At 34.3% G+C, this 72,089-nt stretch overlaps 1 protein-coding gene across 8 annotated transcripts; it reads right to left on the reverse strand.

Annotated features, from left to right (window-relative positions):
- Positions 1-20,233: 20,233 nt before the first annotated feature.
- On the reverse strand, positions 20,234-55,958 carry POSTN (periostin). Of its 8 annotated transcripts, XM_042955802.1 has the most exons (23): positions 55,792-55,958; positions 54,388-54,486; positions 49,267-49,331; positions 47,341-47,498; positions 44,788-44,952; positions 43,735-43,881; positions 43,093-43,234; positions 41,754-41,966; positions 41,039-41,173; positions 39,713-39,861; positions 38,475-38,611; positions 37,155-37,285; positions 36,485-36,615; positions 36,276-36,378; positions 36,102-36,169; positions 35,332-35,377; positions 31,794-31,874; positions 28,570-28,659; positions 27,812-27,901; positions 27,004-27,081; positions 26,529-26,612; positions 22,187-22,228; positions 20,234-21,010 (listed from the first exon to the last, which is right to left on the reverse strand). In XM_042955802.1, the coding sequence occupies exons 1-23, from the start codon at positions 55,908-55,910 to the stop codon at positions 20,973-20,975; spliced, it is 2,511 nt and encodes an 836-aa protein (XP_042811736.1). In that variant the 5' UTR covers positions 55,911-55,958; the 3' UTR covers positions 20,234-20,972. The 8 variants fall into 8 exon arrangements, with proteins under 8 accessions (XP_042811736.1, XP_042811799.1, XP_042811863.1 ...); XM_042955865.1 differs by lacking the exon at positions 31,794-31,874 and having other exon boundaries at positions 20,235-21,010; XM_042955929.1 differs by lacking the exon at positions 26,529-26,612 and having other exon boundaries at positions 20,235-21,010.
- Between the last annotated feature and the right edge of the window lie 16,131 nt (positions 55,959-72,089).

Raw genomic sequence — 72,089 nt, forward strand, 5'->3', positions numbered from 1 at the left:
CCACTCTTTCAACTTCATGATTTTCTCTTCTTCTTGCCATGTTCCAAGAGGTGATAGTCAATTAGTTTCAACTCAAGTGAATATTCTGAAGAATTGACTTTTATTTTATATTTTGTATACACTCTTCAAATTTATGCCAAATTGTTCATCTTTCCTGCTCTCTCACTCACTCTTGTGAACTTATTTTTCTACCTTCATTAAGACTCTTTTTAAAAAATCTAGTTTCTCATGCAGTTCTTAGTTTTATATTAATTCCATAGAGTATTAACTGTGCTTCTCTAGCTCTGTCAGCTCTCATAGCCACAAATTTCCTCTTGTTCCTGCTATCCTGATTCCTAAAATTACATAGTAAACCTTCTTTGTATCTCCTTCTGGTGGTTTTGAGCTGATTAAGAAAATCACAGTATCTTTAGGATCATTGCCAGTATAAATATGTGGTCTAAATTGGAAAGTGATTGCCAACCAACAGATGAGGGTATATGGGGCATCCTTACAGGTATCTTGAAAGCTAGTGTGGCATATTTAACAACATGTATTCAATATTCAGGGCACTAAAAAAAATCACAAATTTTATTACCTTGTCTTGGTAATACAAATCATAGAGTCAACTTCAACAGAATTTTTAAGCTAATTTCTTAACTCTGGGTGAGAAGCATTTAATTGTGACAAGTGTTTCCATAAAAACAAGAAAAAAATGGATAAATTACATAGATCATATTCCACAGAGAACTTTAGAAAGAATGAGTACTAGATGAGATAGTGTTCCAGAGAGTAGAGAACCTTTTTGTTCCTCCAACCCTAGGGACATTTGTTGATTCTTTGGGAAAGCTAATGATTGGGCCTGATCTTGACAGAAAATTTTTGTTGGGGAGAGGAAGCCAAAGTAGCACTTTTAGTCGTCATGCTAAGCTACAGTGACAATTTGGAAAGTTGAGACATATTCAGGGGGCATTTGATGACTGAGGCTCAATAGAAGGCTAGGGAGCTAGAATCGGCCTTCCAAAAGACAGAATGAAATCTCTCTGGCATAGTTTAAGAAGCCAAGCCTTCAAGTGGGAAGAGGCCAACTTAATCTCACTGTCAATCTCCACCTCAAGACATCTGCCAGAGTTTGAAGCCATATTGGCAAGAAGTTGGAAAGCTTGGCTAGAAATCTTTAATATTCAGTTAATGTTAAATTCAAATATTAATATCTGTTTTTAATATTTAATATTTTTAATAATCTACAGAATTTCAAGACTGATGAGATAGATACCTTCTAGGTGATTTCAATCTAAATCAAGGACACATATGCTAGAAAAACAGAGTTGACCCAGAAGTAGATAGATTCAAACTAAATCTCTAAAGATATGCAGAACAAGCTTATTTTTATTCTTAATTGATATAGTCAGCAACTTAGATAATTTGCCTGACAGAGGAAAAGGGCAACACTCTGGTGGAAGATATCATCTGTAATCTCAGGTTCTTTTGTACATGGTACTTATTCTGTGAGCAAATATTTATGACAATCATAAAATTACAAAAAATATGACTACAAATGAAAATTTTAAAAATAACTGACAACAAAGTCACAGTTAATCCAGATGTTGTAGTTAGCAGTCAATGACTTGAAATAACTTGATTACTGTTTTCAAGAAAATAGACAAAAAGTTGGACAAAGTAGATGAAAGTATACAAATAACATCAGAAAATTATAGAATGAATCACATTGATATTCTACACTTGAAAAAATGTGATATCTAAAATTAACAAGTCAATCGATGAGTTTACCAGCAGATTAGATGTATTAGAAAACAAGATTTGTAAAGTGAAAAAAGCACAATAGAACATAGCTTAACTGAAACACAGAATAAAAAGCATGGAAACCACTGAACAGAGCAGAAGTGTTTGACATCCTAGAATAATGTAACATACATTAATTGAAGTCTCAGAAAAAGAGATAATAAGAAAGAAATGATATTGAAGAGTTATCAGCCAAGAAATTTTTAAAAGAAATTTTAAATGAAAGACACAATACAGCTGTGTTCAAAAGCCCAGATAACCCAGAGCTAACAAAAAGATACCACATAATCAAATTGCTGAAAACCAAAGACAGAGAAGATCTTAAGGGCAGTCAGGAAACAAAACAAAACAAAACAAAACAAAAAGAAGACACATTACTATCAAGGAGCAAAAACTACTAACTTCTCACCAGAAGTGTTGAAAACCAGAAGATAATATGACATAGTTGCTGAAAGAACATAATTACCATTATTATTCCATACTCTGTCAAGATATCTTTCAGAAAAGTGACATAAAGCATTTTCAGGAAGGGAAAACATGCCATATCCAGTCTGAACCAAAGTCGAAAACTAAAGGTGGTTTTTTTTTTTTTCAGGCAGAAAATTAAAAAGTTAAAAACTCAAACAAGCAGGAGGGAGTAAAGAACAAGAGAATAAGCATGTTGTAAACATAAATGAATATTGACTTTACTATGCCAAAATTATGTGTGCAGTTAAAATGCCTGACAATGCTAATGCAAAAGTTCAAAGTATAGGAGAATAGAGCTGAAAGGTTCTAAAATTTGAGCAGTATTAAGGAATTGGAAACTTCTTGTCATTATCCCTGTGATTATTCTAAATTTCTGTTATTCTCTTATAACACTCTGACCAATGCCTTTCCCTTTAAACCCATGATAACAGATGAATTTACTTTCTATCATAGAGAATATTCTGACATTTTCATTTTGGTAGTTACAAATAATAGACTATTAAAAATACTTGTTTTTCTCTAGAAATGGAATATGGAAGTGATACATTCTTTATACTGAAGTAACTTCTGTTTCTCTGCGTTGTAAACTCTTACTGGGTTCTGTTTCTTTATTGTGTGTTAAAGCCAGACGTTCCCAAAACTTTTTGCTGACTTTTTTGACATAGTTCCTAGACTTCACATTTTTTTTTCCTTCATTTGTTTATTATCAAAGCACTGATGACTGATTAGATATAGTCTTTCATATGTTCTCTGGGTTTGGCTTACATAGGCTACTTCATAGCCTCTGAAAATTGGAAGCAATTAATATATAAGCTTGTACAGATGGTAATCAAGTGATGTTTCGGTTGTCTTGAATCCCAAAGGGAAGATCTCAGAATGTAATGGCATTTTTAAATAATGGCTCATGAAACTATGTGGATGTTCAAAAGCTATGTGGTTATTTTTTCGAGAATGAAAAGAGATCCAGACTTGAGTCTAGATATTCTGCATATAGAAAAAATATAGTTTGGAAATGTTTTACAGCGCTTATTACTGGTAATGGAAATAAACGTTCTCTTCTTTAGTGCCTTTTCCTCTTTTTTTTTCCCACTCTCCACTTGCACTTTTAGTGCCAATGACACAAAAAGCTGGATTTAGGCTTGATTTTTTTTTTTTTCAACGTTTTTTATTTTATTTTTTTATTTTTGGGACAGAGAGAGACAGAGCATGAACGGGGGAGGGGCAGAGAGAGAGGGAGACACAGAATCGGAAACAGGCTCCAGGCTCCGAGCCATCAGCCCAGAGCCTGACGCGGGGCTCGAACTCACAGACCGCGAGATCGTGACCTGGCTGAAGTCGGACGCTTAACCGACTGCGCCACCCAGGCGCCCCTAGGCTTGATTTTTAATATATAATTCCAATTATCAATTTTACTTCATTATTTTAAGTGTCATAGGCAAAGATTTAGAGGAATTTTGATCAGAAAAAAGTATTTTTTGAAAATCAGGGTGTTGGATAATGTAGTTTCGCAAATTTTGCATTTGCCTGACTTGTCCAAATGAAGATCTTGCCTGTCCCAAATGAGCCTGACCATAAATAAAATAATGTCAAAAGCTAAATATCCATAAAAAAGAGAAACAAAAGAACACCACATATCTAAAACAAGTCTTTAAAAATGCATACCTGAGTAGAGAAAATTGTTTCAGGAAAATTATTTTCTAAATTTAATTTTAATAACTTTCATTTTCTTTAATTCCCTTCCAGTATTAAAAAAAAACCCTGATTTCTATAACTATATTTCTTGGTGTGCAAAGTACATTCTCAGAGGGAAGCTTTATTTGTCTATAAAATAATGTCATCTCATTGTGGTGGCAAATTTTGAATTCTCTGTCTTGACTGTAACCAAGATGGCACAGCTGTTTTGAGGACGATCAGGAGTGAGATTCCTCAGTTCATTTCTCATTTCGCCATGAACCTGGCTTAGGGATAGGATGAGAACTGAGTAGGTGCTGCCAGAATAAGGTGAGGAGCAGGCGTAGGTATTATGGATGTGGAAGGAGACATGGGCAAATAAACAAGATGACCTCAAGGATGTGGAGGGGATCAGAGATGGATTCATCAGATATGTCAGAAGTGAGAAGGCAGGAGACCTAAAAATCAATGGACTTCACTTTAATAAATGCAGCTCTAGCGGTGCCTGGGTGGCTCAGTCAGTTAAGTGTTTGACTTTGGCTCAGATCATGATCTCACGGTTCGTGGGTTTGAGCCACTCGTGGGTTCTGTGCTGAGAGCTCAGAGCCTGGAGCCTGCTTCAGATTATGTGTCTCCCCTTCTCTCTCTGCCCCTCCCTAGCTTGTGCCATTTGTCTGTCTCTCTCTCTCAACAAATAAATAAACTTAAAAAAAAATTGCAGCTCTAGAATTACATTGTCTAAGACGCACTGAAACTTGTGTTTTACTGTGGTTTATTCTAAGTTTTCCTATAGCAAACTGGCATGTCCTTTTAGAAGCCAACTACTCAGCCCATATATCTTTATGATTAAATAATTCTGAACATGATAATCAAGCTCTGAATATTTAGGATCTGTAACTAATCAGAAGTTCACAAAATAAGGAGTAGAATACATACCCGTTCTTTTCCCCTTTCATGGCAATCTGAGTGTAAAAAACAAATTCTGAGTATATTTGCGGCCGGCAGACTGTTCTGTTACCTGTAGTACACTTCAGAGAACAGAAGGTATGAATAGAGAACTTGAGTAGGGAGACAGAAGTGAACAGAATATATATTTTTGAAGGTGTAATCAATTTTGAAAAAGTATACATAAGACATACATGTGCCAGGATATTTTTGTTGTTCTTTTGCCATAGTATTTAAGGCTTGAAGAGCCTTTAAACATTTTGTTTTGTTTTAACACTAACACCAAAGAATATGCCACATCAAAACTTGCAAGGGATCGTTTTGCTTGGATTAGCCAAACAATAAAAAATAAAAGTTTTCTTCAAAAAATATGCAGCCCATTTTGAAGAAAATATGGTTATTATTACTGATACTTTTTTATTTTCCTCCAATCTTCTATCTGGTTCAAGTAGTGAATTTAAAATTTCTGTTTGGTAAGCTAATTGCAACTGTGCCAGAATTTGACATCTGCAACTCTTAGTATATGCTATGTTAAGAAAAACAAAGTGTTCTTTTAATTAGGTATGATTTCAGACCCATAAACAAAACAGTGAAGTAATTTTTTCCTTTTGCTTCCTAAGAATGGATGTTCATCCAGATCAGTAGTTCTCAAATAGTTCTTATATTGGAATTAAGATTCATTTGGAGAATGTCTATAAATTGTAAATCCTTCTTTTCTCCACCTGATACCCTTTCGAGCTTCCTTCCAGCTATATTGCTATACCCTATGTTACAAACAATTACCAGGCATTATGCTTTGTCCAGGTGCCACGAGATTCATGAACCTTTGCTCTTGCCTCCAGGGATCTTCTGGTTTCGTCCAATTCTGACAAGAAAACAAATCATAAGATACAATGAGATGAATGCTATGATTTACAAAACGTGCTTTATGGAATCAGAATCTAAAATAAACAGATTAAGGAAAGCTTGCCAGAAGAGGTGCATTTGAGTTAAGAGTTGAAAGACAAGTAAATGTAAAAGGAGTTCTTATGTGAAAGGCTGTGTGTATTTACAGGTATGATTTGAGTATTGGGATTATTGCAGAGGACACTCTGAGCAAATGTGTATTCTAAGCTTATGCAAAAGTATGAAGGAGGAAGAATATATCGAATAAATAAATCATTGTAGTTTGGGTAAATGGTGCATGATGAGTGAAGTGAGAGATGTTCAGTAGGTAGGGGCTGATTTAATGGTTTAAAGTAAGGAGTTCAGCCTTTATTCCGAAAGCTTTAGATTTTACCTTAAGAGATGATGAGACATTTTTAAGATTTTGAAAGGTTTCTGATAATAAAGAAGCAAGGCTAGAGACAGTGAGAGGTTACTGTAGTAATCCAGATGAAAAATTACAGTAGAAAAATTAATGTCGTAAAAGAGATAATGAAGAAAAGGTGACAGAAAGAAAATATTGAATCCGTATTTACCTCAACTGGATGTATATTAGATTTTAAAAGGTCTTTTAGATACATTTTTAAGTGGTCTATCTTCCAGAACATTTTCATTAACGGGTTGTAACTCAAAACATCTTGTTTCATATAATACTTAAAATTTACATTAATTTCTTCTTACTGAATGATTTTAGTAACAAAATTTGTAATGAAAGCTTTTCCTTAACAAATCTCTTCCCTTGATTTCTCAGCCTTCTTCAAGTACCGCCTCATTTTCTTTTGCCTCCAAAGACAAATTTGTCAAAATGTATCTATTTCTGCTGCTTTCATTCTCTTACTTTTCATCTTCTTGTCATTGACATTTGGCTTTTGTTCCCACCCCTTGCCAGGACCCACAGTGACATTTCTGTTGGAATATTCAAAGGGTGCACTTCTGTCATCCTTCTTCTTTTTGCCCCACTATTGACCAACACACCCATCGACTCTGTTCTTGAGACCCTTGCTTCCCTTGAGAGTTATGATCTTGGTTTCCCCCTTACGTTTGTTGTCGCTGTGTCTTAGTCTCCTTTCCTAGCTCCTCCTATTCTGTCTGATCTCCAGCTACTGAAGTTCTTCGGGATATATATCCTGCCTTTCTTTTCTTCCTCTTGTCCCCTAATCAAATTCATTTTATAAATTCAAAAAACATCAATGTGTCAATGCATACACAATTTATATCAACTCTAGTTAGAGGATCTTCTCTGAATTTTTCTGTCAAAAAACCTATTAGATATATCCATTTGTATGTTTATAGAGATCCCAAGAGTAATCAAGTCCAAAATTTATCTCTTGATTTTTCTGTTCATCTCCTTTCTCCCAAACTTTCCTATTTTATTAAATGACTTACCCATCAAGCCAATTACTTGAGCCAGGAACCTGGGAATTAGCCTTGATTTTTTTCTCTTCCTCTACCTTCCACTATCCACATGTCATTTCTACCTTCAAAATATGTATCAAAATCATCATCTTCTTTTCATCCTCATTGCCACTACCTTTGTTCAGGCCACCAGGATTTCTCACCCAGGTTATCTCAGTAGCTTTCTATCTGGTTCTCATTTTTCTTTTCTAGTGAACAGTACACCAGATGTTCTACCACTATCCAATCAAGGAAAGCTTTACAGAGTCTTTCACCTCCTTTCTGCTTTTATAAGCAAATGGTAATCCCTATCTTTATAAACAGAAAATAATACCTATCCTAACCTCTCCTTTTACTTATACCTGTAAATTGGAAGAAATGTTCTTTATCTGTCTTTATTTCTGCCTTCATAAACATCACCATATATTCTTTCACAGTTGGATGGAGTGCATGTAAATATATTAGCACAAAATTGAATATCTAAAGATTAATTTTTATAACTCTTTTATTATAACAGTGATGCATATTATTTTTTAAAAATTATGAAGCATAAAAAGTGTTTACCAGTAAAGAGAATCACTTTTAAGATATTGCCAAAAGTTGTATTTTTTCCTACGCATACATATTTTACTCAAATGGATCCATTCTGTATGTTCTTTGTAGTAACCTGTTGTATAACATTATTCTATTGTTCTTTGATCATTCTGTCAGATTCTTTAATGAGAGCGTATTAAAACCTTTTCTGCCTGAATATCATTCTCATAACCATAATTTAACATTTCTTTTAACTGAACTGAACTGAAAATTTTAATAAGTATGTAGTGTGCTTTTCTATTTCTTTTAAATAAATTACTGTAAGTTGAATTACTGGGCCAAAAGATTGGCATGTTTGTAATTTTAAATGACACTTAGAAGAACTGGTTCTATTCCTGCTTTTACCAGCATAATGTAAAGGCACCCAGATGAACTGTCAGGTAAGGTGAGGGGAAATAACTAAAACCACATCGTATAGAGAACAATACTAAAGTTATGATTATAAAACATTTTGTAACTTCTGTGATATGGATAACTTTTCTGTTAGTAGCCAATCATCAGAGAGTTGTTAACTGTTATGGTACATATGTAGTGGCCATAAGCCCAAAAGTTTCAGCGATAAGTATTAGGGGAAATGTCTAAAATTCACGAGAAATAATAGTATTCTGATAAGCAGACACTAGCTTGAGTAACTTGCAGCTTGTGACTTAATAAAGACTCTGAAAATTTGCCTTTGGTTAATAAGTTAAATCTGTGTTTTGGTGATGCATGTTAAAATAAATTCCAACAAGTATTTTCCCAAATAGGACAGATCATTTTCCCTTTATATTATGATATACTCCATTAAAATAGTTTATAGCTAGAAGTATCAGAGTAGTTTATAGCAGATTTTTAGATCACCCGGGTATAAATAACACCTAGATATGGAAAGGACTAATAAGGCCTTGATGATTTCTTATAAGTGATGTGTATCTTCATATGTTTCTTACATTTTGAACAGTGACTAATGTTTTATTTAAACTATCAAATTTTGTTTTAAAAGTTATAAGAATCAGAAATTAGAAGGAAGGTTTTCACAGCTCTCATTTCCTTACCCAGACAAGGACACCTGTTCAGAAAAAGCAGTGAAGTCAGGTAAAGGGGACATCAGGTAAAGAGGCTGTTACGCATAGGATGGGTGCAACATATATAGTCACAAATGAGGTGATAACAACAGAAACATCCAGCACCTTTCATCTCCCACTTTGAGAGAATGTCCGAACTATGATTAGTTCTTTCAGTGCCCAGAAACTCAATTTTACCTAACCATACATATTAAAATGGTATCACACTATTAAGATCCCATGTTGTTCATCCAAACCTCAACTCTCTCTACAAAGCATACACTCCCCTGGTTACTATGTTATCTTGCACTTTCCATGCTGACTTTGTCACACAAGTCCACAACATGTTACACATTGTTGTACATTGTGGTAGTTTTTCTTGGGAGAGATCTGGGTCTTCACAAAGTTATATGCATCCTTATTACTACATTCTCCTTCTCGCAGTGACTGGTCCGAGGAGTAGACACATAACTCAGGAAAATCAGTTGGTCTCCTTTGTAGGCACTGAAATATACAACCATTCTTTCTTCTGGGCTTTCTGGACTGGGATAATCAGTAACCATGTTTCATACTGTGGGAACACCCAGAGACAAAAAACAAAAACAAAACATCCAGGAAGAGTTAGACTTTATTTGCACTGAGTTTCCAGTTCCAGTTTCTAAGGTTCTGGTCTACAGCTTTATTTTTGAAACTTAGGAGCTATTTTATTATATTTACTAGTATATAAACTAAAATGCTTATTGTTTTGGTTCAGTTTATTATGTGTTGACTTTCTATTGTTTATAAGCTAATGACTCCTGAAAAATAAACACATGAATAAAAAAACTAAGAAGTTTGGGTTTAAAAAAGTAATGTGTAATATTCGATTAGATAATGTGAGAGCATGACATTTTACTTAAAAATTTTAGCTCTCATTTGTGGGGATTCATAATATTGAGAGAAATGGCATACTGCATTAAATTTAGTATCATTCTGAATTCTGTGTCCATGCATTTGTATATGCTCTGTGCACAGGCCTGACAAGTATTTATTATTATGCTTATGAATATATAATGATTTCAGTATTTTTAGAATAAAATTCTATAAGTTTATGAATTTGTCCTTGGGTCTGTGTTAGTGAGATCAGCATCATAATGGGGCTATTAGTTTTGCCAAATGCAATTGTTCATTAACAACACACCATTAAAAACCAAATAATTTCTCAAAACCCCAAAATGGTAAAAATATGTAGTGATTTCAAAGTAATATCTCTGTGTGAAATGTTCTTCTTGCTGAAGGAAAGAAAAAGGACATGTGGAGTTCCCAGAACTATGTTCAACCTGTCATTGATTATGGGCTTGTGAGCTTTACCAATATGAAAATGAGCAGGAAGCTGAGTTTTTGTACATGAGAAGGACTAGTATACCCAGACTCTAATGATGGTTGGCTAATATAAAAAGACTTTGAAGGAGAACTTAAATAAAACTTGTAACTCTTAGACATTTTCCTGTGACCAATAATGACCAACAGATGTATACAGATGAGCAACAGCTTGAGAAGATCTTGAGACCGCTTTTTCCCTACAGATGCCTTGTGAACAGCCTTACTGTTGAGGAATGACTGTTAAAAATGGAGAGAAATTGGACTGATTCACAGCTGGAAACACTACAACTTTGATTTAGGAGAAGTTGCTGAAAGGTATTCAATACAATTTTGAACAAATAAAAAGTATTTATTTCTCTTTTTTTCCAAAAGTATTTATTTCAATCATCATTAAGTATAATCTATGTAAAACTCACCTGATTAGGAGCCATAGGGATTTTCAGAAGATTAAAAAAGTGGTACTTTCTCTAAAATCTAACACTTTGTAGGAAAAATGACCATGAATATATAGCTTTATGTTTGCTGAATGAATTACCATAGGAGAAATTAAGATTGGCTATAATGTGTGACAAAAGAGAGTTTCCACTAAAGCAGTATGTGAGATCAGAAGAGGAAAGGAGGGTTGACTAGACAAATCAAGATGGGTGCCATGGACAAGGTGTTATGGATTGAGCTGAGGCTTCACAGCATGAAGAGGAAAGAAATGTGGTAAACATCATAATAGGCACGTCTAGGAGGTCAGGAATGAATTACCATAGGAGAAATTAAGATTGGCTATAATGTGTGACAAAAGAGAGGTTCCACTAAAGCAGTATGTGAGATCAGAAGAGGAAAGGAGGGTTGACTAGACAAATCAAGATGGGTGCTATGGACAAGGTGTTATGGATTGAGCTGAGGCTTCACAGCATGAAGAGGAAAGAAATGTGGTAAACACCATAATAGGCACGTCTAGGAGGTCAGGAGTAATACATTAGTTGGTGTATTCAGGATTTGTCAAGTGAGTTAGGTTAATGTTGATAGGCATCCTGTATGCCTCAAAAGAAATTTAGACTTTCTTCTCTAGTTAAGTGAAAGTGTTCAAAGTTGCTGAGCAATGGAGTGATGCTATCAGAGTTGGATTTTAGGAATAAAAATGAGTTGAGCTTTTACACAGGAAATAGGACCAAGAAAGAGACCCTAGAAGAATGATGCCCAGTTGGGAAAATATTGCTATAGTCCAGAAAATAAATCATAAGGATCCAAAGGATAGTAATGAGACTCAAGGCCAGATTCAGGGAAAACTGAGAAAAGAGATTCAGCAAACTTGAGCACAGGGTTCAAAATTAGTCTCCACATTAAAATAGCCTAGAAGTCTGGGAAAAGAGAAGCAAACAAAAACTATGGCTCAAGTGCTTGAAATTCAAGGATTGAATTTAGGAGAAATTAAATTGTGTTCTCTTAGAGCAAGATAAATTAGTTAATTTCAATATTTTAAAAAATGAAATGATGTCTTGCTTTGCCATATTAAGAAAAATATAGATTTTTATGATAAAGTTTTAGCCTAATAAACAGTTTCTGAAGTTTAATCAAATTAAGTTCGAGCTCCTTTTCAGAAATAATTCATTCAGCACTTGTTAAAATTCCTTTAATTGAGCTGGATACTTAATTTATACATTGTTTATTGATCCTACTTCTGTTCAGTTTTTTTTTTAATTCACGTGGAATATTTCTTTTTGAAAAAATCATTCATTGAGTTTATTCTTGGATTGCTTGATAGGATATAAATGAATTATCTAAATTATTGATGTCACTATTCCCCCCATGTTTTTTCTTTCATACAATTAGGAAGAACAAATGTGCTGATTCAAGTACATTTGAATCCATTTCAAGCCTGGATATTATTTTAATGATGACTTTGTATGTAGGTATCATTTGTAATTAGGCATAATGCCTTTCTAGGTTTTTTGAATAAGCTAATTCTAAAAATGGAATATTTCTTTAGAAGTAAAATCCATTCATTGCCTGGAATAGCAGGTGTGTATGTTCTTGAAACATATACAATAGAGTTCTAATGTTATCAGTAAGCTTCCTTTATTGAAGCAGCCAGCTCCTCCTCGCACAAGGCATTAGCGCCTCACTAGTTTTCTGCTGATTCCTCCAGATGACCTGTCTTCAGTGTCTCAATTTCACTTTGCTTTTACTTCTTCTTTTTTTTCTTTTTAATTTATTTATTTAAATTCAAGTGAGTTATCATACAGTGTGTGATGCAGAGTATCATACAGTGTAGCATTGGTAGAACCCAGTGATTCATCACTTACGTATAATACCAGTGCTCCTCCCAACAAGTGCCCTCCTTAATGCCCATCATCCATTTAGCCCATCCCCTCACCTCCCTCCCTTCCAGCAGCCATCAGTTTGTTCTCTGTATTTAAGTCTCTTATGGTTTGCCTCCCTCTCTGTTTTATATTGTTTTTCCTTCCCTTCCCCTATTTTCATCGTTGTTTCTTAAATTTCACACATGAGTGAAATTATATGATATTTGTCTCTCTGACTGACTTATTTTGCTTAGCATAATACACTCTAGTTCCATCCACATTGTTGCAAATACAAGATTTCATACATGGAATATTTCTTTTCTTTCCAAATTAAGTGTTCTTGTCAATTACTTGAAGCTTGTAATTATGGAATTGTTCTATTTATCTTTCATTGAATTCCGTAATTACTCTTTATTTTTCATATTATTCTGTGTTTCCATAGCTTTTTGTGAGACTTCATAAAAGTTTAGGAGATGTATTAGTTTATTGCATTATTTCTGAAACAGCTTTATTCAAACAGCCTTATTCACATATGGTCTAGTTTTCCAAGTGTTGTTTTTGGAAGTTAGGTTAGTTAGAAAATTACCAGTCTTTTCTCACCATACTGTAGAAATTTCATTAATGAATATTTATCAGATGTTATATAAAACCTTTCAAAGACCCCACAGAAGACAATGAGCCTATATTTAAGAAAAATGGATATACTTAAAATTTTAAGAGCTATTATTTTCAGTGTTTTTTTTGATGAAAAGAAATATCTGTTCGGATAAGTACAAAAGAAATCTCAAAAAATAAAATTCAACTACTATTTCCTTTTGACAATTTCTTATTGGTTTATGTTTGAGACGTGTGCACATTATATCACAATGACACTAGCTCTAAGATATTTTATCTTGAATTCCTTTTCTGTTACTTATGATAGATCTGGTGCATCTCTTCAACATTTTCCCATCTGGCTGTTCTTATGATGAGCAATTTCCAGAAAATATATAGATCATAACAAATCTTAAAAGCAAGACCCCAATGGATCAAACTGTTTCAAGTTAACAACATTCTAGAACAAAATTCAAGAACATTCATAGGAATACAAAATATGCAGTACCCAACAAGACAAAATTTACAGTCTGGCAACCAACCAAAGATTACCAGGTGTGAAAAGAAACATGAATATATGCTGAATAATGAGAAGAATAATCAGTTCATTGAACTGACCCAGAACTGACACAATTGTTAGAGGATGTTGAAGCAGTTACTATAATTATATTTCATATGTTCAAAAAGTTATGGAGAGACATGCAAGATGCAAAAATATCAAAATAGGATTTCTAGAGGTGAACACTACATCTGAAATGAAAAATGCAGTATGGATTCAGGAGCAAATTATATTACAGAAGAAACGGTTAATGAATATGAAGACACAAAAATAGAAACTTTCTAAAAAGAAAGGCACACAAATAAAATAATAATTAAAAAAATAAAAGAACAACAGTGAGCTGTGTGACACTTTAAAAGCAGTTTAATATATATGTAATCCCAGAAGGGAGGGAACAGAACAATCCCTGGTGACTGAGAAAAGTCAAATTTGATAAAAATTCTAAACCCACAGATGCAAGAAACTCAACACTTCAAGGAACAAGAAACATGAGAAAAACCACACCAATGCACATCATAATTACATTTTTCAAAACCAGTGATAAAAAGAAAATCTTAGAGCAGTGATAAAGAAGGAAAAAAGGTCATATATAAAGCAAATAAAAAACAAGACGAGAAGAAAAATTGCAGTGAAATAATATCTTTACAATAGTGTAAATAAAAACTGTCAACCTAGAATTGCATATCCAGCAATATTTTTCAAAAACAAAGATGACATAATGATCTTTCGCAGGCAGAAAAATTTAAACTATTGCCAGCATATTTGCACAAAAGAAATGTTAAGAAAAGAAAAATGATACCAGATGGAAATATGAATCTACCAAAGGAACAAAGAGCACAAGAAATAGTCACTACATGTGTAAATAGATAATACTTTTCTTATTCCAATTTATTAAAAAGATAAATCACTTTAAAAAATGTTTATGGGGGCGCCTGGGTGGTTCAGTTGGTTAAGCGTCTGACTTCGGCTCAGGTCATGATCTCACGGTCCGTGAGTTCGAGCCCCGTGTCAGGCTCTGTGCTGATAGCTCAGAGCCTGGAGCCTGTTTCAGATTCTGTGTCCCCCTCTCTCTCTGACCCTCATTCATGCTCTCCCTCTGTCTCAAAAATAAATAAACGTTAAAAAAAATTTAAAAAAATGTTTATGTATTTTGAGAAAGAGAGAGAGAGAGAAGGGGAGGGGTAGAGAGAAAATCCCATGAGGCTGCACACTCATCACAGAGCCAGACACGGGGGTCTATCTCACAAACCATGAGATTATGACCTGAGCTGAATTCAAGAGTCGGTTGCTTAACTGACTGAGCCACCCAGACGCCTCAAAAGATAACTGATTTTTAAAGCATATTTAGAAAGAAAATTATAAAGTACTTTGAAGTGAATGAAAATTAAAATATATAAAAAATCTTTGAGATAATACTGAACAATTCTTGGTGGAGGAATTTATACCACTACACTCTGGTAGTAGAGAAAAGAAAGTTCTTAAATCAATGACTTCAGCTTCTACTTGAGAAACTAGAAAATAAAAATAAAATTAAAATTAAACAAAGCAAAAGAAAGACAATAATAAGAAGTGAAAATCAATGAAATAGAAAACAGAAACAGTATAGAAAATCAATGAAAACCAATAAAATTGATTGATGGCTAGCTGGATTGGTTAGGAAGAAGAGAAGACAAAAATTACGAAAATCAGGCATGAGAGAGGTGACATCACTAAAGATATTTAAGTGATAATAATGGAATATTTTAAACAACACTATACCAATAAATTTGAAAATTGTTTGAGATGGACAAGTTCCTTGAAAGATACAAAGTACTAATCCCATTCAAGAGGAAATAGGTAATCCAAATAGCCCTATTGAATTGTACCTAAAAATCATTCTTCAAAAACAATTCTAAGCATAGATGTCCTCACTGGTGAATTCTACCAAACATTTAAGGAGAAAAAAAAAAAATTACCAGTTCTATAGACACTTTCTAAAAACTGAAGAGAAGAGAATTCTTTCCAACTCATCTTGTGAAGTTTGCATTACCATGATACCAAACTCAGTCAAAAAAAATTACAATAAAAGATAACAATAGATGAGTGTCCTTCATGGACATACATGTAAAAATTATTTTTTTTATTATTTTTTATTTGAGAGAGAGAGAGAGCACAAGGGGGAAGGCGGGTGAAGGGACAGAGGGAGAGACAATATCACACGGGCTTTGTGCTCAGTGCAGAGCCTGACATGGGGCTCGATCCCATGACCCTGGGATCATGACCTGAGCCGAAATCAAGAATTGGAGGCTCAACCAACCGAGCCAACCAGGTGCCCCACGTGTAAAAATTCTTAACAAAACTTTCACAAACTGAACATATTATGCTAAGTAGAATTCATCCCAGAATGAATGAGATAAATGGGATGAGGATTTAACATTCAAAAATAAATCCATGTAATTCACTATATTAACAAAATAAAAAAAAAATGATCATATTAGTAGATGCAGAAAGAGCATTTGGTAAAAATCCAACATTCATTTCTTATAAAAATTCTCAGCAAAGTTGGAATAGTAGGTGCTTTCTTCAACCTGGTAATGGTTATCTATGAAAAAGCAGTGTTGCTAACATGAAATTAAACACTATGCTTAAGGGTAGATGACTAGATGAATGTTTTCCCTTTAAGATCATGAAGAAAAAGAATGGCCTCTCTTGACACTTCTCTGCAACATTATGCTACTGTTCAACATCAACCAATGAAATTAGGCAAGATTAAATAACAAAAACACCCAAACTGCAAAAGAAGTAAAATTGTCTTCATCTGTAGAAAACATGATTGTCAGTGTAGAAAATTTGATGTAAGCTATAAAAAGTTACTGGAACTAGTAAGTGAGTTTAACAAGTTTTCTGAATACTAGGCAATACACAGAAAATAAACAGCAATTGAAATAAAAACAATGTCATTGGTAATACCATAAAAAATATTAAGTACATAACAAAAATTTACAAAAGAGGTGCAAGACCTGGACCCTCAAAATAATAAAACATTAGTAAGGTAATTTAATAAAGAGCTATATGAACTGAGAGATGTATTTTGTTCATGGTTTGAAAACCCAGTATTGTAAAGATTTTAATTATACTCAAGTTGATCCATATATTCAACACAATCTCAATTCAAAGTCCAGCAGATACCTTAATTTTTTTGTAGGAATTGCCAAGCTGATTTAAAAATTCATGTGGAAATGCAAATAATTTGAAATACCCTCTCAACTTTGAAAAAGGTGAGCAGATTTGGAAGACTAACCCTACCTGATTTAATGACTTATTTAAAAACTACACTAATCTAGTCAGTCTGGTGTTGCAATTAAAATAGACAAACAGATGAAGGGAACAGAACACAAAGAAGAAAAACAGAAATAGACTCATAATATATGGAGTTTTGACAAAGATGTAAAGACATATCAATACACAAAGGAAAGTCTTTTCAGAAAATGGTGCTGGCTTAATTGGCTATCTATAGGGGGAAAAAACCAACTTTGATTCATACCTGCACCTTAAACAAAAATGAATTAAAAGTGAACTATATACCTCAATGTAAAACCTAAATCTAATAAAACTTCTAAAAGAATATAGATCAGAAATTTTTGTGAACTTTGGTCAATGAAAGATTTCTTAGATATGACAACCAAAGCATAATCTATAAAAGAAAAAACATAAATACAACTTTGTCATCTTCAAAAACACTGCCGATAGAATGAAAAGATAGGTAACATATTAGGAGAAAATGTTTACACCTTATGTAGCTAATAAAGCTATCTAATCTATCTATCTATCTATGCATATACATAAGATATAAGAAATTCTCAAAACTCAATAATTTTTAAAAACACCAACCCAATTAAAAATTGGCAAAAGATTTGAACAGACACTTCAAAGAATGTATACAAATGTGAAATAAGCACATGAAAAACATACATCAGGGAAAAGCAAATTAATACCACAATAAGACTACACTACACACCTATTAGAATAGCTAAAATTAAGAAGATTGTATCAAGTGTTGACAAGAGAAATTGGAACTCCCATATACTTCCGGTGGGAATTTAAAATAGTAGAACTGCTTTGGAGTATTGTTTGGCAGTTTCCTAAAACATTAATCACATACCTTCTGTGTGGTCCTGTAATTCCACTCCTACATAAAATCCCAGAGAAAGAAAAGCAGACAAAGAACCCATGCACAATGTGTGATTCGATTTATATAAAAGTCTAGAAAATGCCATTATCTAGAGTGACACAGAGTAGATCAGTAGTTGCTTGGAGACTGTGGTCTCAGCAGAAATCTCTATAAAGCAGTATTTCTCAAAGTTAGGGCTTTGGACTTATGCATTAGGATCAATTAGGAAGCCTTATTTGGAACTGCAGTCTTAAATTCAGTGTGCTCAAACTTATATGCTACTTATGCAGAGAACAGTTAGAAAAAGCTGAAATCAGGTAATATAGAGTCAGCACAATTAGGAAAATAAATGTGTTTGCTATACGCAAGTTTGTACTTGTTGAATAATGGAATTGTGGTAAGTTGATTGATGGCCTGATTTAAGAGTACAAGGTAAAAACAGTTACATAAATTAGTTGAGCCTCATTTTTTTCATATAAAACTGGAGATGATAAAACTTCAGAATTTTTATTTATTAAAAACATTTTTTTACATTTATTTTTGAGAGACAGGGAGACAGAGTGTGAGTGGGGGAGGGGCAGTGAGGGGGGTACACAGAATCTGAACCTGGCTCCAGGCTCTGAGCTGTCACGCCGGGCTCGAACTCAGGACCTATGAGATCATGACCTTAGCTGAAGTTCGATGCTTTACCGACTGAGCCACCTGGGTGCCCCGAACTTCAGAATTTTTTTTTTTTTTAATTTTTTTTTAACGTTTATTCATTTTTGAGACAGAGAGAGACAGAGCATGAACAGGGGAGGAGCAGAGAGAGAGGGAGACACAGAATCTGAAACAGGCTCCAGGCTCTGAGCTGTCAGCACAGAGCCTGACACGGGGCTCGAACTCACGGACCGTGAGATCATGACCTGAGCCCAAGTCGGACGCTTAACCGACCAAGCCACCCAGGCGCCCCCCGAACTTCAGAATTTTTAAAGGATTAAATATTGTGTGTAAAAGTACATACTACTCTGCCTTTTGAGTTTACAGAAAGTGTTTGGATAGGATTAATATTTATATTATTTATTTATTATTAAATCCTTATTTTGGAGTTTAAAATTATTTATTTTCATATATTTTAAATCTTATTTTTATTTGTATTATTGTTATAGTTTATTAATAATTATTACATTTTATCTTTAAATATATTTGCATGTGTCATTTGAAAGACTCTGTCCTTTACCAAAGAGATATGCTAGATTTTTGTATGTGTACTAACCAAAACTGATTTCTTTTCTCTTCTTTGGTTCAATAATAATAATGGAAAAAAGGGCAGGGCTTTAAAGTTAGCAGTCTTTAAAAAGACCTTAACGTCATTCCTATTGTTGTGGATTACCATGTTCAAAGTACAACTTGGGAACACTTGTCTCATCATCAAATGAAAACCCTGAAGGCGGCTAAATGAATGAGCCAAACTTCTATTTACTCTATGCAATAACTTGTGATCTTCTAGAGGATCATGAACAACATGCTGTCTGTTTGGAATAGTCATCTTTGTTGATGATGGTTCAGTATATTCTACCAGTACTACCTTATATAACCATCCCTCTGAATCATTTTGGGACCACCATGGCCACACTCTGTCCAGTTGAGATTGTAGTCCCAAAATTCTCTGCATGAATACAGAGTTAGTAGGGCATTTTGCTTCCTGGCAGAGGTTCTAAATGCTATACATAAATCTCACCACTATCCTGGACTAGAAAGCATTCTGGAAAACCAAGGCTCTTGAGCACTTCCTCCACGTCACTGCCATATCTTTATATTTTACTTCCTCATCCCAATTGCTTCCCCAAAAAACCAATGCTTTCACCTACCCCCCCCGCCCCCCCGCCAAAATTTAGATCCTTTAATTGTATGTTAGTAGTGAGGCTCTCATCCAAGCTGGACATCTGTGATCAAGACTGGTATCTTGAGTTTGACCTTCCTCAGTTTTTTGTGTATAATACAATTTTATTACATAGTCACCAGTTTCTCATGAGTATGGATTCTGTTCCCTGATTGCTCTCATTCACAAGATGACACTTGTTGAGATCTAAGTAGATCAACTGATATCTTTATCATTCTCTGCAAACAAATATTTTTCTTTTACTATGCAATGGATTCCAGTGTTACTTCAGTCTTAGTTAAGGGAATCTCTGTGACTTTTCCTATGTCTAGCAAAATCCTAAGAAAAGTTAATGTATTTGTGTCCTTGTAGAACTGTTTATTCTTCTACTATAGCTCATAGTGAGTTATGAATTATTGGTGATTTGTTTCTTTACTCTTTGAAGACAGTAACTGTCTGGTTCACAACCTGGCATGGTTCTGGGGTTCTATTAGGTATTCAGTTGATGCTTAATGATTGCTTCATTGAGTAATGATTCTTTATATAACATAATAGTTTAAAAAATTCAAGAAACACTAAATTCATTCAATTTCCTTTATTGAGTATTTGTAATAAAAAAAGAGGTATAAAGTCTTGTTCCCAAGTCCAAACCACTTATTAATTTAAACCTTGAGTTTTCTGATTACCCAATTTGAAGTAATTCTTTTTATAAGTGAAAAAATTGTTTTATTGAAAATTTGAGATAAAAATATGTATTGAAAAAAGCATATGGCAAACATTTCAAGAGTACAAAATTAGTTGTAGAAATAACATAATTTACTGGTAATCCCACATTGTATTAGAAATGTGTGAAGTTTTTTGACATAAAAGTTTTGTTTGCTTGTTTTTTTAGTACTGAGCACCCAGTTTTATAGCTTAGCTTCCCATAGAGAGGTACCTGCTTGCATACATTTTATCTATCTCTTAGATTCAAGGCTTAATCTTCTCAATGGAATGTGAGACTTGAATTTTGATAACTCAGGTGACAAGAATCTTCTTTGATGGATTCCAAAGTTAGCTAGAATTTTTAATGTCAATATGTAAAAGCCTGTATGTAAGGTGTTCTATTTCCTTCAGTTCCTATCCCACAGCAGACTAACCCCCACAATTTCCTTCATGTTTCTCATTCAGAGAAAAAAAAAGATGAAATTTGTATTCAGAATTTTTCTGTGTTTGCTTTTTTTGTGCTGGTGTTTCTTTTCCTGAAGTCAGTGTGGCTCTCATAATTTTCGCTTAGCATCAGGTTATTGATTTAGGGTGGTATAAACTTTGCTGTCTGGTTGCTGGATTTTCACTGAGAACGACCTTCTCTGGATCGTCTTCTAGATCCTGATAGGAAGAAAGAAGAACACATAGATTGTAAATGTGATGAAACTTTAGAATTTAACAATATGATATCCTATGCATGACTATATCTATAAAGACCATAATTTCTTACTGTATTAAACATTAGATTCTGTTTTCTTAATATCCTGTTTATGGTGATGAAATCAAGGTTATCTTTTGATTAAAAGTGTATGAAAATAATAATTTGAAGTTTGATTTTAGTTCTTTAGAAAACTTGGATGAATAGGATGTTTAGAAGAAATCCCTGATAAAACCTTCAATTAAAAAGTATTTGTATAATTGATTCTTTAATTTCAATTGTCTATGTTGGGTTGGTTTAAAATCAGATATACCTATAATGCATTTACAATCCTTGCAATTTCTTTTGACTATTAATATGTAATTATTTTAGAAAGTCCAATCTTGGAATTTGTTTGAAGTTCCACATGGAAAATCTGTCATTGTTTAATCTATTAGAATGCAAGAGAACCTGAGTGAAAGATTAGAAAATGCATATAAGTATAGTTATGAAGAAAACTGTAGTGCATGGGTAATATATGCATGTGTATAATCTACACATTATATCAAAATTTTGTAGAAAGTTATATTAATAACTTTCTATATGTGTATAGTTTTATTTTTTTATTATTTTTTTAATGTTTATTTTTGAGAGAGAGAGACAGAGCATGAGTGGGGGAGGGGCAGAGAGAGAGGGAGACAAAGAATCTGAAGCAGGCTTCAGGCTCAGAGCTGTCAGCACAGAGCCTGATGTGGGGCTGGAACCCACTAATGTTTACTAACCTTTAATTTTACTAATGTTTCAAACTGTAGCCTGATCTCTAACATTTTTAGAGAGTTCAGGTTCACCAGCAACCAACTTTTGCTTGGCTCATATTCAAGGATTTCTTTTCAACTTAACTCTACTTGAATCTACTTTAGTGGTTTCAAAAATCTAGCACTTTACTTGAGTATGATTGCCTTTCCTTTAACATTTGTTATCCTTACATCTTACTGATAGTGTAGAACATGAATAAGTTATTTTCTGATTTTTATCAGCAAAATACTTTGCCTCAAAATTTGCTAACTTGTCTCCCTGAAAGACAACAAGATCCAATAAAATATATTAAAACATTACCCTTTGGACGTATCTCCTATGCACAGTACTATCAATACATTTACCTTGAACTCTTTTGTTGGCGTGTATCTTCCTCACAGGTGTGTCTAAAATTAAATAGTTGTAGTTAGAAATACTTTCAAGTTATGGCTAACATAGACAGGAGACCGTAATTAAAGAAAAGTATAAAGTTTAAAATAAGCATCACTTAAACATGTAGTTTTTTTTGGAATCATGAGACTTTTTCATTGGCTACAGACAGGCATTTGTTGTCCACTGATGAGAACGAATGTTCACTATTTGCAAAACATTGTTTCATTATGGCATTTGGAGCCCCATACAATGTGTCATTTTTCCATAGAGTAAGTGACTTACATGACTTTTTCACCTTTTTTATAAAAAGCATTGCTTTATGATGAAGGAATATTTAATATTATATACAGTGTAACAGAAGTGTCTTCCCAGAGATACTGAGTCATTTTTCCAGTCATTCCTATTTGTGATGTATCAGACTTCTGCCTCTGAAATTCTCATTGTAAATTAATTCACAATTACCTTATAGAACGCCAGGACAACAAGATAGCATTGGCCTAATAACTCTAGAAATATAATATTAACCAACTTAGGAAATGTGTGCCAACATACTCCCAAGTTTAATTCCAATCCTGTAAGACCACTTATAAAATTAAGTAGTTAAAAATAATAAAAGCTTTCATATTTAAGATTTTAAAGTGTTTCATAACTATACAGTTTTTTTGTTGTTATAGTTGCATAATACTTCCCAATTCCTTGTTTTTCTTTAACTCCTCAAAAAGACCCCCTGGTAGGCCCAAATTCACATTTTCACTCTGCTATTGGATGCTTAAGATCAAGGTTAAATGTGGTTTCTACAGTGACTTCATTTTTCTGCTTACCTTGTAAAATTTTTCTCTATACATTTCTTGCTTTTATATATTATTTATACCCAATAATCAGGTCAAAATCTTTCTATTATATATATATATTTTTTTTTCAATTCTCTGAAATTTCATTAAAAAGTAAAGCAAGAAACTGTCACCAACAGTTATGTTGGCTGTATGACACCAAGTAAGAAAGAAACATTTTAAAAATGTTTGAATAATTTTGTTTCTACATGGCACATTTCCAACATGGTTTATTTCCCACGGAATGTAAGATGTGTAATCACTTATGATATGTTGTTAATAGAGTAAAATAGAATACAGAACTGTAGAAAACCTCATTAGGTTCGATATTGAGTCTAAGTTTTTTTGAGATAGAAAAGTCTGAATTATGGACTATGGTCCAATTGATATATTTCCATTAACTTCAGGTTTATTTGGTAACAAAATAAGGGCTTATAAAATATAGTCAAGAAGAGATGGATCCAGTCTTTAATTAGTGAATAAGACCATTGTTTATAATGGACTTATTAAACTCCAAATAACAGTTACTGTATAATTTAAAGCAAGCTCACCGAAGTATTCGCAGCATTACGTTTCAAAACAAGCACTTACACTCAGATTTTCTTTCATATACTTGGCAGCATCCAATTAAGTAATTAATTTGTTACTAGTTTGCTATGATAATATTAAAATAAGAAGTATTAATTGTTTGCAAAAAAATCTTTAGGAGAAAGTCTAATAAAGTGTAGAAAACCAGATTTGTTCCCAGTGGCTTTCTGCTATCTCAATATGAATGAAAGTGGGATCAAGTCATATGCTTAGAGAAGCAAAATGTGGGAGAATAAACCAATCATATGAATGATCCCACATGAAGGCCCCTCCCTACCATGTTTTATGAAACACGCAAAGTGCTTCAGCCCAATTATTTATAGGATTTTTGCATATTTACCATGGGTATGGCTCTCAGAAATTTAAATTAGGTGTAAAATATTACTTCATTACATTTATACTATATAAGTGTATTGTGTTAATATAGTTGGCCATGATATTTACAGTAGCTAGCATTACTGGGAGCTTGTGTTTACTGAGCGTTATTCCAAGTGCTTTTCATACATTAACTCATTTATATGTAAGTGACATTACTATCCTCATTTTCAGATGAAGAATCAACTTAAGTTAGTTTGAGTTGGAGCCCAGATCAAAAGCCAGACCTGCAAGCTGATCCCTATTCTCTACACAGGCTTTACATGTTGTATTGGCAGATTTGTCAAAACCATCCAAAATGACTTGTTTTTTGTTCCTTCCTCTATAGCTTGATATTCTCCCTTAATTACTTTGGTAGTTTTAGTAAATGTCATTTTATCTAAGATAAGTGTGAAACTTCTATGCATTTCATGAGAACATTTTTTAGTTGGGGGCTTGGATGTACTTCAATGATAAATCACAATATTGAAACCAAAAGGGCCACTGAGCCATGTTACTAGTCATGACTAGAATAATTGAGGAATATACTCAATTCATCAAAATGTACTATATGTATCACTATAAGCAGTCTAGATAGAAAACTCCAAGCTTTAATATGAAGACTACAGTTTGGATAGAGATCAATTATCTATACTATGAAAGAACAAAAGCAAGCCTTGCGTGGTGTACTCTTTATTCACAGCAGCTTCTTTGGAAATAGGTATCTTAGGATCTGGACACTTATAACTCAGTGATGACGCATTGGTTTTACAGGGCTAGGAAAAAAAAATACTAGCATGTCTAGTTAGTTTCCAGATACTAGTAACTATGCTTCTTATGTTGTCTTTCTTATGAGAAGAAAAGCCTTAGAAATGTTTTTTAAAATTTGTGATGTGGCGTTGTGGAAATTAATGCTTTATAGATATGTAGAGAAACCAAATATTGAGAACTAAAGGAATCAACCTCTGGGATAAAAATAACAGGAGTTAAAGAAAGATTTCCTTAACTAAAATTAGAATATCATATTCTTGTAGCAGGTATATTTTCTTTTGCCTGAAGTTATTGTTATGTACTTAGTTCGCTGTCTAAAATCGACTTGTTAACTGGGGCTTATTAAAGGTGAAGAAAACATACTTACCTGAAGTTTAAGACTAAATAAAGCAAAGCAATGTATATATAGGTGCAGCTACTAATTGATTCATTCTCTAAAAAGCACTGCCATTCTACAAAGCTGCTTACTATGGCAAGGACTTAACAAAAAAAAAAAAAGAATTCAATTTAACCTTCATAATATCTTCACCACTTCCCTCAAATCCTTGTTTTCCTAGCTGACAGTTAAACATTTGTGGGTAGATGAGTAAATTCTGTATTAGATCATACAGAAAACTTTGATTCTATTACGGTTTTGGCTGTGTCACACTCTCCCTACAGTCTGAACGGAAATCTTGTATTTTTCAGACACATATTTTTCTATTGAGGGGAAATTTAATCATTGGTTAAATAAAAATTATTTATTTTTACTATTGCTGAAGGGTCTCAACACTATATATAAGAGATTTTACCTATATAAAATAAAGAATAAAGAAACAATTGCTTAAAATATGTGTGGTCCCAAAAGAATTTACATCTTGGACATAGTGATAACAAATTAAGCAGAAAAACCATCTTGGACAATACTTTGGAGAAATACCAAGTTTCAGTTGTGTTTCTCAAATATTTCAAGAAGTATTTTTGATTTTTGTAAATAATTTATATGCTTCTTTAAAACAATTTGTCATCTAAATACTTTCATTTTTAATAAAATGAACTAGAAATTCATTTATTCAAATGCCAATTACCCAAATAATATTTCATTAGTATTTACTATTTCTTTGAATAATTACCATTTAGAGTTTGCATAAGATTTTGAATTCTTTTTTTTCTCCTTTGGTTTTAAAAGCAGGTCCTTTTAATGCCATAGACAGAGAACATTCATACTTTAAAGATTAATTTCGTATGCAAAATAATTTACATCTCCAGGTATAGATTATCACTCAAACTGTTAGAAGAAACAGATATTCATTCTCAAGAATGTAGTTTGGAAAAGAAAATTGCTAAATGCACTGTTTTGTTTTTATTTCTAGATCTATGCACTTAAAAAATCTATAAACATGCTTTTTATTATTGTTGTGGGGGCAGTGAATACATTTTTTTAAATATAAAAAGTATGTCAATTTAGACTTCTTTAAACAACTACCAATTTAAAAAGTATTCTTCTTTCAGATACTTAAAATATCCTTACAATTATCTGTATCAAAGAAAAAAAAATATTCATTGCTCCCCAAGTTTATACCATACAACTTTTTAAAGACCGTTTCAACTAGTAATCATTTCTTCATTATTATTACTTAAACTTCTATTGAACTGATCAGTCTCTTAAGACAATGTATGATGTTGTCTTTTTCAACCTTATGAAAAGAAGAACCTGAATGTTCAGTCTTTAAAAAGTTGAATTCAGTCACCAGAACCTGTTAGGCGGGTTAGTGGTTTTCCTTTTACTAACCTCCCTGAAGCAGTCTTTTAATGTCTTCATCTTCAAATAAATGACCATCACCTCCTTCAATGAATTTGGTGACCTTGGTGACCTCTGAGAGGATACATGTTTATAGCAGAAATTGGTTTATGTAATAGAAACACAGGAGACTTGATGTGATACATAATGGCATCTGGCAAACAATGAATTCCAGACCAACACTTGGTTCTTTTTCTATCTTTAGTGTTGGTTTTTGATAAGTCAGTTTTCTTATAAGGCTATTGAACAATATATCACAAAACAATCAATACAACCCAATGTCATTTGGATTTCATTCTCTATCTTTGGGCTTTTTTTCACATGTTGGCATGGAACTTGAATGAAAGAATGAGATAGAGTAGAAAACCTGTAAAAGGGCTCAAAGATTATCTTAGACTGAAACAGGTAGCTTAGGTCAAGTCACATTTTAATTTTTCTACACCTTCTTGCAATATTTATTGCTGACCTTCCTGCAATAATTTCTTCAGTGTTTCTTCTGTTTCTCCACCACCAGTGGAAATCCTAGTGTATTTTATTTCAGGACCTGAAAGAAAGGAAAAAAAATTTTTTTTAAAAAAGGTCTAAAACAGCTATGGGCAAACTTCCTACCGAAAGGGCCAGATAGGAAGTATTTTAGACTTTGTAGGCCATACGGCTCGTGGTGCAGCTATTCACATTGCCATATTAGTGTGAAAATAGTTACACACGTTATACGAAGGACTGATCACACTGGGTTCCAGACAGAACTTTACGTAAGTAGGTGGCGCAAGCCATGGTTGCTGACCGCTCATTTAAACAAATACTTAAAACATAGCTGAATTCAGAATTTTAGGCTAATTCATTGGTGGGAGACTGACACAGAGGTTTGCTAACTGATCAGTTGCCTTATACAAACTTGTGTATATTTCACTATGTAGATGTGTAATAAACCTTAAGCTAAATGGAAAATCAAAGGAGGGAATCGTTTTTCTTCTGGGATTTACTAACTCATTACAAATAGCAAGGGGAAAATGTTATGTCACATGTATGAATATGTATAATAAAGACACATGCTTATAGATTACTCCACAAATTCCAATTCAGAGAAAAACACAGATTAAATAGTTAGGATAATATTATTGCTGTCAAAAAATGATGTATCTTCAATAACCACCATGAAAATGACTTAGTCAATTTCTCTAGTGATTCTTATAGAGACAGAGCTTTTTTTAAGATTTACTATGGTTTTATCTTTATAATTCAAGCATAGTTCCATGTATGGAATCAAAGATTACCTGTAATGATTCGTTCTTCTCTTGTCTCTTTTTCGGTTATTTCCACAGGCACTCCATCAATGATTTTAGTGTATTTTTTAATAATTGGCTCTAAAAGTAGGGGAAGAAAAATGCATATGGTATATCCCCTTATGATGCCTAAACTGCCAAATGTAGACATTTTCATTATTAAATATATTTCTCAAAGCCATACCATTTAGAATTCAAACATAATCATTTGGGGGACATATCTTAAATAGGTTTAGATCAACAAATGTCTAAAAAGCGTAGTAGTTATGTCCTGAATCTTGGGTGAGGGAGAGAGCTAACTCTCCATGCCATACTTATTTTCTGACAATGGAGTGAGTGTTTAGTAAGAATCCAGGGAATTATACATCATTAGAGTGGGAACCCTGCTGGAGAGTCCCAGCAGTGACTGATTAGTCAACCTTATACAATGGTCATTTTTTCTTCTAAATCCAATAGATCACTTTGTATTGACATTATTATCATTATATTTCATAATCATCACTTGCATATGCACGATATGCATATGTTGGACCTGGTGACTTAATGGTTAAATTAACTCCAATTTGTTACATTGGCTTAATTTCATTAAAGGTAAATTGTATTTTATTTGTAAGTGAGAAAAATATTCCCACAATTTATATAAAAAGAAAGCCAAGAAAAAACATCAGATGTTCAATATATTTAACCAACACTATTTCAAAATGATCACAGTGATCCTAACTAGGCTTTAGGAAATACACATAACGCACCTCCATGGATCACTTCAGTTACTGTTTCACCTTCTTTAATCAGTCTGAGCTCAGGTTCACCTTCAATTTTGACCTTTGTTATTGTGGGTCCTGAGGTATTGTTTTAGGAGACAAATTATCATGTTAAGGCAGTTCTTTAACTTTGACAGAACAGGAAATTTGTTTTAACACTTGGTGTTATTCAAACATCAAAGTGGTTTCAGGTTCTATGAAATCAATTTTAAACATTTCCCATTGTCTTCAAATTAAGCAGTATTTATGAGACCAAATGACTCAGTCTATTGGTGTGCTACTACAATTACTTTCATGATTCATGTTTTAGCATTTAGCATAAGTTCATCCATTCATTTGCAGTTGTGAAGTAGAATCACAGAAGGTATTATATGTCGCTGTACTTTGTGAATTATACAGTATGTACAAATTTAAGTTGCTCTAATGATAAGTAATTTAGATCTTACTTTACTATGCTGATATCATCTATAACTTTTATTAAATTTTTAAATTTAATTTTTAATTACTCAATACTGTACACTTTTTATCAAATGTGCATAAGACTGAACATTTAAAAAAACCTCAACCTTTGGTACATATATTTAAGACACCGAATTTCAGATTTTCTGGGAAAATGAATTTGAGTACTTACCTTATATGTGAAAATTATTTATTGATTAATAATTACTAATTATTTTAATAATTAATATACTAATTAATAATAAAACAGTCCTTCAAATGCAGAAGTTAAACAAATGTTGCATTTGACTTACAAAATGATTTTGCTCCCAGAGAAAATCATTTTGAATGTTAGAAAGCTGATTACTACATTAGTTGACCAAGACTATTTTATAGAGAAGAAAAGTAAAGTTCAGTACATTTAACTCATACTGTAACACCCTTCAGCAGTTGAATGTCACTATATTTGCTTATCCTTGAGAGGCTTTATTTGTCCAGAAATTTTCAATGTTACACCATTACCCAGAGTTAGTCTAAAACAATCTAAAATAATGAAGATAATTGTTCATTCAAATAATAAATGAATGATATCATAATATTTGATCTGTGGGACCAAGGGATATTGAGTATCAAGTGTAAGTCCAGGTTTTTAAGGTGTAGAAATTTCAAAAGGAAAATACACCTAAGGAATTTAAGAACAGAAATGAGTTAATAAAACATCCAAATCAACATTTCTTTTGGAAAAGCCTAAACTGAAATTTCAGAAACACCCTCTATCATGATGCTCTATGAAGGTAGGGATTTTTATCAAATCTTTTTTTTTTCACATTTACTGCCAGCACTTAGGAGAATGCCTAGCACTATAATAAGATGCTCAGTAAGTGTTTGTTGAAATGAATTTCAGTTGATTTATTCTTAATTCTATAATTGGTTAAGTACCCTTTATAAGAAATACTTTAAATTGTATTTTGGAGTCTAGTATATACTTAGTAAGAATTCAGGAGTCATTAATGAACCTGCAAAAGTTCAGTGATAGGGAAATGCCAGTAGCAATGTTAGAGCTGGACAATTGTGAATGGCTGTCAAGATAATTATGTGTTTCCTTCAGTATGTTACACAGACATAAAACTTCTGAATCTTTGAACTTAAAAATTTTTAATACGTCGGTGACATGACCCCATTTGTCATCCTTGTTCCCTTTCTAGGAAGAACCCAGGTAGAGTTGATGCTCCACTGGGTGCCTAATTCAAGAAAGATTAATACAATAGAATCCCACTGGCAAAAATTGGGAAGATAAATGGGTTGAATGAAGAAGCTTGAAAGAAAAGATAGGAATCTTTGGAAATAAGAAAAACACATGTGAATGATTTTGATTATAGAAGCTGTGTACAAGTGATTATATAAATTTTTAGGAAATCTAATTTTAAAAAGAGTATAAGAATGTTAAAATCAAATGTATTACCAAGGATTATTTGATAATTTTCATTAAAATGATCAAGAAAAATTTCTCAACAAAAATTTAAGTGATTTAATTTCTTAAGACACCAAATTCTCATCAAAATATAAAAGAAATCAAATGACCATAGGTGTAGTATTTTTTTAGTAAGCACAGATTTCAAAGCCTACATCAATTATCAAATTTAGGTCTCAAGAATAAAAATATAGATAATTAGCTAGGAAATAAACTTTTATGTGTATGTTTCCAATACTTAAATGTAAATCATGGCCTGCCTTTAAAGGAACAGACAAAAATATTCAAGAAATTGCCATCTCAATTTACAGAATGAGAAGAAATATCAAAAATAATCAAAGTTATATCAAATAATCAAAAATAATTAAAGTAATAGTTTTTTTGACATTCAATTGAGAACATGATTTATTCTTTTTTTTGAAGATTGTTTCTATCCTTCTTAAGAATAAAGGAGAAATCCTGGTCTTTTCACTGTGGTAAGTCACCACATTAAGATGCTTAGACATAAAAATAAAATGTTCTTACGGTCTGACCCTTGGTAATAATTAAAATACATGAAATAAAGGTGGCATCAAAAATGTTGGAGTTGACTAACAGACAGTGACGGTAGAAAGAAAACTATTTAATATTCTAGTCTGAAATACCAGAAGGAAAATAAATATACCAATTGATGTATATTATATATATGTATATAAGAATATGTGTATTCTCAATATGTAAGTTCAGGACTGCAATTAAGAATACTTATTTCTTTTTGACTTAATGCACCAGCTGCTTATTCCTTCATCTGTTTCTGGTGGCCTGATTTAAAAATATATCATATGTGGTTACTATTTTAAAAGATTTCATCAATGTGCAGCTTCAGTGCTCTCTTAGATGGTTGAATGAAAAATGCCTGTATTTTTGGAAGAGCTTCTTATAACAAGATATCCATGTGGGGAGATTGGAGATAAAGCTACAAAATAGTACACTGAAGGAGTCTAATTGCAGTATAAAATAAAGCTCGGATTTATTTGTTTATTTGTTTACTTATGTATTTATCTGGGTTCTAGTGCTAATGCAATGGCCAATTAGGTTGAAATGAAATCAAGTACAAGCAAATGTACTGAAAGTATTAGGAATGCACCATCTACTCTGCTAAATAATTTGCATTCCGCATTCTGCAATCACGTGAGCATGCCATTGATATAGAAATATTTAGCATGTTAGTTTCAAAAAGAATGTAGATACATTCATAGAAATCAGTCTATTACTTGGATTTTTTTTTCACAAAGAAGGAACCATGTATAACAGTTGATTTTACCTTCAGTTTTGATAATAGGCTGAAGACTGCCTTCAATCACTTTAATTTTTGGTTCCACAACTTTGGTTATAATTTTAGTTGCTGAAAGTATAGAAAGTGGAACATAAATGATGTTTACATAAAAACAACCTGAATAAAATTGTCCTCTCTCTCTTTGGTTTAATCTTTGCTGGGTACTGAGGTATAAGGGGTGGTAATGTGTTCAGGCAGTCAGGTCCAGTAAATATTCATGGTACATTATCTATCGTCTTCTCATGTCCAGATGGTGTACTCTGAAGTCCAGACACATGGATTTGTTCCAGTGAAATATATACACACTAAGTGAGGAATTCTATCTAGAGACCTGTAATTTTGAACTGCAACACTAAAGCTCTTTACCTTCTTTAGTACTTCTTGAAAATATTGGCTGCATAGCAACAGAAGACAAATAAACATGATTAATTTCATGCGATTCATATCTTCAATTGCATTGTTGGTTTTTTTTTCTCATAAGAAAAAATGAAAGACAAAGACAAAATATTTTTCATGCATTTGGTAACAGTGATATAGAAAGGAAAATATGAAAAAATAGTTCGAAATAATTAAAAGTAAAAATAAATTTCAACCAGCCAAATATGAGCTCTATGCAACAAATATGATATGATCAGTATTTAAATTATAGGCTAAAATGTTTAATTTTCAGCCTTAATATCATCATCATTTTTTTAAAACTTAGAAGTATGTATTTGAAATGTGCCATCCACCCAACTCAGAAAATAATATGCAAACTTTATTTAAAATAGCAGCAAACTATTTGGTTGACTTTTTTTTTTTTTTTTTTTGTACAGATTAACTGGAAATGTGCCTCTGGAGCCATACAACCAGAGCTACTGGCTTTTGTCATTTCTACTTAGAAACCTTAAAAGATGGCTCCATTAGGGGTGCTTGGGTGACTCAGTCAGTTAAGCTTCTGACTTCAGCTCAGGTCATGATCTCACAGCTTGTGGGTTCAAGTCCTGTGTCGGGCTCTGTGCTGACAGGTCAGAGCCTGGAGCCCACTTCAGATTCTGTGTCTCCCTCTCTCTCTATCCCCCTCCACCCCAACTCACCCTCTGTCTGCCTGTCTCTCTCTTTCTCTCAAAAATAAATAAACATTAGGGGCGCCTGGGTGGCTCAGTCGGTTGAGCAGCTGACTTCGGCTCAGGTCATGATCTCACAGCTCGTGAGTTTGAGCCCCGTGTCCGGCTCTGTGCTGACAGCTCAGAGCCTGGAGCCTGCTTCCGATTCTGTGTCTCCCTCTCTCTCTGGTCCTCCCCTGCTCATTCTCTGTCTCTCAAAAATACATAAACATTAAAAATAAATTTTAAAAATAAATAAACATTAAAAATGTTTTTTTTTTTTTAAATGATGGCTCCATTAGATAGTGGGCCACACTAAAGCTAACTGCAATTATAACAGATTGTGTTGACACATTAGAGATGAGATGTTAGCACAATTTGGGTTTCTGTCACATTCTCACCTTTGGTTTCTGAAATGTTTAGCTGTGTCAACTTTTAAAAATTCCTATGAGTTCCAGACCTTAATTGTGACTATGTTTCAGTCATATCAAATTTTATATCTTGAAATCTTAAATTATGAAGCTCTAAAATATATCAAATCTATGCATCTAATTACTGATCCCACAAGTGGTCTTGCCACAGGAAACCTTTCCATGAAAACTAAATCCACAGAGGTCTCTGCTGCTACTATCAAAATGGGTTAATTACTTTTAGCATAAATTTTCAAGTGGGACTCAAAGTACGGGATGTTGCTATAGGTTGGTAGCTTTGTTTCAATCTTGCTTGACTGAAGACTTAAATAGTTTTGACAAGTCCTGGGCTGAGGATCAAATACTGATTTTATTCTGCTGTACCTCAAATGTTATGTATTTGGCAACATATACTAAAGAGAATTTTTTCCCCATACAATTGAAAACTATGATATTTTGGGGATAAGAATAATATATAGCAAGGAAATTAAAGAAATTTTAGAGACAAGTCAATAAAGGAACATAAAAATGGAACCTTAGTTTTAATTACTCTCCACCTCTATTTGAGGAACACTTCTAAATAGCAGCATTCCCATGTGGGGAGGAGTTAAAGAAACATCTGGCATCAGAATGCAAATCTCTGAGCAGTTTCAAGAGCTTTGAGTAGGTAGACAAGGTGTATTAGACTTACATATTTTCGTAAATCGTAACGTATTTTCTGTGAGTGAGGATCCAATTTTAAGAGAGGAAAATAAAGGAATTATAAGATTGTGGCTCACTCTAGGCAAAATATTGCATTGGCACATGTAGAAAGTAGTGGACCTTTAATGGATAAAGTAGGAAAGGTAAAGAAATGTAGTATAGTTATACATCTTTAGTGAGAAAGATGACATAACATTTCTGATGAATAGAGCCCATAATGATTCTTTAATTTGTTATAAAATATATACAAGATTGTATACTTCCATACTGGAATTTATACCAGGTTGAATCATAGCTATTCCAGCTCCATCTTTCAAACAGTGCTGAGCTGGCCTGATACTGGATTTGCATGTGTTATTATTACATCATTGAAATCAGCAGACATTTTGTTTTGCTCCTTACATTTTCTTTATTCTTTTTCCATTATCTAGTGTAAATCTTAAGGAATTTTTTTTATTAAATACCAGAATGATCACAGTATAAAATGGAGTTATTTTCTAGGCAGGGTAAATGTGGGAATTGAAGTAATCCTTTAACTACTGGTGCATTTTGAGTGTTTAATTGTAGAGTCAAAACAAAATGAAAAGAATTTCTGCTTTGAAAGCTACAACAAAGGAAAGAAAAAAGACAAATGACGAAAAAAGCACATTGGAAAAAGAATACTACACGTCACAGTTATGAGAATGAAATGCCCTTTACCATTGTTAAGTAGTAGAGGTTTAATTTTGATAATCTGGTAAAGTCAGGGATAAAAGAACCTTAGAATCTAGGAACTTAGGTTTATTGCCTGGCAAAGTCCAATTTTTGGATTTGGATTTCTCCCCATCCACTTTTGGATGGGGAGAGTTTTTGAACTGCCAATTCATAAACATTAGGATTCTTTGGCACACCCCTCCCACCGTGCCCTTAGAAAGCTGATGGCTTGAGGGTGGAATGAACTACAGATCCTTCAGCAGTGTTACTTCTGTGTCCATACATCTGAATTTTCAGATAGCTCTGGAATGCCTTTTAGCTGTCTCTCCTCTTCGTATGTTTGTATGTCTTTTTTTTTTTTCCATGCTAGCAATTATGTTTTACTGCTATTCCCATATCCTATCATTCTTGTTTTTCAGATGAATGGGAAAGTGGTCCATAGAGGCTGAATGGTAATGGCCCTGGCTGAGAGGTCTCATCCAGACCTTAAGCCTGTGTCAAGTGGGATGAAATTTGCCATTGTTTGGAATTCTAAATACCAGATTATCAGTAATTTCCAAGTACAAAGTAAATATTGTGTTTTCTTTTTTTTACATCTTGTCACTTGTATATGACAAATATTCATTATGTACTTACTGTAGACAGTCATGGGGATTTCTTTGAAGGTGCTACCACGAACAAACTGAAAATAAATACACTTGTATTTAGTAACATGAAATTAGTAGTTTTATTAACAAAATTATGACACCACTTTAATTCTTACTAAAGTGAAAATAGTGAAGGTATCATTACATTTAATAGAAATGGAGTCTTCATCTAAACCATTTTACAATCTCCTGCTATTGGGCCAGATGGCATAAAAATTATTGAAGGTGTTACTCAAGAGTCTTAAAAATTATGGAATAGTTAATCCAAAGTTAAATGTTTATTAAATAATATTTCATATGTTTTCTGATACTTTGACTTTATAAGGATAAAGGGGGAAAATACTTTTTTGCCTTTAACTACTGTGATTAGTGATAATTTTTTTACAAGTACATACTTTCTCTTTCCCTTATATTCTGTAGCAAAGGCATTTGGTGATAGAAAGATTATAGTATTTTTTATCTGCATTTCTTTTCTTTCCAACTGGACTGTATTTTTTAAATAAAGGGACATCTCTGATTCAGCTTAACATTTCCCATTATAGTTAATACAGTGCTTGAGCCCAAGTAGGTTTCAGAGATATTTGTAGAATAAAACCATAAAGAAATTACCTCATTTACTCACGGGTGAGCCAGTGGCACATAATCAACAAAGAGCGGTCCAAGTCCAGGGTACATCTAAGCTACTCATGTATACATTTCTAGTCTTTTATGTAAAACCTGCAATATCTGTTTAGGAACAAATCCAATAATGTTCTGTACCTTAATCTGGATGTATTTGATCAGTTTATTAAGGATTTCCAGTAGCTGATCATTTCCAACAGGTGTGTCTATGAAGAGGAATATTAAATTAATATTGGTAAGAGCATTCGAAATACAAATATACGCTTCTATTGAAAAAGATGTAGCCCACTAGTGAGTTCAGTAATTACCAACCTGCAGGGTAGAGGAGTTTATCTACAACATGAATGACACCATTTGTTGTCATGATGTCAGATTCTTTTGATTTCACTTCATTCACCAGAAGTGTATCATTTACCTATCAAAACAGGGGATAACATCAGTGAGAAATTTAATGAAAAATTAACACGAAGATAATTGAACAATAAGTGAATGCTATCATAAATTCATTCTAGAGAACTCACTCCTTTCAGATAGATTTTGCTTCCTTGTGTGGTCTTCAGAATGTTAGTAACACCGGGTTCGAATCCCTTTCCAATGAAAACTCCTGGTGTCAGGTGATAAAGGATGATGTTTTGAAGGGCATTTTTGTCTCCTGGAGGGAAAAATATATATTTATTTATAACGTGTCATATTTTTTGATAATTTGATACTAGAAAAACTAAGGATAAAAATATTTCTTTGTCTTTAGTTTTTCCACACTGTGATTTCTCATCATTTCATTGTTCTTTCAAGTTGCTATCAACGAATGCCATGTCAAAACAGTCACTTCAGTCTGTTCAATCAAAATATTAGCCAACTTACTGGGAGGAAAAAAATGAAATTATTTTTGGAATTATAATTGTTTCTTTCCTTGTCACCTAGTTGTGTGGACTCGAATAGAAATAGCATAAGTGAACATTTAGGTCAACAACATGACGGCAAGCAACTGCTAATGTAATGCAATTACTAATGTAATTAAGAACATTAATGAGTGACTTTCCGTATATTCCATGTGGAATTAAAGGAAACTAATGCTAGGCACGAATATTAAAGTGGGGACATTTTTGAGGCTGACTTCTCTGCAGGAATGCTTGAGGAAGAAATGAGATCCTGAACACAAAGGACAAATATCTGGTATCCACTTTTACTCACGAATCAGAATTTCTTTTTCTTCATTTGTCATTCCCTTAAAGGCATCATTGGTTGGGACAAATAAGGTCCAATCCCCAGGTTGTGTCAGGAGCTCTTTCAGGTCTGCGGCTTCAAGTAGACTGAGGAAAATGCTAAGCAGGAAAGATATGTATATTTATTCTGTTAGATTTAGATTTAGGTATGCTCACCCACAATGCATGGAATAAAATAGCATCCATATATTCTGGAAAGCATGAGAAAGTGTTCATACATTTTCATAGTTCAGATGCAGTTTACCTGTTAAGAAAGTTTAATCAGGGGGAAATTATTTAAATATACATATGGTTTTTAAAATTTCCTAAACTCGGGGAGTGCCTGAGTGGCTCAGTCAGTTAAGCATCCAACTTTGGTTCAGGTCATGATCTCACAGTTCGTGGGTTTGAGCCCCATGTCAGGCTCTGTGCTGACAGTGCAGAGCCTGGAATCTGCTTCGAGTTCTGTGTCTCCCTCTCTCTCTCCCCCCTCCCCTATTCATGTTCTCTTTCTCTCTCCCTCTCTCTCTCTCAAAAATGAATAAACATTAAAAAAAATTTTGTTTAATTTCCTAAACGTGGTTTTTATCCTATAAAACTTAATAAGGTCACACTTTATAACAAAAAAGCGTGTAGTTTTCATTTAAAATTCTACAAACTAGTCTTGGCTAGTATATAATATCATTTTTAAAAATTAAATTTTACTGTTTATTAATAAAATACTTACTAATTAAATATGTATTATTTTAATTATTAATAAATATTAATGATTTTAACATTTAAAAACTTGGGGCGCCTGGGTGGCTCAGTTGGTTAAGCGAACAACTTTGGCTCAGGTCATGATCTCGCGGTCCGTGAGTTCGAGCCCCGCATCGGGCTCTGTGCTGACAGCTCAGAGCCTGGAGCCTGTTTCAGATTCTGTGTCTCCCTCTCTCTGACCCTCCCCTGTTCATGCTCTGTCTCTCTCTGTCTCAAAAATAAATAAACGTTAAAAAAAAATTTAAAAAAACATTTAAAAACTTAAATACAAAAAAAATTTGCAAGGAATAAGTCAATCTATTAAATTGTTTCACTCACCAAATCATATTATGGTGAACTAGGAAGTAAAATAGTGTTAACATATTTCAGTTTTGAAAACATTTGCATGGACTTCTTACTGTAAATTCTACGTTAAGTATTATTGAATACTGAATGCCTTTTGGAATACTATGAAACAAAACTATGTTAATAGTTCTTGCTCTCTCTCTCTTGTGTGTGTGTGTGTGTGTGTGTGTGTGTGTGTGTGTGTAAATGAAACTAATAGGCTTACCTAAAGCGTTTATCTTGTTTTAGTTTTTCATGGAGGGATTTCTCTGCTGGTTTGATGATCTCTCGGAATATGTGAATGGCACCATTTCTTCCTTGTTTGCTTCCTCTCACCATGCATGAATTTTCAATGCAGACAGCCTAGCAAAAAAAAGAAAGACACAGCTGTACATGTCCTTAATCGAGATGTCCTAAGTGGAAGTAGTTCCATAGTTGAGTTTCTGGAATGACTCTTCTAAGAGGTCTTCTGACCTCTGTGACTGGAAGAAACAGCATCTCAGTTCTGTTTTTATGGTCTGGCACAATCTGATCTCACACTTCTTATTCGGTCAGTTACTAGCTAGGCTACTCTATGTATCATCATCAGGAAATAACAAAAATTCACCAGGAAATAGTTTCATCAGGAAGTAACAAAAATTCCATAGAATTCCATGCCTACATCTTTCATCATTCTTCTCCAGGTTCTAACTATTCTTCCACACCCCCTTTAAGAAACTTTTGCCCTTTAACTCTTTAGGACCTTCTTTATTCCTGACTTCAGTGCCTTTTGTGATCTTCACAAATACTTATTATATTTTCCTGACTGCGAGTCCCTATCAATTTATTCTGTAGTGTCTTTGATCAAATATATGTATATGCAGCCCATTTTCTGCAGCCTGTAAAATGTGTGTCATGGAATTGTGGAGCCATAGTGAGCAGCTGCTGTGTGCCCTATCAGGTAATGCTTGACTTCCTATGAAACCTTTGAGCTGTAGATGCATTTGTTACCTGGACAGAAATTGAACAGCACTGCTAGTTGAATTGTAACCTTCATTAGTAATACTTTCTAGAAATTTTCCCTCAGAAAAAATGTCAGAGCCATTTTATAGACATCAGAGATCTTTATGTGTCTATAAAAAATTGCCTTGTAAACTGCACAAGACTTCATAAATCAAAAGCTTGCTTTAGAGAACTTTTAGTGATTTCTAGAATTGAAATAATAAATGCCTTAGAACATAAAGTTATTTATAATGAAACAAACTCAAATTATCTGATTTATTAATACATTGCACTTCTTGTGTCCTTTCCTCACAGTCTTTTCATACACTACTCAGTTCCCTGATCCTCCTCTGAATATTTACTATTATAAAACCACATTAATAAAGTTCTGGAAACATTCATTATAACAACATTCTTAGACAAGGACATGTCATTTGACATTTAGGCCAATGTGGATGTCTTATATTTTCCTGATTTACTTACTGTTCGATAGACAAAGACTCTGAGCTGTTTGCCTCCAATGGTTTCAAGTTTTTGTCCATTGTAAAGCTCATTAAGCCCAACTTTTACTTTCAGTATGTGATTCTGCAGAATTAATTTAAGAAGCCGCTGATCCATGCTCAGAGTATCATCTATAAATAAATTCACGAGGACAAGGATTAATTGGAAACCATTAAAATTCCTCCTGGTAAGAGAAAATCATGAAAATGGGAAATCCCTAATGCTATCCATATTGTGGATTCTGCGCTCAAAACGTATATGAGTCAACTAACTGCTCAAGGCTATGAATTCTATGCACCAGTTAGGAACTCTGTGAGATATTCCATCAAATGAATACCATTTGATGATAACATTGATTTGATAACATCATTCGGAGGAGTCCAAACGATGGACTCCATCTCGGTAAGGGCTACATAGTGTTGTGTGGTCATTGGCAAAAGTTAAGCTCTAATATTGGCCATGATTTTTTCTGAGAATTTGATATACACTAATCACATGAAAGACTATGGATGAATCATTTATAAATTTATATTTACCTCTGCAGAGAAAATCAAAATACATACACTCTCTTAAATGTGGGTTAATGTCAATACATGTAGATATAGTTATTACAAAGAGGAATAATAGTATTTCTAGGAATTTGAATGTTTTATTAATAACACTATGTACCACAATTTAGCATTTCAAAAAATATTTTAAAAATAATGCTTGTTTGTTAACTACTCAATTTTGCCTTATAATTTAAATACATCTTTATGAAATCACTTTTCTGGAAAAAGTGGCAGGTTGCATTAATCTAAACACCATCCTTGATTAGCAGCTCTTAGATAAAATACTTATAATAATAGTTTACATCATAATATGAAAGTGATAATAAATAGTCTCTTGCTTTTATTTATTTATAACTTGACACCTCACATCAAATTTTGAGATGGAAAATATACTTATTTTTTCTTAAATATTATGTTGGTGTTAAATAAACAAATCAGATTTATTTTTCTTAAGATCTATTAATACATACCTTAAGTGTGCTGGAAACATGATTAGAGTCATAGAATAACTGAACATCCTTTATCAAAAACTTTCACTCCCTGTAGGCTATTATCTATTCTAATGAAATGTTTTGAAATGAAGGACATTTTAACAGAGACGACGTAGTGCTAATGATGTGTAGTCAATAAAGTAATAATCAGCACCTTGTAGAATGTCTATTATTCCTTAATGCAGACAATCATGGTGAAGAAAAACGGTGCCTGAAGGTTGGTGGGGGGTGGTGGGAGAGTAGGAATGACAGCATCCAGTACATACCTGAAAACGCATTATTCACAGGGGCCAGCAAAGTATATTCTCCATCTGGCCGCAAAGCAGATGCCAAGCCTAGTTGGGCCACGAGGTCTGTGAAAGTGGTTTGCTGATTTCCAGCCAGCTCAATAACTTGTTTAGCTGTAAAGGAAACCATCACCATCCCAACAACGTCATCATTGTTATTATCATCATTCTGAAATCAGTAAATCAATTCTTGGCTGTTTTCTATAAGCTATTTACTGCAATCACAATGTGATAAGATAGTCTGCCCTTCCCTAGTAATAGTTCCAGATTCCCTTTTTTGGGGTTGATACAGAAAATTTCAAAAAGAAAATATCTTTCTGGCTTCTTACTTTTCATTGTCTTTAATTCTCTATTCCTCATCTTCCTCCTCTCTCTGCTGTTGCGAATGCCATAGTTCTTTCATTTATCCAAAGCTGACCATTTGGTTATATCTTTCCCTCTGTTTTCAGGAAAAACCATGGTACTTTGAGAACCTTGATAAATTATTAAGTGTTAGAAACTCTGGAAAGCTGATGTTCCATGCATGGAATGCCTGTGATTAACAAGCTACCTATTTTAGTACTCAGTTCACTATTTTGTATCTGTGCTTCACATACCATTCCTTATACTACACATTCATTTTTCATAGGCTTATTCTTGAGGCATCATAACTGGTAAACAGTAGTAGGTAGAAGAATATGAAACTGTTGCTCACCAGAATCAGGAATTAGGACCTGATCAATCAAATGGATAACACCATTATTTGTCACGATATCTTTTTTGTTCACCATTTTGATTCCATTTACTGTTATACTGTCACCGTCACATCCTATCTCAATGGTGTTTCCTTCCAGAGTCTCAAAGACTGCTCCTCCCATAATTGCCTCAGAACACTGGAGGGTGTTCAAAAGGTGGTACTTCATGAGGGCTGGAGAATAAATTAAAAACAGCAAGTTTTTAGATCAAGAGAAACTGCACTTAACCCTTCAAAGATGTGTTTCACTGTGGAACTAATTATTCCTAAAAAATAAAATACATATAAGACCTAAGTATTGACTGAAGATTTTTAAATTCTGTTTATGTTCTAGGAAAGCTTCTTCCATTAACTATACAATAGAAATAGCTCAGCTCAGTAGGAAGAAGAGAAGATCAGTTGTGTGAAATGATTTGTGTAGCACTAGAAAATGTGTTAGAGAAACTTTTCACTATCATAAGAAAGTAATTTCTGATGTGAAAAAAAGAAGAGTTGCTCCTTTCAAAAGGCCTGTATTTATTTGTGATACCTGTTCCTAAGTGCCCAAGCAACCTCTTGCCTTAGCCACTCATAACAGAATGTCTACATATAATTTGTAAAGACATTAGTAGCGGAAGATTAGTAGGGTAAGACAAATCATTCCCTAAAGAAAACATCTGGAGAGTAGACAAAATGAAGATGATTTCTTGGAAGATACTGAAGGAATTTTAATGCCTCAACTGTTTTCTATCCATATCTGCATCATCCAAGTTTTTCATTTTAAATCAGTCAAAATATATTTTGGGAGAGGCTAAGTTAAATGTACTACTCACAATGTAAAATCTATTTGAAAATAGAAAGGGAGATTAGAAAGAAGGCAAATTCTGTGTATCAAATAAGTAATGGCCAAAGAGAACCATGAAGTTTTCTCAACTCAATGATATCTTTTAGCATAAATTTAAAATGAAAAGCATCGCATAATACATATATGATATTAAAATTTGATGATCTAATATTTATTTTCAACAATGGCTAAATCCTTTTTAATGCCTGCTATTTATTTACTTGAAAGCAGTACAAAAGGAATGTGATCTTTAGGATATTCTTATCTTTTAAATTCATTATTTAATTACTCTGCCTACTCTTTCAAGGGCTTTGTTTTCTTTTAAGATTTTTAGAGTCCACCTTCAGAACAAAAATTTTTCTTTGCCTTTGCTTATAAAAGCTGATAATCTTGGCATGACTTAATCTTTTTTTTTTTTTTTCTCTTTTCTTCTTGGAATTCTGGGAGGGTTCTCAAAGAGGAGGACATTTTTAGTACCTTCAGAAGCCACTTTGTCTCCCATGATCCTTTCTAGGACACCTCGTGGAAGCTTCTCAAAAGCCTCATTGGTGGGAGCAAAGAGAGTGAAGTGACCATCTCTTCCAAGGGCCTCCAGAATATCAGATGTGATAGCAGCTGCCTGAAACACAAACGTGCTTTTTAGAGGCTTGCACACTGCAAATCCAAAGGCAAATGACAACACACTTCACCTAGGCTGATGCAGGGAGCTGATTCTACAGAAAACTATAGAAGTTTGTTCTTGCTAGATCTTTAAAACACTTTTTGACACAACCAACTATGTCCTTTCCAACTTTTTTTTGTAATAATGGGAATTCTGCCCATGCTTGTTTGACTGTAGCAATATCCAGCAGTACATGTAACTGAGATGGACACATACTAAATACACCAAATACACTATGGGCACATAACTAACCATTCTTTATCTGTCATGTCCAAATAAATATGATTATGTCATAGGAGATGATTTCTTCCTTGTAAAATAAAAGTCTTTTCATGTCAAGAAACACATTTGTTATATTTAGGCCAGAGTTTTGAAATAGCATTTTATGGTTAGACTCTGGGAGAGAAAGGAGATGTTTCAATGGTCCAAGGCAATCTGCTGTTATTTCTTCTACTTACTCTAAAAGATGAGAGTTCATCTTCTGCTTCAATGAAGTCTTGAATTGAGGTACCAATTTGTGTAAGGACACGATCAATGACATGTACAACACCATTTGTTGCAATCTGGTTCCCATGGATGATTCGAGCGCAGTTAACAGTGACAACCTATAATTATTTGGGAAAATCCAAGTGCAGAAATCAGAGCCATCCATTGACCACTGACACTGAAAGGCCATTATTTTTCATTTCTGCTAGTAAATGTAACATGAAGGAACCAACATTCTAAATGTAAATGTTAAGGATGAAGACATATATTGTTCTGTCTAAAAAAGAAACTAAGAGGAGATAGGACCAGTTGAAAACCCTACCCAGTTACACTCAACAAATCTAGAAACTAAGGCAAAAAAGCATTTTTTTTCATTTGAGTTACTGCTTTTTTTCCTTCTCTTCCCTTTACAGACATAGTCATAAACTATTTCAAATGCAGATCAATGAGTTACATTTAAAAAAAGTCTATCGGTCCTAAAATAAGTTCTGAGAGAGAGAAATAATTATTGAACAAATATAATCAGTTCTATTGCAGTGATTTCCTAATTATTGCCTCACTGTTGACCCTTTTCATCCCTGGAAATTTGTTGAAAGAGCCCTATGACCCTGCTGGAAGTTTCCCACAAAGACTTTTCTCTAAATACACAAGAACATAAATCAGTAGAGTAGTTAGAGGATGAATAAAGGAATACTTATTCTGTGATTATTTTTTGATAAACTCTTATTTACTATTTTTTCTTAGGTTGTTATTTTTAAAACACATCAACTACTAAAATCTCCTTTATTAAGAACATCTAAGTCTGCTATCAGTCAACTGTGAATTTAATTTCTTCCTCACGATCACTCTCAAGTAGAAATCAGCCACAGAATCAGAAATTTACATGCTATAAATGTGGGGAAAAGGCATAATATAGTACTTACAGTCACTAACATTTTACTGTTTCTGTGAATATTATATAAAAGGTATAGAAAAAATTAAGGGTGCTATTACTCAGAAATGTACTTTTTATTAATGAAACTTACCCCATTAGGATAATGGTTAATGAAAAGTCCCAAATTGTTATACATTGAGGGAATAATCATGCCATTTTTTAAGTCCTTGGTCAACATTCTGTTATTAACCATGTGGCTATGTAAAGCATTCAATAATTCAACATTTACATTGCTCTCCAAACCTCTACGGATATCCTAGGAAAAAATTGAAATAGTAGAAGTTTATTTTATTGAGGTTCATCATTAAAATACTTATAATCACACTATTTCTTACTCTCTTGTTACTTTCTCATTGCATTTCCCAGATGATTAAAGTCAAATCAACATAATTAAAATTATATTATTTCAATTGATTAAGTAATTTTGTAAATTCAGGTACTGAGTTAAGGCTCCTGAATCTGATAGAGTGCTTGGACATTGATAGTGACAAAAAAATTTTTTAAATAAAGATATTGATGAAGAGACAAACTTGATGTAAATTAAAGGCTTAGGGCAATATGAAATTATCAGACATTTGAAATATTTTAAATGGTAAACAAAACAAAACAAAAATGGCATTATATTTTTGTACAACATTTACATTTTAATGAGGATGTTATGTTTATTTCATATCAAATTCAAGAATTCAACCATACTGTACCTTTTTTTTAATCCAATATATATCCTATATATGTGTAACATATGTATATCCTATATTACATGATACTGTATATGGCTCTATGGGAAAGTCTCTATCTTTAAGGTACTTATGATATAGGGGCAGTTAAAAATAAACATAGTAAGGGGCACCTGCCTCAGTTGGTTAAGCGTCTGACTTCAGCTCAGGTCATGATCTCATGGTTAGTGGGTTCGAGCCCCATGTTGGGCTCTGCGCTGACAGCTCAGAGCCTGGAGCGCGCTTACGATTCCGTGCCTCCCTCTCTCTCTGCCCCTCCCCCACTCACACTCTGTCTCCCTCTGTCTCTTGAAAATAAATAAATGTTAAAAAAAAATAAACATAGTAATATAAAGAATAGAAGGAGAAAAAAATGCTGCTAGGGGTCAAATGAGGAAGAGCAGCCATTCAAGGCTTGGTAATGGATCTTGAAGGGTAGACAGGGTAAGAACGGTAGTGATCGTTCTCAGTCCAGTTGCTGACATAGGGTAAAAGTTGGGAGAACCGATGCTGTCCAGTTTGGTTAGCACATACTTTTATCTTTCTTAGATAATATTAAGAAAGAATTTTAGAAAAGTATGTGGGACAATAATGTGGAAGACTTTAATGCCCGACTAAAGTATAAACTAAACTGGCAACAAAGGGCCACGGAAGATTTTGTGGCATTGGAATATAATGTTTAAACTTGGCTTTAGGAAGGTTAATATAGGGATAATGCATAGCAAAAAGGAGGTATCAATTAGGAGGATGAAAATTGAGATATAGGTAACTAATAATAGTTTGTAAGAATTAGAACAGAAATAAGATGACTAGCAATTTTCAAGCCTGAATACTAAGATTGATACTCCCAATTATGGGGGGGGGGGGGGTGGGGACTGGGGGAAGCCAGCAGAAAAGCAAATGTTTATGTGAAGAAAGAAAATAGCATTCTCTTAGATATCTTTTTGTTTAAAGATGCAGCAGTGTAGCTAAGGGGAGATATTAAAATGGACATTAGAAATACTCTCCTGGGTTTCCAAGGAGAGCAACTACAGAAACAGATTTCGTGGTTATACACGCTAAAGTCATAGTTGAAGTCATCAGAAGTATATATAAAGAACAGAGTCTAATTCCTAGTAGAGACTTTAATAAGACCCATTCTTAAGGAAGGAAGAAGAGGAGTCAGCAAAAAGAACCAGAAGGGTGGTTAAGAGATGAGGTCAAAGACAACCAGAAGAGAGAGTTCCATATCGCAAGCAATTAAACATATAGTTAATGTATCAAGATAATATCTAGAGGAATATGCCTAAGTTTTACTAAATATTTGACTCTAGTGGTAATTATCAATTCATCTTCATATCAAATAGAAAGTAAAAATATATTTCTATACTAATTTTACAGATTAGAAATTTAGTGTATTATAAAGCAGATTATGCACAAAATGTGAAAATCAAATGCATTATTTACAATATTTCATTTAAATATTCCTACACATATATACATATGTCAATGTCTGAGCAGCCATATATATTTACATATAATTAAAAGTAATTAATTGCATCTCTAGAATATGCCTTTATAATAAATTTTAAATTCCACTAGGCTTCTTAACTTACTGTTCTATTAGATATGTCATCTAAAACTCAATAAATCTCTTCCCATCAAAAAAGAAAGAGGATGGGAGTAAAATAGAATAATGACAAACACCAGTTCAGTCCACTCTTGGTTTTCCCTTTCTTAATTGGTCTATGAACCTACTGGGTAAGTTATTCCACTTATGGATGTATTAAAATACTTTACTCCTTACATTTAGTAACTCATCCTTTCATGTATCCTCATGTATCTATTATAAAAAGATATAAAATTTCTACTAATTTCCAAGTTAATAAATCCATTCAAATGGAATAACTACAATAAAAATAATTGTATTAATAAAAATAGTGAATTACAGAATCCAAGTTGTCCCAAGCCTCATTACTCGGTGCAAAATAAGTAAATGATCCCTTTCCTTCAATCTCTTCCCTCAGTCTTGAGACATCAGAATAGCGTTGTGTTGTGGTGGCTCCCACGATGCCCAGAGTGCCGTAAACATGGTCAATAGGCATAACTGAAATAATCAAGAAATCAAGATCTTAGAATAATATTTCAAGGATATTATTTCACAATCATTTGAACTTTATACTAAGTTCCTCAATACATTTAACTGAAAATTTTAGCAATAAAATTCTCTGCATGAATGATCAGTTTTATACAAAGATTGTCACTTAAGTGCTAGATGATAAAACACCACTGAAAACTATTATTTCATATATCTTTCATGTTGAGGGAAAATGAATTTTAAATTATCATCTTGGTATAACACTTACTCTATGTAGGTTTGACTCCTCTTATGTCAATAATAGTTCAATTATAAGTACCAATAAATATTTCTGATTCACTGAACAGAAGAATATGCTCTTCACTTCTCACTAAAAGAATGGCCAAAGGTAATATTTTCTTTTATGTTGGCTTAAGGCTCTTAAATGGTATAATATTGTTAGGTATTGGGTTATTAATTTTTATAGATTTGGATTTCTAAAAGAAATACATAGACCTGCTTCTTTTCAGCATAATTTCAGGAAGGAAATAGATGGAAGTATCTAACACTTCCAGAGTATTTTTCCTGAACTTCAGAAGAAATATTAATATATGAATATCAACCTGAAATTTGGTACAGCCTATTTATTCATTTTTTGACCCTATCTTATTTGAATAATACCATAGGAGAAGTGGTTATTACATTTGTGAATATATCAAGACTGGGTGACACAGTTAATAATCAAATTATAAAATCAGAATTTAAAAGACTCCAAAAGGATGAGGAAAATGAGTCAAGATTAACAAGTTAAATGTAACAGAGTTCCATGTATATCTTTACGCCCAAGCTGAAAATATAAATCCTAGAAAAAGAGCTGACTTGATAGTATTCATAGTCAGATAGGCCAGACTTGAAGTTGAAAAACAAATCCTAGAGAAATGCCCAACTCGATAGAAAGAACTGTAATCAATTTTTAACTGATCATAAATTCATTAGGAGCTGATGATAGCATGTGGTTACCAATGACAGTAACCAAAGTTCAGGGGCCCCCAAAAGTGAAGAATTTGTCTTGATGATATTCTCTCAGATGCTGGGACCCACATAGATTGCAGACACCAGTCTGGGATCAGATTCAGAGAAAAGATGACTGGACTAGAGGCTTTTTATGTGTTGGTGTCCATGATGGTGACAGCTCCAAAGTTTATGTTATATTAGAAGAACTGGGGATGCTTAGCCCAGAGAAGAGAAGAGTCTGTTGGGGAAAGGAGGATAGTGGAGGAAGTATGTGATGATTGGTATTAAATATATGAACGTTTTTTCGAAGTTGTTTCAAAGAGGAAATAGATCAACTTTTTTCTCCAGTTGGCAGTTATAGGAAACCAGCTTTCAATATGAGGGATGTTATAAGATCAGAGCTGTTCAATTAGAGATTATGCCTTTCCAACTAGTCCACTCCATGTTTGTAAACAAATTCAAAGACAAGGATTTTGTAGAGAGGATTTTCATTCTTGAAGGAAAATTGAACTAATTTGAAGTTACGATCAAGCTCCTATTGTCTGGTCCAACATTCAATGCATGAGCAGTAGGTTTTAATACTTTATCACCATGACAAATTCATGATTAACACAAAGATATTGGTGGTTTATCTTGGATTTATTATGGTGCTAAGTACACACACATACACACACACGCACATGCACTCATACACAAAATTGGGTTCTCTACAGGCTAAGCTACCTCAAATCTCTTTCTTCACACAAGACAAGCTCCTCATTTATTTCAGTAATTGAAATTTTACCTGCTGGGCAGCCTTTCATTCCTTCCATCCTCATATAACCAGGGCAACATTCATATAACACTGTCCTGTAGGTCAGAAGAAAATTAATATTAAAATGGGGAACTACATAGAATTCATTTTGTTATAATCTTAGCAGAAACATACCACTTACTGTGATGACTTTTGAGACTCTAGAATTGTTTATTTCCTGATATCAAGTTATTTACATTACTTTGATTTCTCTATACAACGTCATGGCATTATAGAAAAGTTCCAGGATCTTGAGGCAGAAAAATGGGGTTTATGGTTCCCAGTTCTATACTTGGTGGATGTGTGACTTTGAGCAAGTAATTTAACAAATTCAAGTGTCAGTTTCTCCAACTATTTAACATGGATATAGTATCCCTGACACCTACTCACAAGCTAGTTGTGAGTCTCAAATAAAATGATGCATTGGGAATCACTTCGTAAACTATAAACGGTCAGAAATGTTTATTAGTATAAGGTTATTAGAAACTAGAAACATCAGGAAATATATTAACCTCTTTCAATCAATAAAAGCTATTCTACTGCTAACTAAAATAATGCTATTTTACATTTGAATTGCCAGTAATTAGTTTGATTATACTAAATACAGTCCTTAATTTATTTAATCCAATGTATTGTATTGTTTTCAAAGACAATACAATATTCAAGAAAATGCTATTCTGTTCATAGTTAACAAAGTGTATTAAATTATATAAGGCATAATTAAGGCAACAAACCAGAAAAATCAGCAAAGATGTATCCAAATCAACTTTGTATAAATTACTATATTTTGTGGGAAAATAGTAACCTGAAATCATCTAATTTCTTTTATTTTTTTACTTTATTAAAAATATAATCCTGATCTTCATTTTATCAAATTCCATTTGACATTTTCTGGTCTTCTTCAGATTCTAGCATAGGTAATCTATTTTTAAAAATATTTTTATTTATTATTATTTTTGAGAGAGAGAGAAACAGAGCACGAGTGGGGGAGGAGCAGAGAGAGAGGGAGAGAGAATCAGAAGCAGGCTCCAGGCTCTGTGAGCTGTGAGCACCGAGCAGACATGGGGCTCGAACTCACGAACCGTGAGATTATGACCTGAGCCAAAGTCAGACACTCAACTGACTGAGCCACCCAGGCACCCAGTAATATTTTTAATTAAAATTTTACATAATTCTCTGTTTCCTCTCAATAGAAATATGAAGGTGAATGCACAAAACAAAAATTGGAAATGGGGGAATATTATCACTGAAGAGGGCATATAGACCATTTTGTAATTTTTAATTGATAAATTCCATGTCATGCAATTTAAAATAATTACTTATAAGCTGGTTATCTTGCAATTTAGTAATTAAGCATGCATTAACTAGTTCAGATATTTTATTTTGGCTTTTTTCTAGTTGTGATAATTGTACTCAAGAAGTATGAGTAAATGAAAGAATATATTTAAGAGAAAGGTCATATTTTCTTAGAATGATAGAAATTACAATAAAAGAAAAAAGGAGAATATTAATGATATAAGAAATTATCTTATATAGCTTAAAAAGTAAATAAGCTTTTCAAATTGAAGCCAGGTCCATTAAGTGATTATCCATGATTTGTGGCCCTGTTTGTCATCTTAGAATCCTATTTCTCAGGGGCGCCTGGGTGACTCAGTCGGTTACGCGTCCGACTTCAGCTCAGATCACGATCTCGCGGTTCGTGAGTTCCAGCCCTGCATCGGGCTCTGGGCTGATGGCTCAGAGCCTGGAGCCTGCTTCTGATTCTGTGTCTCCCTCTCTCTCTGCCCCTCCCCCGCTCATGCTCTGTCTCTCTCTGTCCCAAAAATAAATAAATGTTAAAAAAAAATAAAAAAATAAAGAATCCTATTTCTCTGTTTTCTTGATGTCAATTTAAAAAGTACAATGTAACATTATTTATTCATACCCATATATGCAGTAAAATATGAAACACGAATGAAAGAAATGTTTCTGGCATGGAATATTAACTTAAAGATAGTTGACAGATAAGACATGGACAAATTTAAGTGGGGAATGCCAATTTCAAATTGTTCTTCAATTTCAAAATAATTTCAAGAATAGTTGGTATTAGAAACATATGGAAACTATATGGGAACCTTAGGCAATTCCTAGCATGGCCTCTGAAATAATTTATTCACTAACATCCCCATATAAATAAATTTGAATACTTGGATGCCAAAGGACTGATTCAGAATGTTTCCACGTTAGCTTTAGCATATATTATACATGATTAAAAAACTGAGACACATATTTATTGGTCCAATATTGATAGTACGGACTTGACGTAAAATAGTGAATAGAAGAGGAAATTGTTAAAGTAACAAAAATTTCTATAACACTTGCTAATATGAACCAAAGATTAGCCTTACCGTAGACAGTTCACCAGATGGAACAAAATTCTAAAATAATCAGTTGCAATTTAAACTGATAGTTGAACAATATGGTTATGTGAGTTGATATTTTAAAAACAGAAAAGGAGGTTTTTTCAGGAGATCATTTATTCTACACAAAACTTAAATCTCTCACATGGTTGGTAGAATGAAACAAGAGTAAAAAAGAATCATAACTGTGCCAATCTCTGAAAGTGGAAAATCTATCCTCATTTTCTGAATAGTATCTAAAAATCTCATGAAAATGGAAGCTGAAAGGAAGACTACAAAACACTATATTATTCAGCCAATATATATTATGGAAAATATCTTAAACTTAGGAAATTCATGTTTATCATTAGACCTGCCCAATTATTTCCTTCAAATCTGCAAAGCAACTGTTCAATGAGAAGACAAGCATTTCTGTCAACTGATACAAAGAGTCCTAAAGATGCCTCTGGATATTTTAGCAGCTGCAAGCAGATGGCAAAACAGACATTCCTCTTGTCAATGTTATTGATTTATTTGATTATTTGAAACTAGCAGCTAGCATTTATATTTATATCAGAGCACAAATGTAAATGTGGTTGTGAAAATGAAGCTACTTGGGGGAATAAGCTAATATAGTATAACAAAGGAGACACTGTTATGTTTCTGATAAAAAGCCAGGCTTCGAAACGGGATTTTTTTTTTTTTAATGGAGAGCAAGAAAGAATGTTGGCATGACCTTTGCACAAGCCTTGGCATCTCTAACCGCGTTTAGATGGTTAAAGTGAGATTACATCATACTTTCCTAACTTTCAGGAAGAATGCAGTAAAGATATCCCCTGAATATTTCAGACAGCAGGTCCTTTCTTATGTAGTTGGTGTGCATTCCAAATATGCCTCATGGTAACCAAGAATGTGAACAAAGGAAGGAGAATCCAGAGTTTTGGAGTTCCCAGTTGGGGCCCAGCCTGCATTATGTCCAAGATCATCGCAATCACTGACTTGCATTGTAATTGTGTGAATGACTCACAAATCTAGCAGATGTCTGCAAACAAGTAGGAATTAGATCCAGGCCAAAAAGTAACTCTATCAAATCAGTTGAAACTCTATTAAGCAAATGAATAGGAAGAGGCAGCAAACTCCTGTGGTGTCCTAGACTTAGTTCCCATGGGGAAGTAGAGTCCAGCTAAGGTTATATACATTGAATATATGATTTTTATCTGGAAATAAAGATAATCTTATGTATTTTATTTTTTTTTTAATTTTTTTTTTAACCTTTATTTATTTTTGAGACAGAGAGACACAGAGCATGAACGGGGGAGGGTCAGAGAGAGAGGGAGACACAGAATCTGAAACAGGCTCCAGGCTCTGAGCCGTCAGCACAGAGCCCGACGCAGGGCTTGAACTCACGAACGCGAGATCATGACCTGAGCCGAAGTCAGACGCTTAACCGACTGAGCCACCCAGGCGCCCCAATCTTAATGTATTTTAGGTAGGGATCTGGTTACAACCCCTTTTCCCACCCACATATATCCATTTGTTAAAGTAGTTTACACTTAAGGACAATTGACATTGTGAGTTACTTAGCAATTTCACAATCATCAAATCATTCTACCCACCCCCCACCCCCAGAAACTCTGTAAGTATAAAATCGACATTCACAGGTAAAGAAACAAAGGCTCCAAGAAGTTAAGTGATGCCATATTTAGTATTTGTACCAATACTATTAAGTTAGGAAGAAGTTTTTAACAATCCCCCAATCTTCCACCTGAAGTTTAATGATGATCTACTAAGCAGGTTCTCATTCAGATATTTAATTCTCAAGGCATCCTTCATCAAGAGTGGAGTCCAAATTAATAGGAAGCACTCTTTTCTTGATTGGGAATGGTATCACTAATCTTTGTGATACAGCAACTTGCTCTTTCTATGACTCAGCTCCTTCCTTTTAAAATGAAGAATTAGACCACTCGAGTAACTCTCAACTTGTATATATGCTCAGGATTGTATTTTCCTACCAAGGTTTATTGATAGATTAAACCACTATGCATGTTTATCAAGTAATAAAAAATATTTTCTTCTAAGTAAAGAGTGATTGTCTTTTTGGCTATGGAAATAGTAAATACAATGATGGGCTTTATCACCTTTGTGGACCTCTGGGGATCTGGCAGTTTGGGATGGAATAATTGGATTAAATGAAGAGACGAAACTTAAGTTCTTTCCAACTTCAAGTGTTGATGAAAACTTTTAGGTAAACTGGAGTAATTCAGATAATTTCCAAGTGATTGTAGGGAAACATTAATTAGTGCTTCAAAAATCCTGATATTTTAGATCAGTTTGTTTTTCTGGCCCATTTTTTTTATATAAAATGAGGAAACTGAGGAAACCATTTTTATAAAGTGAGGCATAGAGGTTAAGCGTCTTGCCTAAAAAAGAGGGCCAAACCAGGGTAGAAATGCCATAGTCTCCCACTGATTCCATACCAAATTACATGGCAATGTGGTTGCCATCGACCTCTTTTGGACCTCTGTGACACATAGATTCAAGGCTCATGAGAGGTGCACTAGCAGAGGGAGAAATCCAGGGAGAATTCATTTATTCACCTTTATGATATATATATTTTTTTGTTTTTAAAGCTTTCAATTTGGGAGAATATTTTCAAGAAAAATGGTGCATGTGTCCAAGGAAAGGCGTAGTGTTGCTTTGGGGACTGGGACATTAAGGAAAAGATGAGACTTACGTTTTCTTTCCACAGATGGCACCTTGGTACCAGTTCCTACAAGTGCTGAAGTATTTCTTTTTGGTGCCTAAAATCTGTTGAAGGGCACAGACATTTGGGCTGGAAGACAGAGGGAAGGAAAGAGAGTTAGTGTCCTAACGACAACCAGTGTTTCATACCTTCAGGTCAGATGATTCAGAAAAAAAGTTAACATGTGGACTCAATTTTCAAAGATGTGATTCTAGTCTTGCAAAAATCTACTTCTTGATTCAATCATACTGAATCATTAGAAAAACTAAATTCTATGGGAGAGAAAAAAGAGAGAGGAAATTATACATCCTTGAGAGGAGAACACCAGCATTTCAAAAGTTAATTTAGTAGGAATATTCAAGCAGCATTAAGTTCAACTTAGTTTTGTTGTCATGTGTGTCTTATTATTTCTAGTAGTAAGATAATCTACTGACCCTTCCTAAATCAAACATGTGCTCATTTGGGATTCTAATCTGGAACAATGGACTCTGGAACAGTGAGGAATCAGAAAGCAAAAGAGACAAGTTTTCCTATGTCAAAAAACACCGCATTCTGTCATTTTCTAGGTGAGTAATCACAGAAGTAAATAAGTATTAAAATTAACTTGAATAATATGGCTGCACAAAGGAAAATCTATGTCTTTGAGTGGAAATAGATCAGAACATCCTGTGCCAGGATTTTAAGTGTTTTTCTCTCTTAAAGAGATGGAAGTTTTATTTGCACTGTAAAGCAAAGGAACATTTGAGCATTGTGAAAATCTCTCTGAGACATTAGAAGAGTGCCAAGATCCATTTCAAAAAAAAAATTATAAATGGTTGGTTAAGTTACTAAATTATGCCTGGTAACTTTAAAAATGCTAAGTTGTAGTTGGATTGATTCCAAGAAATATGTTACTTTTGCAAATTTTACAGAATGCAGAATTTAAAAGCATTCTTAAATGCTTTAAAATATTCAAAGAGCTAGTTCTATTACTCATTATTTTATTTTCATACATAATTTAAATGAAAATTTCCTTAACATTATGTGAGATATTTCAAAGATAACTTACTTAATGAGAACCCTAACCATATATATTTTTAATTTTGGAAACCTCATTTCAGGTTTTTGGAAGGAAACAAAAATACAAATAAATAAAATAATAAATAAATGTCCCGTTAAATGTTGTCAATTAGATTAAAATTATGTAATGCTTCATAAAAAGCAATTACATGAAAATTACCTTGACAGAAATTTTTAAAGTTGAAAACACATTTATAAATCACAGAATACTCATTTTTATTGTTACTTTTTAGTAAATAGAAAAAAAAACCTGAGGCATATATAAGGAACTTTATGTATACTTACACATAAAACAAGCTAAGAAAAAAAAATTATAAAACTGAACTACTGACTTACCCCTGATCCCGGCCCCTGATTCGGCTATGAGCCAAGATCTTGTCATAATGGCCATTGGCATTTGCAGAGTTAACAACAACCAGCAAGAGTAGAGAAAATATGGGTAAGAAAGGAATCATCTTTAGTCTCTCCGTTACAGTTAGTCCACGAAGAGAACTGGCAGTGGGCTTTGGAGAGCTCAGAGTTTATATACATGTCAGAGTCGTGGGAGGGAGCACTGTATAACCTGGGAATCTGAGCTCTCTCCAAAAAACATCAGCAACTTCAATTTGGCAGCTAAAATGCACTTTTGTTATGTTTACTGAACACATCAAGCATCTTTTACTTCTCATTCTGAAGAAGATATCTATTTTTATTTTTAAATAATTTATATTTCCCCTTAATAGCTGACTCCTTGCATGTTCATATTTCAGTTTTATTCTTTTGTAAGTTGGAGGGGTTTATGGAAAATGCTTTTGTCTGGGTTTTAAGGAATATTCTGCCATTCATCCCTTTCAGAGTATATGTCCCTGTGCTCAATGAGATCATTGTTTGATCTTATTACATCTTATCACATTTAGCTCACATCAGAACTGAAAGAAAGGTTATTATTTTTCACCAGGAACAAATGTAGATGTAAGTTTGATAATTTTAAGGCAGTAATGGCTGTTGATCAAAAACAGATGTTGGATAGATTTAAAACTTGTACAAAATATGAAATAAGAATTCTGATTGCTGACAAAACACGAAGAGACTACATTTTCCTTGCAATCCTACTAAACTGGGAGATACCTCCCACTTCACTTATTTTTTAAAATATTAAGGAATAGATAGAGTTAACATAAATCTACTTCTGGCAAGTTTTCCTAACTCTTGAAACGAAGCAGAAAAGAAAAACATTTGTGCTTTATTGTTTCTTCATTACATACTTCACAGGATGATGAACTTGTCTAGGTCGCGCATCTGATAGCCACTGGGTGAAAGCAGCCCCTATTGGAAACAAATATTACTAATCTAGCTGTAATAGGTTAAACACATATAAGAAACAAAAGTATTGCCAGAATTATTCTTCTGATTTTACCGAGAGTAACTGAAGTCTCTTAATGTTACGCTATGCGATTCCTATCCAAGAGAATATGCGTTCTCATCCCTCCACTCATGATACGTCAAATGTTCAGAACCCTGGATAAAAGAAACCTGAATGTCAGATGTCAGCAATAAGCTGAAATGATAACCTACAATAAGACTCCTTGAATAAGTAAGTTTCACACTCTCCTAAAGTAAAAGTGTAATTCCAGTACGTCTTGTTGCAAAATTTTCCCTCTGTGATAGCACATCAGTATTGTTTCCCACAGGCAATATGGAGAAATTTTGTACTAACCATGTTTTCCAATTGGAAGGGCTTTTGGGGGAGGTTGGTTGGGCCTGAGAGGATTCCAGGTATCAGGAGAGTTACATTAAGCTTGCTATAGAATTTTGCTTTGAGGCACTAAAATAATTCTGTAACTGGCTGCTAGTTTACTAAGAAAGCATACAATTAGACAATACATTCTGAAATATGATGCAGAGACCTGTTTGAAAATCTTGGTATGAAGGTATAGAAAATGAAAGAGCAATTCAAAAGGAGACCTGGAGAAAAGAGGGCATCAAAATATAAATTAAATTCTGTCCCTAGCCCCCTGTGGGAAGAAAATTAATCTAACATTTATATTTCTCTGAGTGGAATTATTTTGACTTCATCTCTATGTTACTGGTTTGCTTTATATAATAGGTTTCTATTATTCTCTTGTTGTGTAAATTGGTATGTGGTCAGTAATTATTTATTGAGTAGGATCGGAAGACTGTTTTATGGAAATAAGGTCTTCTTAATGCCAGTAAATTAGCTGCTGGAATATTGTTGGTAACATAGTTATATAAAAATCTTCAATTCTAGACTGGTTCGACATTATAATGTAGATTACTCATCTTCTAAGGCATAATGGAATTTTGGAATTATAGAAGGGTAAGTCAAACTTATAAACAAATCTCTCCAACATCACCATTGTAAGTAGTCATTCATTCTTTACTGGGATGCTCACTGCTGTTAATGCAACCCTTTTCCTCTTAGACAGCTGTAACCATTTATAAGCTTTTCTGTAATGAAGCTGAAATCCGCTTAAATCCAATGGGGTTCGATTGGAGAGGAAGGAATGAGGTATTGGGAGAAAGAGTTATAGACTTGGATAATATGTATCAGGGGTAAAAGAGCTCTTTAAACACAGTCCAGAATGATGACAGACTTGATTACGAGTACGGGGTGCAGGCAAAATAAAAAATTTCCTGTCACGTTACCTCCTTTCTTAGTAGTGCCTGTGGTACATTGAAAAAATATTGATAATTTTTAAGAACAGTTTTGACCTACTGTTTCTTTGTTACCATTTTTTTTATTCATTCCTAGTTTTATCCATTGGAATAAATGGCTTCCATTCACCTGGATTCCTTCTATGGTCTAAATGGACAAAGAATTGCATTCATATTTCAAAAGAGGACTGCACCTTTCTGACTGGAGACACAGGTTTACTTTTTATAAAACATGTGATATATGCTCATACACTAAAAAGTTTCTTAAATCTTTCTTTTCAGAGTTTCAAGTAACAGAGTCTTAATCCATCCTGGGCATCATACGGGAACTTGTGTAAGTCCCATGGATGTCAACAAATGCTACCCCTCAGCAAATATTTACACTCAGGATAAGTAATACCATCAAGGACAATCTTGAAAATGAGGGCCAGACTGCACATAAACTACATGTAAATTTAGAGGGTGGAGAGGGTTCCAAAAGAAGGAAAACCTTAGTGTAAATATAAAAACATGAGAGTACTGCAACTGAAAAAGCCAAGCTCAGCTCAGGAGTGTGATACTATATGATATTATGGAGTAGTAGAAAGTCAAGCAACTGTTTTAGCCAGGATCCTAGCTTCTGGTAGACAAATTGAACCATAGTCCCTATCCGACAGTGCTGGGTAAGCTGAGGGAAGGAAAACAGTTTCAGAGAATGGGAGAAAAGATAATCTAAGGTGTGGAAAAGAGAAAAATCTCTCTTGTCTGAGCGTTCAGCAGGGTCAATGTCTCTCTCATTCTTTCTCTCCACACAGGGCCCTTATTCTTTTGCTTCATGAAAGGATCCTGCCTCTGGGTTGGCTACGTAATTTTATTAGTAGTTTGTAGGAGGGCTGACATCTTGGCAATTGAATCTAATTTTCAGGGTTGTAAAGTCTGACCTGGAAATGTAAGTCATTAATGAAAAGGAAGTGGCTTATTATGCACCCAAAGAAAAATAATGTGTCTGAAAGATAGAGCCATTTGTTTCTAGCTATCAGGTTGCTAATTTATGGGCAGTTTTCAAATTATCCAGTGGATCTTTGCAGCAAGCCTTGTAGCCTCTGGAGACTGTGAAATCATTGTGATAGTATGCTTACTCTTGCTAGCATGTAACCAATATGGCCCACACACTGTAGGGTTGAGATTGCCTATGGATTCAACAAACCTGGATACCCAAGCCTAGAGTAGATTTTTTAGAAGACATTTCCTTGGTTTGGAATGATCCAGAGTAGTTATTTGCCTCAAATTATGTATAAACTCCTGCTTTTTAACATATGTTCTGTGGGATATTAAAAACATTTCTTGGAGCACCACATTGCTTTCTCATAATAATTATAAAACATGGTAAGGCCTTAAAGCTAATGTCACACATTCTTGGGGGCAGCGTGACTCAGTGTCCAAATGCTTGGTTAGTGAAGGTCTTAGCCTTTTTTGGTACCTGGGTTTGCAGCCGTATAAACTGAAGTTCTGACAAAGACCCAGTGATCTTTGTTTCCTTTGAGTAAGAGACAGTCAACAGTAGAAACATTCAAATTAAGCAAAAATTAAATTTTTCTTAGCTTTAAAATATTAGCTAAAATATAGCTAAAAGAAAATTGAATGTCAGTGCCTGACTTAAAGAAGTCAGAATGGCAACGTATAAGCTCAGATACTTGTGGCTGACACACTGTAAAGCCTGTAAGAAGTGGAACTTCCCAAGCCATACTCCCAATATTTTTCCAATGGATTAATCTTCTCTGCTTCCATAGATCTTCCAGGCATGGTCTGGCTTACCATATTTAAGGTAATGAAATCATATTCAGAGAAAAAGATGACTAATTTGGCCCCAAAGTAAATGGTGTCTCTTTAATGTTCATTCTTTTGGAAGCATACAGAAGGTTTTCTGTGATAAATGTGGGTAGTATGCCTTCTTTCTTAGTTAAATTTAGATGCTGTTTTCCTTTAAAAGCTTATCAAGTAACAGATCTCACTTTAAAACTTAGTAATTAATGTAACTGTTGTCTCTCATTGAACTGAGCACTTCTGAAATTTTTAAACTGGGTACTTGTTATCAGTATTTCTTATTAACAGTGTTTACTTGTATTTCTCTGGAGACATCTAGTGGAGAAAGTACAGTATGTGTTTCTAGAAGCACAGATACTATTGCATTTTGATTTAAAGAATAATTTATATGAAATTGATATGAAAAAATCTTAAACATTTTATGTACATTTCAAAATGCCAAATAACTGAAGATTAATAATGATCTCTTAAATAAAAGATTTTAGAGCTGATTTAGATTAACCACATTAATGATGCCAAATCTAGATTAAAAAGTGAAAAATCTAGGGGGACAAAACACAAGAGACTCTTAAATACAGAGAACAAACTAAGGGTTGCTGGAGGGGTTTTGGGTGGGGGGATGGGCTAAATAGGCAAGGGGCATTAAGGAAGACACTTGCTGGGATGAGCACTGGGTGTTACGTGTAGGGGATGAATCACTGGATTTTACTCCTGAATCATTCTTGCACTACATGCTAACTAACTTGGATGTAAATTAAAAAAAAAAAAAAGAGAAAGAAAGAAAAAGAAAAATCTAGGGTGCTTGGGTGGCTCAGTCAGTTAAGTGTCCGACTTCGGCTCAGGTCATGATTTCACGGTTCATGGGTTCAGGCCTCATGTTGGGCTCTGTGCTGACAGCTCAGAGCCTGGAGCCTGCTTTGAATTCTGTGTCTTCCTCTCTCTCTCTGCCCCTCCCCTGCTCATGCTCTGTCTCTCTCTGTCTCTCAAAAATAAATAAATGTTAAAAAAATTTTTAAGTTAAAAATCTAGTCTTTTTTTTTTATGTGACTGAACAATGAATTGCTTTACTTTTTATCTGAGATTTTTGTTGTTGTTCTACACTGACATCGACTATTGACAAGAATAAGAAATTGTGACAGATTTTTCAACTTCACATAAATGATCGGAAATAATAGTCTGTTTTACTCACTGGTTCCCTTCACATTTACAAACCCTTTCTTTCTCATCTCTGGCATCCTTGATACTGTTAACATTGTGCCTTTCATCTTTTCTCTCATTTATATCTGGACAAGTTTGTTTCAGAGACTGCTAAGACCCTAATCATCACATCTGTCTCCCGCTTACAAATAACTTCTAATATTCTTTCATATCAGACTGTAAGATGAAGGGGTGCATAATTACTGCAATCAGGAGAAATCTGTAGATGGCCAGAGCTTGTAGTAGGAGAGTTTCATCAGCCCATCTGGCATATTTAGTCTGATTAAAGAATGATTCAAATTATGATCACTTTATAATTAATAATCACCCATTTATCACCTTCTTGGGCCTCTTCTCTCTGAAATAGAAATATTTTCAGGTCCCATACTCAGATGGCCATCTGCTGATATCCCCTCTGTTTATTTGTCCATGTCAACATTGACTTCAAATTCGCTTCATCTTCTATTTCCAGTGTTTGTAATACGTGGTATATATTCTCTCTCTCTCTCAACTTCTGAAAAGCTTCTTGTACTTCTTCCGGGGGGCAGGGGGAACAGAAATTTTACTTCTCATTTTCTAACCATAATGTGTCTGGTGTCCTCAAAGACACTGAATATATTGTGTTCTAAAGTAAACTGTTTCTCTGCTTTTCCAGATATTAATCTTACATGATTAATTTCCAATTGCAGCAACTCAGTATTGTTACTGATAGAGATGCTTTCTTCTTAACTCTCCCCATATATCATGAAGTTTCCTGCTTTCCTTATGCAATTTTCTCAAAAATGCCAGTTCTTCTCTAAATGTGTGGATCTGATGAAGGTTTTTATTTACTATAATTTTCTTATACGCAAACCGATCTGGGATGCTGTGGGGGAACAAAAATGGAAAAAAACTCTATTTGTTTTATGCTAACAAATATGCAACGTTCTTTATATTTTTATTCTTTTTCCCAGTGATACCCATACTTGTGGAAAAAATGGAATTAGACAAATCTCAGGACTCAAGTTATGTGTATATGCCTGACCTGCACAGAGGTTTGGTTTCCCAGTATATAATGAACAACATTATTAGTTTCCCAGTATATAATGAACAACAAGAAAGAAGGTGACATTATTAGAAAAAGTTCTGGGAAGGAAAATTATTCAAGTAGATGTAGAGATTAATTCTATGGTTCTTATTCGGGGGAAAAAAAGCCTATAGTAGTGAAAGCTTTGGGCTTTACAGGAGAAAAAAAATCTTTGATTCTTTAAGTCTACCTTTAAGTTTCATAGACACAAACACAGACAGTTGTACATTTTTTGCCATTAGCAAATCTTTCAGTTAAACAGCATAAACTCTCAAGTATGCAGAGATTGGTTAAAATCGTAATAACAATGACAGATGCTGTTTACAATGGATATTGTCATATGCATTTGCACTGTTTGGAATTCATACAAAGGAAAATGTGGCAGGAAAACCATTATTTAGGGTGGAAGCTGGTAGTCCCAATACAGCAAGAGATTTTAATAGCCAAACAGTGTAAAGCCATAGAGCTTGAAAATTAATAATTCTTCAGTCTGAAAGAGGATTTGGGGAACTTCAATTTTGGAACATATTATGCCCAACTTTCAGTTGTATTTAAACATCTATCGGCACATATTTTTACCATGCAGCAGCTTTCTCTCCAGTTTTTTTCTCCCAGCCCTGACTCTTAACAAGATTAATAGCCAGAGGGTGGTTGAGAAAAGCAAGCAAATCATTTGCCCATGTCGACCCATGATTTGGATAATTCTGCTTTGACAAAACCCAGGTGAAGGGAGGGAGCTCAGTTCATTCCTCTGGGTGTTCTAGTTATCTATTTCCGCCTGACACATCACTCCAAAGTTAGTGGCATAAAATAGCAATCCACTTGCTGCACTTAGGTTTCAGTGGGTCAGGGATTCTAACAGCGCACCCTGGGGATTGCTTATAAGCCATCGTGCTCCACGATGTCTGTGGCTTCAGCTGGAAGCTGAAGGGTAACTGGAAGACCTGGCTCAGCTGGGACTATCAGGGGAGCATTTCCATGTGGTCTCACCAACGTGGTAGCCTCAGAGTACTTGGACTTCATACACGACAGCTCAACTATCCATTTAAAAAGCAGAAGATGCATAGCCTTTATTTAAATGTCTATTTAGTTTTGAGGTGGGGGGGATGCACACAAGCAGGGCAGGGGCAGAGAGAGGGAGACAGAGGATCCAAAGCCGGCTGTCAGCAGAGCAGAGAGCCCTATGTGAGGCTTGAACTCATGAACTGTGAGATCATGACCTGAGCTGAAGTCAGACACTTAACGGACTGAGCCACCCAGGCACCCCCCACATGGGCTTTTCTGAGCTGGCCTCAAAGCACACACAGAGATCTTCTGCCAAGTTTGCTAATGGTTGAAGCTGTTACAAGTGAGCCCAAATATAAAAGGAGAGCATATAGAACCCACCCCTCAAATGCAGGAGGATCCAAATGTTTGTAGCCATGAGAGAATGGCATTTAGGCTCTTGAGACTCCTCGTAGACCCAGAAATGCCTACAGTCTTCTAACTTGGGGTTAAATTGGGTAAGGTATATGGATGTAATATATATCTAATAGTTACTTCCTTTTCATAAATCATCACAGAATCACAATGTTGTTAGTGCATCATCTTTTTGTGTTACTGGATTACATTCCTCTTGGGATTTTGCAGTTTGCCTTAAATACAATATAAAAACACCTATCCATCAGGCAGGGAATGCATTGAGCTTTTTGAAAGGAAAGAGGTGTAAATAATGGGAGAAAATTTAGGAAATATTTTGAAAATCAGGTACAGAGTTCTGAACTGGATGAGCATCATATTGCAAATTTAAACGTCTGACCTCTACTGGTTGCAACTAATTTTTGCAACTGTAAATCAGTAGGCTTTTTTTTTTTTTTTTTTTTTTGAGATGAGTCCTCACAAAGTACTTTATGCTGTTGGATCTATTACAAATGATAGATTTTTTTTTCCATTTCAATTTTCAATTGTCCACCGTTAGTCTTTTTTTCCCCCTATTTTTTCTTCTGGGATTTTTACTTGTCCGGTTTTATGGTTAGGTGTTTTAATCCATTTCAAGTTAATTTTTGTGCATTAATTTTTCAAGTTAATTTTTGTAACATAGGGATCCAGTTTCATTTTATTTTGCAGGTGAATATCCGGTTTTCCCAACATCATTTATTGAAGACACTATCCTTTACCCACTTAGTATTCTTGGTTTCCTTGTCAGATATTAGTTGACCATATATATGTGGGTTTATTTCTGGGCTTTCAATTCATGTGAGTCTATGTGTATGTTTTTATGCCAATACTGTACTCTTTTGTAATATACTTTGAAATCAGAAAGTATGATGCTTCCAGCTTCGTTCTTTCACAAGATTACTTTGGGTATTCAGGATCTTTTGTGGTTTCATAGAAATTTTAAGATTGTTTTTTCTATTTCTGTAAAAAATGCCCTTGGAATCTTGATTGAGATTGCATTAAATCTATAGGTGGCTTTGGGTATTGTTGATTTTTATTCTGAGCTTTACAAAAGATAAGTCTGAATATTTTGGATACTTGTCTTACTGTGTTCAGACTTGCCCTTACAGAGATGACAGCGTTTTTTTTTTTGGGGGGGGGTGATTAGCATCGATTTATTATTATTATTATTGTTGTTATTTTAATTTATTTTTTAAATTTTCATCCAAGTTAGTTAGCATATAGTGCAACAATGATTTCAGGAGTAAATTCTTCAATGCCCCTTACCCATTTAGCCCCTCCCACAACCCCTCCAGTAACCCTCTGTTTGTTCTCCATATTTAAGAGTCTCTTATGTTTTGTCCCCCTCCCTGTTTTTACACTATTTTTGCTTCTCTTCCCTTATGTTCATCTGTTTTGTGTCTTAAAGTCCTCATATGAGTGAAGTCATATGATATTTGTCTTTCTCTGACTAATTTCGCTTAGCATAATACCCTCTAGTTCCATCCATGTAGTTGCAAATGGCAATATTTCATTTTTTTGATTGCCGAGTAATACTCCATTGTGTGTGTGTGTGTGTGTGTGTGTGTGTGTGTGTATATATATATATATATATATATACACACACACACATACATACACATATCTTCTTTATCCATTCATCCATTGATGGACATTTGAGCTCTTTCCATACTTTGGCTATTGGTGATAGTGCTGCTATAAACATGGGGGTGCATGTGTCTCTGTGAAACAGCATACCTGTATCTCTTGGATAAATACCTAGTAGTGCAATTGCTGGGTTGTAGGGTAGTTCTATTTTTAATTTTTTAAGGAAACTCCATACCGTTTTCCAGAGTGGCTGCACCAGTTTGCATGCCCAACAGCAGTGCGAAAGAGAGCCTCTTTCTCTGCATCCTCGCCAACAGAGATGACAGCCTTTAACACAACATGGCATTTTCTCCAAGGGCTCTCAAAACTTCAATCTGCTGAATAATCTTATACCAGAATTAGGGCTCTTTTGCTAAAGTGAATTCGTGGACAACGCAACCTGTATTTATACCAATTAAATTTTCTGATCACTACATTTCCAATTAAGTGTCTTGTTGCTAACTTTGTGCTAGTGGTCAGGAACATACTCGGAACATCTATATTTTATTTAAGTAGTATATACGTGATCATGTAGCTTAAAAATATGATACATTCCAAAATAAAAATACACTTGTTTTTATTTTGCTTTTAGCACCATTAGAAGTTCTTGATTTCTACTCATCCAGATTATTAATTTCATTATAATAGTTCTTCATTAATGTGTTAGTAAAACAAAAATAAGTGATTTATTTTTCTTTCAAAGCTTCAAGAAGTATTTTCTTCATAGCTTATTCAGATATAACTAACCTAATTCCTTTGAGATTTTATTGACAAAATAACAAATCCAGGATGTAGCAGATGAAAATATTTTTGATAAACTGTTAGTGACTAAAGCCTTTTCTAAAAAAAAAAATCTTTTTAACGTTTTTATTCATTTTCTGAGAGACAGAGAGAGACAGGGTATGAGCGGGGGACAGGCAGAGAGAGAGGGAGACACAGAATCTGAAGCAGGCTCCAAGCTCCAGCTGTCAGTGCAAAGCCCAATGCAGGGCTCGAACCCATGAACCGTGAAATCATGACCTGAGCCAAAGGCAAATGCTCAACCAACTGAGCCACCCAGGAACCTTAGTAATTAAAGTCTTAAAAGTTGACTTTTAACTTATCTATATATCCAATTTTTTTTTTTTTTTTTTTTTTTTTTTATTTATTTTTGGGACAGAGAGAGACAGAGCATGAACGGGGGAGGGGCAGAGAGAGAGGGAGACACAGAATCGGAAACAGGCTCCAGGCTCCGAGCCATCAGCCCAGAGCCTGACGCGGGGCTCGAACTCACGGACCGTGAGATCGTGACCTGGCTGAAGTCGGACGCTTAACCGACTGCGCCACCCAGGCGCCCCTATATATCCAATTTTAAATCTTAAAAAAAATGTAAAGATTTTATACTTATTTAGGGAAGAAAATATTTTGACTATCAAACAGCTGATTTGGACTCTAAAGCACTGTTATATAAAATGTCTAAATCAGTGTTGGTTGACCCTTACCTACATATTAAAATGACCTGAAGAACTTTAAAAAATATAGAAAGCCAGACCATCACCCCAGGAAAAAAAAATAAATCAGCACTTCCCTGAGAAACAATAATAAGCAGCCAGGTTTGAGAACCACTGATTTCCGTGACTCTGACACAAAGTATATCAAATGGATTTTGTTGTTATTCTTTTTAAGTTATTCAAACAAATACTTTATGCTTCTAATAAATTGAGCATGTAAAAATCCTTTGAATAGATAAAATATTTAGAACTGAATATAAAGATTGTGGGTTTTGATTAGTCCAAAATAAAGCGATTCCATTAATTGAATCTTAGGATCACTTTTGATTCAAATAGTGTTCTATATGTTCACGCAGTTGAACATGTGAAGATGGGATGGATGGTGTTTGGAGTGAGCCTGGAGACCGCAGTGACCCTAACTGTCCAATCTGATGGCTGAGCTTACTGCTCTTACTGGCCATGTTCTCAGAGACCAGCAGAGACTCTTTTTCTTCCCTTCTAAATTCTTCATCCTTCTAAGGTCCTCCACCATTTGATGTAGCCTGAAATTCTATTGTATGGAAGTCTTTATTTTTAAAAAAGCTTTTTAATGTTTATTTATATTTGAGAGAGAGACAGAGTGTGAGTGGGGGAGGGACAGAGAGAGAGGGAGACACAGAATCTGAAGCAAGGCTCCAGGCTCTGAGCTGTCAGCACAGAGCTCAACGCAGGGCTCCAACCCATGAAAGCAAGATCATGACCCGAGCCGAAGTCGGATGCTCAACCAACTGAGCCACCCAGGTGCCCCAAGAAGTCTTTATTTCTTAAAGAATTTGATCTGGTAAGGCACGCTTCTGAGAAGCAGAGGTAACTTACCAGTTACTTTTTTTTAAATTAATTTTTTATTTTTCAAAATTTACATCCAAATTAGTTAGCATATAGTAAAACAATGATTTCAGGAGTAGATTCCTTAGTGCCCCTTACCCATTTAGCCCATCCCCCCTCCAACAACCCCTCCAGCAACCCTCAGTTTGTTCTCCACTTTTAGGAGTCTCTTATGTTTTGTCCTCCCCCCACCCTGTTTTTATATTATTTTTGTTTCCCTTCCCTTATGTTCATCTGTTTTTTTCTCTTAAAGTCCTCATATGAGTGAAGTCATATGATTTTTGTTTTTCTCTGACTGACTAATTTCACTTAGCATAATACCCTCCGGTTCCATCCACATAGTTGCAAATGGCAGGGTTCATTCTTTTTGATTGCCAAGTAATACTCCATTGTATATATATACTACATCTTCTTTATCCATTCATCCATCGATGGACATTTGGGCTCTTTCCATACTTTGGCTATTGCTGATAGTGCTGCTATAAACATGGGGGTGCATGTGTCCCTTTGAAACAGCACACCTGTATCCCGTGGATAAATGCCTAGTAGTGCAATTGCTGGGTTGTAGGGTAGTTCTATTTTTAGTTTTTGAGGAACCTCCATACTGTTTTCCAGAGTGGCTGCACCAGCTTGCATTCCCACCAACAATGCAAAAGAGATCCTCTTTCTCCACATCCTCGCCAACATCTGTTGCCTGAGTTGTTAATGCTAGCCATTCTGACAGGTGTAAGGTGGTATCTCATTGTGGTTTTGATTAGTATTTCCCTGATGATGAGTTATGTTGAGCATTTTTTCATGTGCCAGTTGGCCATCTGGATGTCTTCCTTGGAGAAGTGTCTATTCATGTCTTTTGCCCATTTCTTCACTGGATTATTTGTTTTTTGGGTGTTGAGTTTGATAAGTTCTTTGTAGATTTTGGATACTAACCCTTTATCTGATACGTCATTTGCAGATATCTTCTCCCATTCCGTCAGTTGCCTTTTAGTTTTGCTGATTGTTTCCTTGGCTGTGCAGAAGCTTTTTATTTTGATGAGGTCCCAGTAGTTCATTTTTGCTTTTGTTTCCCTTGCCTCCGGAGACGTGTTGAGTAAAAAGTTGCTGCGGCCAAGATCAAAGAAGTTTTTGCCTGCTTTCTCCTTGAGGATTTTGAAGGCTTCCTGTCTTACATTGAGGTCTTTCATCCATTTTGAGTTTATTTTTGTGTATGGTGTAAGAAGGTGGTCCAGGTTCGTTCTTCTGCATGTCGCTGTCCAGTTTTCCCCAGCACCACTTGCTGAAGAGACAGACTGTCTTTATTCCATTGGATATTCTTTCCTGCTTTGTCAAAGATTAGTTGGCCATACGTTTCTGGGTCCATTTCTGGGTTCTGTATTCTGTTCCATTGATCTGAGTGTTCTTGTGCCAGTACCATACTGTCTTGATGATTACAACTTTGTAGTACAGCTTGAAGTCTGGGATTGTGATGCCTCCTGCTTTGGTTTTCTTTTTCAAGATTGCTTTGGCTATTCAGGGTCTTTTCTAGTTCCATAAAAATTTTAGAATGATTTGTTCTAGCTCTGTGAAGAATGCTGGTGTTACTTTGATAGGGATTACATTGAATATGTAGATTGCTTTGGGTAGTATTGACATTTTAACAATATTTGTTCTTCCTATCCAGGAGCATGGAATCTTTTTCCATTTTTTTGTGTCTTCTTCAATTTCTTTCATAAGCTTTCTATAGTTTTCAGTGTATAGATTTTTCACCTCTTTGGTTAGATTTATTCCTAGGTATTTTATGGTTTTTTGTGCAACTGTAAATGGGGTCGATTCCTTGATTTCTCTTTCCGTCGCTTCATTGTTGGTGTACAGGAATGCAACTGATTTCTGTGCATTGATTTTATAGCCTGCAACTTTGCTGAATTCATGAATCCATTCTAGCAGTTTTTTGGTGGAATCTCTTGGGTTTTCCATTAGAGTATCATGTCATCTGTGAAGAGAGAGTTTGACCTCCTCCTGGCTGGTTTGAATGCCTTTTATTTCCTTGTGTTGTCTGATTGCAGAGGCTAAGACTTCCAATACTATGTTGAATAACAGTGGCAAAAGTGGACATCCCGTCTTGTTCCTGACCTTAAGAGGAAAGCTCTCAGTTTTTCCCCATTGAGTATGATATTAGCATTGGGTCGTTCATATATGGCTTTTATGATCTCGAGGTATGCTCCTTCTATTCCTACTTTCTTGAGGGTTTTTATCAAGAAAGGATGCTGTATTTTGTCAAACGCTTTCTCTGCATCTGTTGAGAGGATCATATGGTTCTTGTCCTTTCTTTTATTGATGTGATGAATCACATTAATTGTTTTGTGAATATTGAACCAGCCATGCATCCCAGATATAAATCCCACTTGGTCGTGGTGAATAATTTCTTTAATGTATTGTTGGATACGGTTGGCCAATATCTTGTTGAGGACTTTTGCATCCATGTTCATCAGGGAAATTGGTCTGTAGTTCTCCTTTTTTTTTTTTTTTTAAACTGAGTTGAATCCTCAGCAGCTTTTTTTTTTTTTTAAAGTTTATTTATTTTTGAGACAGAGAGAGACAGAGCATGAACGGGGGAGGGGCAGAGAGAGAGGGAAACACAGAATTGGAATCAGGCTCCAGGCTCTGAGCCATCAGCCCAGAGCCCGATGCAGGGCTCGAACTCACGGACTGCGAGATCGTGACCTGAGCTGAAGTCAGATGCTTAACCGACTGAGCCACCCAGGTGCCCCTATAGTTCTCCTTTTTAGTGGGGTCTGTCTGGTTTTGGAATCAAGGTAATGCTGGCTTCATAGAAAGAGTTTGGAAGTTTTCCTTCCATTTCTATTTTTTGGAACACCTTACATGTGTTAACTCTTCCTTAAATGTTTGGTAGAATTCCTCTGGAAAGCCATCTGGCCCTGGACTCTGGTTTTTTGGCAGATTTTTGATTACTAATTCAATTTCTTTACTGGTTATGGGTCTGTTCAAATTTTCTATTTCTTCCTGTTTCAGTTTTGGCAGTGTATATGTTTCTAGGAATTTGTCCATTTCTTCCAGATTACCCATTTTATTGGCATACAATTGCTCATAATATTCTCTTATTGTTTTTATTTCTGTTGTGTTGGTTGTGATCTCTCCTCTTTCATTCTTGATTTTATTTATTTGGGTCCTTTCCTTTTTCTTTTTGATCAAACTAGCTAGTGGTTTATCAATTTTGTTAATTCTTTCAAAGAACAAGTTTCTGGTTTCATTGATGTGTTCTACTGTTTTTTTTTTTGTTTCGATAGCATTAATTTCTGCTCTTATCTTTATTATTTCCTGTCTTCTGCTGGTTCTGGGGTTTCATTTGCTGTTCTTTTTCCAGCTCCTTAAGGTGTAAGGTTAGGTGTGTATCTGAGATCTTTCTTCCTTCTTTAGGAAGGCCTGGATTGCTATATACTTTCCTCTTATGACCTCCTTTGCTGCGTCCCAGAGGTTTTGGATTTGTGGTGTTATCATTTTCACTGACTTCCATATACTTTTTAATTTCCTCTTTAACTGCTTGGTTAGCCCATTCATTCTTTAGTAGGATGTTTTCTTTAGTCTCCAAGTATTTATTACCTTTCCAAATTTTTTCTTGTGGTTGATTTCGAGTGTCATAGCGTTGTGGTCTGAAAATATGCACGGTATGATCTCGATCTTTTTGTACTTACTTAGGGCTGATTTGTGTCCCGGTATTTGGTCTATTCTGGAGAACGTTCCATGTGTACTGGAGAAGAATGTATATTCTGCTGCTTTAGGATGAAATGTTCTGAATATATCTGTTAAGTCCATCTGGTCCAGTGTGTCATTCAAAGCCATTGTTTCCTTGTTGATTTTTTGATTAGATGATCTGTCCATTGCTGTGGGTGGGGTGTTGAAGTCTACTACTGTTATGGTATTACTATCGATGAGTTTCTTTATGTTTGTGATTAATGGATGTATATATTTGGGTGCTTCCACATTTGGCGCATAAATATTTACAATTGTTAGGTCTTCTTGGTGGATAGACCCCTTGATTATGATATAATGCCCTTCTGCATCTCTTGATACAGTCTTTATTTTAGAGTCTAGATTGTCTGATATAAGTATGGCTACTCTGGCTTTCTTTTGTTGACCATTAGCATGATAGGTGGTTCTCCATCCCCTTACTTTCAATCTGAAGGTGTCTTGAGGTCTAAAGTGAGTCTCTTGTAGACAGAATATAGATGGATCTTGTTTTCTTATCCATTCTGTTACCCTATGTCTTTTGATTGGAGCATTGAGTCCATTGACGTTTAGAGTGAGTACTGAAAGATGAATTTATTGCCATTATGATGTTTGTAGAGTTGGAGTTTCTGGTGGTATTCTCTGGTCTTTTCTAATCCTTTGTTGCTTTTGGTATTTATTTATTTATTTATTTATTTATTTATTTATTTATTTATATTTTCATCTTTTCTCCCCTCAGAAATTTCCCCTTAAAATTTATTGCAGGGTGGTTTAGT

This window comes from Panthera leo, chromosome A1 (assembly GCF_018350215.1).
Source record: "Panthera leo isolate Ple1 chromosome A1, P.leo_Ple1_pat1.1, whole genome shotgun sequence".
Taxonomy (NCBI): Eukaryota; Metazoa; Chordata; class Mammalia; order Carnivora; family Felidae; genus Panthera; species Panthera leo.

Excerpts from the sequence above, each read along its gene's own strand:
- POSTN (XM_042955802.1), bottom strand. The coding sequence starts at position 55,910 with ATGATTCCTTTCTTACCCATATTTTCTCTACTCTTGCTGGTTGTTGTT. Across the intron at positions 49,332-54,387 it reads GCCATCTGTGGAAAGAAAAC|GACAGTGTTATATGAATGTT; the intron begins GTAAGTCTCATC and ends TCTGACCTACAG. Across the intron at positions 27,902-28,569 it reads AACTGAAGTGATCCATGGAG|AGCCAATTATTAAAAAATAC; the intron begins GTGCGTTATGTG and ends CCCTACTTTTAG.